The sequence below is a fragment of the Vigna radiata genome, chromosome 4 (genome assembly GCF_000741045.1).
Source record: "Vigna radiata var. radiata cultivar VC1973A chromosome 4, Vradiata_ver6, whole genome shotgun sequence".
In the NCBI taxonomy this organism is placed as follows: Eukaryota; Viridiplantae; Streptophyta; class Magnoliopsida; order Fabales; family Fabaceae; genus Vigna; species Vigna radiata.
Window position 1 is genome coordinate 9788167 of NC_028354.1, and position 55620 is coordinate 9843786.

General features: G+C 33.3%; 2 protein-coding genes across 6 annotated transcripts; one reads left to right on the forward strand and one right to left on the reverse strand.

The window, feature by feature from the left end:
* The first annotated feature begins 8448 nt into the window (after nucleotides 1-8448).
* LOC106758334 lies at nucleotides 8449-23292 on the forward strand. Of its 5 annotated transcripts, XR_002667534.1 has the most exons (10): nucleotides 8449-8565; nucleotides 9497-9826; nucleotides 10048-10081; nucleotides 10265-10492; nucleotides 11253-11342; nucleotides 15596-15661; nucleotides 15741-15832; nucleotides 15914-15961; nucleotides 20687-20787; nucleotides 22492-23292. XR_002667534.1 is itself a non-coding variant. In XM_022779774.1 (9 exons), exons 1-9 carry the CDS (start codon nucleotides 8558-8560, stop codon nucleotides 22601-22603), a joined length of 1008 nt encoding a protein of 335 aa, XP_022635495.1. In that variant the 5' UTR covers nucleotides 8449-8557; the 3' UTR covers nucleotides 22604-23151. The 5 variants fall into 5 exon arrangements, 4 of the variants coding, with proteins under 4 accessions (XP_022635495.1, XP_022635496.1, XP_022635497.1 ...); XM_022779774.1 differs by lacking the exon at nucleotides 20687-20787 and having other exon boundaries at nucleotides 22492-23151; XM_022779775.1 differs by lacking the exons at nucleotides 20687-20787; nucleotides 22492-23292 and adding an exon at nucleotides 16128-20464.
* Nucleotides 23293-32556: 9264 nt separating this feature from the next.
* On the reverse strand, nucleotides 32557-34550 carry LOC106758605 (glutaredoxin). Its single transcript, XM_014641534.2, has 4 exons — nucleotides 34399-34550; nucleotides 34216-34304; nucleotides 33016-33114; nucleotides 32557-32921 (listed from the first exon to the last, which is right to left on the reverse strand). The coding sequence occupies exons 1-4, from the start codon at nucleotides 34452-34454 to the stop codon at nucleotides 32842-32844; spliced, it is 324 nt and encodes a 107-aa protein (XP_014497020.1). The 5' UTR covers nucleotides 34455-34550; the 3' UTR covers nucleotides 32557-32841.
* Nucleotides 34551-55620: the final 21070 nt, after the last annotated feature.

Sequence of the window (55620 nt, forward strand, 5' to 3'; positions counted from 1 at the left end):
AATACTCAGAGGAATACTTGGCGAGGTAGCTGAGTACCAAAAGTAGTGTTAATACTCATTTGTAATCGTGTGAAGATTATAGTGGAACCCTCTACGAAGGAGACTGGATGTAGCTCAGTTGGAGTGAACCAATATAAAATCTCTTATGTTATTTTCTCTTCTCTTAACTAAATGATCTTCTTGAAAAACCTGCAGTTGAGCTCTATATTTCAAAATACAAGAACTTCCAAGCTAAACGATCATTTCTTTTAAAGAATTTCTTACAAAACACTGTAGTAGAAATATTCTGAATAGCACAACAATCTTATCAACACATTTACATATATTTCAAATGCTCGATAATGTGCTATATCAGAAGGGTTACGAAAAACATTTTCCATAAACAATATTTAAACCCCACCCCCTCCCCTCTTTAGTGTCTTCCAGGTACTTCACATAAAACTTACTAGGATACCATAAAGCATTTCTTGATTTTTGAATTTTAACTTATAAAACAAAGAAAAAGAATTTTGTTCCCTAAAATCTTATTTGGGTCCTTTCAAGTTATAGGAAAGTTACTTTATAACAAGTGATGGAAGTCTCCTTGGACCAGAACTTCAATCTAGAAGATGGAAATGAAATGTGCGGCATAATGTGATAAATTGATGTGGTTAAAGGTGTATTTCGATGAAGGTATGATGTATTAGTGATGCTTGAAGCTCATACAACCTTCCTATTGAGGAAGGAAACTAGGGGAGAAGAAGAAAAACTTTGAATTAGAGAAGACTCAAGAGCAGCATGGTTGGAAATTTCAACAACAATTCTTTACTTGCATCAAAAGTATTCTACAAAGGATAAAAGCATCTTATTTATAGGAAATGGGAGTCTCTAATCTAAACCAAATTTCCCTCCAATTTTTGAATTAAAAGCCAACTACAAAGGCTAGCTGGAAAATCACACATTACATGCCAAGTCACAGGGTACACGTGTGCTAGGTGCAATCTCCAAATGCACTGGAATTGAGCACCTTTAGTGTCCACTAGGCATTTGTGAATCCAAAAACTCATCCAAAGATCTAGGCTAGCTTGATTGTTGGCCCAATAAGCTTGGTTGGATGATCCATGGGCCTAGTGAACGTGTCCTAGAGCTTATTGTATCCTACAAAACAAAAATATACAAAGGTTTTAAGAGAAAAGAAGGAAGAACTAATAGTCAATCTTCCATATAAGCAAGGTCCTTTGCAATCATTTTTCCTCTTGTATTCTTCTTGCCATGGCTCTCGTTATAGGTCTTGTGCTTCCTCTAGATGGTCCTTCATCAAACCCTCCCTATTGAAAAGGATTTATCCTAATATCTCCTTCTTCCTATTGATCATCTCGTGTGAATGGAATTAAATCACATACGTTAAAAGTAGGACTTACACCATATTCAATAGGAAGGTCTAATCTATATGCATTATCATTAATTTTCTTGACCACCTTGAAAGGACCATCAGTTGAAAAATAAGACTGATTTATTATTCTCAGTCATAAAAAATACATTTTAATATCCTTTATTTGTAATAATCTGATTCTCCTAAAAAGGAAAATAGGAAAACTAGGAAAGTAAAATAAAATAAAATATTATATATCTATTTCCTCTAATTAGGAAGATTCTAAAGATATTATCTCAAATTACAACACTCCCCCTCAAGCTGGATCATACAAGATTGTATGAACCAAGCTTGGAATAAACAAACTCAATTGTAGAGAACGTCAATAAACCAAATTGGACAGCAATGGACAAAAGCGAACTAGCACAATGAAACTCCAACTTGGACAACAATGGACGAGCGCGAACTAGCACCATGAAACTTCAACTTGGACACCAATGGACGAGAAAGATTTCCATCAAAAATGGATGATGACTTGTAGCAGCAAACAACAACAAACTGCAATAACAGATGAAGGGCCTGCAGTGGCGAACAACAACAAACTACAGTGACTAGATTGCCATCAATAGTGGCGAACAACAACAAAACTTCAAGAACATGATTTCCATGAGTAACATATGGGAGGCCTTCCAAGGATAACAACCACAAACCTATAGGGACTTAACCACCCTAAACAACAACCAACCTTCAGGGCCTTAACTGCCCTGAACAACAATAAGCGTTTAGGAAACAACTGTCCTTTAGAGGCTAACAGCAACAAACCTGCAGGGACTACAGTACCCTGCAGTGGCTGGAACTTTCTCCTCCTCACGACTGAACAACGGAACGTGTAGGTGGAAGAACTGATAGACTCGATCCATACGAGGAACAACTCTGAATCCCATAACTTCGAAAGAGTCAATTCAACGGTCGGTCTCAAAGAACTACTCCACATTTCAGGTGAGTTGTTATAACAAAGCATTGATGGTGAAGAGATGCTTTCACATTAGTGATGGTAGAAACCAAAAACACTAAATACCAAAGACACTTTGGAGGTCCTAAGTTCTCTACTAGACTACTCCCAAATGGTGATACTTACACTGTATCATAAAAGTACGGGTTAAACTCTAGCCTAAGAAAAAGTTCTCTGTAGGGGAGAAAAATATTTTCCCTCACAATAAACAGTGGAAAGAAAATGCGGCAACTTATTGAGGCACTCTTAATCTTGATCAAAGAAAATGCGGCAACTTATTGAGGCGACAACGACAAACTACAGAGGTTACAATGACTAACTACGACGACTGACTACGTCGACGGCTGACTGCGTCGGCGCCAACTATGGTAGCAGCGGAACAAAGTATTGTTGCTCGAGAAACATAAACGAATGGAGAGGTAGAACCCTTCGTAATGGAGAGGAAAGAACTGACGCGATGGCGTCGAAAGAGGTCTCCTTGTCAAGAGCGGGTCATGAAGTATATCTTAGTGATTCAGTAGAATAGGGAGATGATGGCGTTATAGTGACATATCCGAAGGAGCATATTACAGAGATGAAGGTACGACGACACGATCGGCAGTGACGCGGTGTGATTCCGACATTGGGAGGGTGGCGCGAGACGAACACGCACCCGAGACCAGCTGAAGAAAGGTGGCGTGTGTGGAGGCTTCTAGGAGGTGGATTACCAGGGTTGAGTTGCGCTCCTTGAGGCACACCCAACCCTTATCTTCTCCGGAGAAAATGACAACGACAACGGCAACAACTATCAGACTGATTTGGCGCTCGTGGCGGTGCGTGAATGAGAAATAGCCATTGTAACCAGCGTCATCGCTCGAAGAGACGATCCAGATCCGCTGGTCACCGGTCGAAACTACGACAGTGGCTAACGGTGAACGATGGCTGACGGCAGAGAGCGGCGATGCACAACGAAATACAGTGAACGGGGATTCTGATTGGAAGTTAATGAAGATGTCAACTATGGGCATTACTTAAACTACCAGGTGCAGTTACTGGTCTCAAAAGGAATGGGTTCGAATCCCATTCTGAGACAAATTCCAGAAGTATAGCTTATAGCTAGGTCAGATTCAACTTTGGAAGTATAACTTATAGCTAGGTCAGATTCAACTCTAAAAGTATAGCTTATAGCAAGGCCAGATTCAACTTTGGAAGTATAACTTATAGCTAGGTCAGATTCAACTCTNATAGCTAGGTCAGATTCAACTCTAAAAGTATAGCTTATAGCAAGGCCAGATTCAACTTTGGAAGTATAACTTATAGCTAGGTCAGATTCAACTCTGGAAGTATAACTTATAGCTAGGCCAGATTCTGGAAGCACAATTTTGTGTAGCTGTTATCAGAAGCAGAAGTAGAAGCGTCCTTCCCCTCTGGATGAGCCACCCACGACTTCTTCTTTAGATTCCGAGGAACACGCAAAAACCATCTTCTCTACGGCATGGAAAAGAAGAGGAAAAAGCTTCGTCGGGAGAATAGGATGAAGAATACTCCGGAGAAGAGGAAGAAGATGACGATCTTCCACCACCCATAACCAAAACCAACCCTCTACTCGCTCTCATGAACCCTCATCCCAAATCTGCATGTTCTGATTTCGAAATAGAATCTGAATCAAAGACCGAGTCGGAAACTAAATCCACTCCTACGAAGACAGCGGAAGTAGATCAGACAAGCTCTGACACCAAGTTGAAAAATAAGACTGATTTATTATTCTCAATCATAAAAAATACATTCTGATACCCTCTATTTGTAATAATCTAATTCACCCAAAAAGGGAAATAGAAAAACTAGGAAAGTAAAATAAACTAAAAGATTATATATCTATTTCCTCTAATTAAGAAGATTATAAAGATATTATCTCAAATTACAGCACCATCTCCTCTTTTGTTGTTGGAGCTCATCTCTTAAGTGTATGCTCTCTTGACTAGTCCTCACTACCTTGCACACTAGATTGATGGACACCCATGTTGTGAAGTAGGAAAGTGTTTTCACAAGGTTTTCAAAGAACTTTCACAACTATTAATGAAAGGGTTTTTATAAATACTTTTTTTTTTGTTTTTTTGGAGATTTCTAGAAACTAAGGGAAAAGATGTTCCAAGTAGATCCCAAAAAGGAGAGGTGAGTCACAATGGACAAGCTTAGAAACCAAGTCCTTCCTAGCTAGAGTTTTCTTATGTTACCTTTACCAAAGTTTCTAGGTAAAGATCTTCCAAAAGCTTTTCAAATGCAAATGTAAAATTTCTCCTAAACCAAAAGAAGGTTTACCTAAGATGCAATTACACACCTATATATCACGAAGACTTATGAAAGGAAACAATGCAAGGAATAAGAAGAAAGCGAATTGAAATGCAAATGAAAGTTAAGATGCTAGACAAACCTATGTGAAAGTGCAAGTGACAGTTAGAGACCATTGACACACTTTTGTTAAAGGCAAAATCATTTATGTGCCTAAACACTCATGTTTTGAAGTTTAATCAAATAACATTAAAACAAGATAATAATTAGAAAATAACTTAGGGTGAAAACACAAGACTTAGAGCCTAAACCCCAAACATACACAACTTAAAACTACAACCCCCAAACATAGAACCAGAACCCCCAAACATAGAAAAGCTTAGGTAAACACTTAGGTCTTAGGATATAGAAAAACATGTAGGTTAAAACACCCAAATGCATGGCTAAACGTTGTTATGCCTAAAACGTCTAAGAGAGATTGAGTTAAACGCTCAATGCTTATAAAACCTAGAATAGGTATTCAGCTTCTCTCGAAAACAAAAGAGTTCAAGACAATGTCTCTGACAAAACACATTAAATGACATAATTATTAAAGTATGAAAGAAAGCTTAAGCAAGCTAAATACTATTTGTCTAAAGAGAGACAAAAACTAGCTTTTATTTGACTAAACGATACTATGAGCATAACAAGTACCTCATCTCTTAATGAAGTATATATCTACGTTTAGTTGTCATGAAATTTTCTTCAATTTTTTATTTTAAAAAACGAAAATTCCACATCATAAATTTGTTTACTAAGCTACGTCATTTGAAAAATCCATACTAACCTACCCTATCACTTTTTTTTTTAACTCTTATATGTATATTTATAGAACATAATTAACATTTATATGATTAACTAAATATAAATATAAATAAATCTAAATCTTGTTAAAATATTTAATAAAAATATAAATTTTAATAAAAGTATTTGTATAATACAAATTAAATTTTGTTTGAATTTGGAAAGAAAAAATTATTTAATTTAAAAAAAAATAAACTAAACGAGGCAAAATAAAAATAAAGGTACCAAATTAAGACTAATATAATGACACTATCACACTGTCATTTTCACATTTTGACACTGACAATTTTTTTTTAATTTAAAAAATAAAAAATAATTAAAGAGAAACTACAAACTAATACGTGACACCTTTTCACTTCTGTTAATATGATACTAATAAAAAAACCTGATTTTATCAACCTTTTTAAAATACAAATCCAATTGAGACAGAAATAAAATTAAAATACTCATTTGAAATAAATAATTAAGAACCTCAAACATATTTAATTTAAACATAATAGTACAATTATAATTAAAATGTCTAAAAATAAAGTATTTTATACAATATTAATTTAACTGTCGAGTTATATATATATATATATATATATATATATATATATATATATATATATATATATATTTAAAAGGGTTATATTTTAAAATAAAATACAGTACGTCAAAGCGTTTCGTGTTGTTAATATATCCGTGCCTGTCACCGTCATCTTCAAGTGTCATCCCCACCATCTCCAAATTTCTTCAGATTTTTTAAGGTTAAACCCAGAAGTTACTTTGAGTTTTTTTCGGTTAGATCCATCTTATTATTTTGCCAATTTAGTTTTTTTATCGGTTCATGCCGTTAAATTGGTTTCACAGAATTAAGTTTTTTTATGAGGTTGTGATGTTGGTTTGAGAATTTTTTAAACGTGTCATTTACATACTTATATACGTGGCATTTTATAAATTAAAAAATGGATTTTTTTTGGTGGTTTTTGAAAGGTGACATGACTGATTTTAAAAATTTAGGGATTTAGGGGTCGTGAGAAAGCGCGAGTCATCTGCAGTAGAGTCTGCGAGATCGATCAAAGAAACGCGCCCTGATCTCCTCACCTTAGCCACCATATCATTCCTCAGTTGATCCTAACAACATGCGCAATCACTTTAATAAACGTTTGATTAATATTAAACGTACGAGAGTGATGAAACCTAATATGCAAAAGAAGAAGCAGAGAAAGCGCACAATGGTTTGATCTTCACGCAAACTCCGAATACGTCTCTCTTTCGCCCTTTGGAAGATCACTGAAATGTTCTTCGGTTTTGTTGAAGAAAGAATTCTGATCAAGGAACAAATCGCCTTGCATTTTCCCACTTCCCTCTTTCGAATCTTGAAATATTTTCCAATCTTCAACAACAATCAACTTTAAATCCCTAAATTTTAAATCTAAATTCCTAAATTTTAAATATCAGTGATGTCAAGTTTTAAAATCCATAAAGAAACCTAACTTTTAAAAGGAAAATGATATTTTAACATCATTTTTTTACATTATTTTGACACTGCACACGTGTCAAAATGTGATTGGATGATTTTAAATTAAAAAAGTTAAGGCAGAGGTATATTTGGAAAAGAAAAATCAAAGTTTGTTTTTTTAATTTAAAATCGTCCAATCATATTTTGACACGTGTACAGTGTCAAAATGATGTCAGAAATTGGTGTCAAAATGATATTTTCCCTTTTAAAATGTTTCTTTTATCAATAGAATCTCAATTTAACAACTGAAAATGATATTTTGACATCAATTTTTGACACTATTTTGACACTACATATGTGTCAAAACGTGATTCGATGATTTCAAATTAAAAAAACTGAGACAAAAGTATATTTAGAAGAAAAAAACTAAAGTTTTTTTTTTATTTGAAATCGTCCAACCACATTTTGACACGTGTGCAGTGTCAAAATGGTATCATTTTGTCAAGAAATTAAAAGTTAATTTACAACTAAATTGACAAAACCAATAAAATAAGATTTAACTGAATAAAATCCTACGTAAAGAGGACAGAGGTTTAAATTTTTTTTTTAAATAGGTTTTGAAAGAAACTAACCAAATTACTATTTTTTTTGTTTGCTTTTTATTATAATCTTTTACAAACATTAATATACTTTATAAAAAACGTAACAAATTATTTTAATGTATAAATTTTCTAATTATATACATAAAAAAATATTATCCATTATACTGCATGGAAAGAGGTTGGCATGTAAAGAAAATTGAAAAGCGCCGCTTCATATTTGGGTAGGCACCTCAGAAGAACATAACTTTCCGTATCCGTAAGGCGTTTGCGATCTTTCATGCTGCAAAACTTCTCGTGCTTCCACATTCCACGTGCCACTGCATGCCCAACCCCAAACACCACGTGGACAAATCTACCAACTGAAAGTTTATTCAATTTCATAAATAAAATTATCCATATTAATTACAAATGGAATAATAATAGTAGTTAATTTTATCACATGGAAGCAATTGTATCAGATAATTAATCACGAGGTTATAAAACAATTTTTAAAACTGAATTTATTTTTTATATATCTTTATTTCGTTAAAATAACTACTTACCAACTTATTTTTATTCAGTGATAATTAAAAATAATATTCTCTAAATCTAAAACAAATTACACTCTTCCGTAAAATTAAATCAATAAATTATTGTTACTCGACTTTTTAAACTCAAACGGTGTAAATATATATTGGAAACAATACTAAAAATATATTCTCTATTACACTAGCATATTTTATCATCAAGTGAAATTAGTGAATTTATTAAAAATAATACATGTTATGCTTTATTTAAAATATTTTAAAATAAAAATATGGAAACATATTAAATTTAAAGCATAAATTATTAAATGTAAAAAAAAATTAAAAAATATATCCGTGAACATTAACAAAGCACCTAAAAATATAATTACAATATCCACACATTAATTGAATAAAATAAAGCCTGTTAATTTTTTTTTTCTTTCCATCACCAACAAAATCACCCAGGCTTTACGAAACCATAACTCACCGCTTCCCACCTTTCTTCGTTGGCACATCCCTCTTCTCCTTACAATGTCCTCGTACGTTTCTGAACTTCAATTTCTTTTCACTATTCTTTTCTCTCCTTCTTTTGGCCCTTTACTTTGCTTGCAAGCCTATTATAATGTTCTCTTTCTTGTTTTCCGGAAAACTGTTACATTTTAACTTCTATGCATTCAAATTTCTATTACTTTTTTTCCTTTTTTCATGTTTCAATCTGTCTGTTTTTGTTTTTCTACAGTGCTTTGTTAATGGTAATGTGTTATTGCTGTATTACGGGAAATTAGCTCCACATTTGGTGAAATGGTTGCACTATTTGCTCAGAGATACTGTAGCATTGCTGTTCACATATATCAGTAGGCAAAAAGATTTGAAAGACACTGATGGGTTCAAATTTAAGTACCTATACGACGTGTTATTGTTTCTATTGGTGTCACATAATCTTGGCCTAGTTATTGAAGTCAAATTTTGGATTATAGTTAGTTAATTGGGAATTTTCATTCTGACAGACTCTTATGACGATATTATCAACAAGTGATTCTTGATCAGAGGATTGGATTGTAATCGTTTTATAATATTCATTCGCTGCAAGAGTAGAAGCACGATAATCCCTGTAATCTCCTGATGCAGTAGTATATGGGATCCATATAATAACAATTGTTTTATATGTGTAGTTAAGCTGATAAAAACATATTTGTAGTTAAATTGAAATAATAGTGGTCGCATATAATCGTAACAATATATGATTGCATTTTGACCTCAAAAATCACAATATCTGTAACACAGTTTTATATCCCTGCTAGTGTCAGCCGTACGTACTTGCTCAAACTTATTATGTTTTGGTTTACACTGCTACCGATTTATCAATAGATTTCACTTTATCTGTAAAAACACTTAATATTAAAGTGCAGCAAATGGAATATTTTGGAAACAAAAGTATGTAACTTAATTATTAGCAACATTGTTTATCAGGATTCGGCAGCAGGATGCCACTGATACAACCACCCTCAGCTATTGGTTAAATTGGAGGTTCCTTTTGTGTGTATTTTCTGTGTTGCTGCCAACGATCCTTGCATTTCTTGTAATATGGAAGGATATACGTTCGAGGAAATTCGCATCTGTCGAAGGAGAACATCAGCGAGAGGGAGCTTTGTCTGGCGATGAAGCATGGAAACCATGCCTTAAAGAAATTCACCCTGTTTTTTTGCTAGTTTTCCGTATCATTGCATTCTCTTCTCTTTTGGCATCGCTAGTTGTCAAATTTTGTGTTAATGGTGGCTCCATATTTTTTTATTACACTCAGTAAGTATTCCCTTTCTATTGCGTAAGTCTTGTAGCACAAGTATAGTGACGCCTTAAAGCTATACTAGAAAGCAAATTCAGCATTAAGCTTTACAAACGAGTTTGAAGCCATTTATGGTTTTTAGTTGTCTTAGTTTTTATCAGTTTCATTTCATTGTTTTCCATTTCCTTCCCATTAGCTCCAAACACATCTGATGGTGGTTATTTTGAATTTCTTGCAGGTGGACCTTCGTTTTGGTTACAATTTATTTTGGGGTAAGGCTTGTAATTTTTCTTAGAGGCCTTCAATGAAATCATTCCTTTTCCATACGTATGAAGTCAGTTTACGATGCTTTATATTTTATAGATATAGTACTTAGGCAGAAGCTTTGTCAGAAAGTGTTATCTATGAAGTCTGTGGCATATTTGTAACTCACAAGATGAAATTTCTTTTTGTAGTGTGGATCTATGCTATCAGTTTATGGGTGTTATCAGCACAACAGACCAAGGACCACCTTTAATGTAGATATTGCTAGACTAGATGCAGAGCAAGGGCCATACATGCCTCTCTTGCACCAGGATACCACAAATCGGTCTAGAATCGATCACCTTGCTGATCCCCGTGATGAAATACACAAGAATCAAATTACAACCATATGGAGTTATATTTTTCAAATTTTATTCCAGGTATGAAGAAGAAATCGACAGGTTTATAGAGAACCGGATAGGCATGTTAGTTGTATAATGAAAATCAAACTCAACCCTTACTTCTTTGCTTTCGTTATGTTTTTGTTTATGTTATTGTGTTTGTGTCTCTCTTTAACATTTTTATGCCTTTTCAGTCTTACATCTTCTATTTTTTTCTTCACTTTAATTTTTATATTTTGTTCTCTCCTTCAAATACATGATTATACCATAGATTCTATATAATTTGTTAGGTTGGCAAATGATGAAGTCCAGCCTATGTTTGGAAATCCGTTGGCAAGTATGTTGAGAGAAGGAATGCTTTATTACTTTCAAGTTACATATATATGGGCAGTCTTGGCAACGTGTTTCCAAACTTGCTCTAAGTCTTGCAGCTTTGGACCTTATTGCATGAAATTCTGATAACTTTTGCATCACGTTGTTAATGATTTTCAGCTGGATATTATGGGTCTGTTTGGGTAACTTTTTGAACAATTACTTCCAAGAACTAAAATAAGAAGAAAAGATGAAATCATTTTACCCATAAACTGAAAATTTGATTTTGAAGAAAAAATTTAGCTTATGGAAAAAGTTGTCATTTTTTTGTTCGTATTTTCTTTCTCTATAAGTGCTTATGAAGAAGTTCATCTAAACAAACTCAATTTACTTGCACAATGTCAAGGATTTAACTTTATCCTGGTTGACCACGATGTTGCATTAGTATTCCCCTGATTTAATATGCCTTTTTAATGCCTTTAAATAGATGAATGCAGGGGCGGTGATGCTTACAGATTGTGTTTATTGGATCATTATATTTCCATTCCTTACTCTGAAGGATTACGATTTTACCTTTGTGAGTAGAAAACTTCTGGATATTCCTAGTTCTTTCTTCTTTCTTGTTCGTGTTAAAATTGACTGCTTCTTAACTTTCTTTACCTTTAGCTAACCTAATAGGTTGATGTGACATCCACCTATTATTATAAAGGTTTGAGTTTGTGGCACATTCGTTCTATGATTTTTCTATCCTTTTTTTAATTTATATGCTTTTTCCGTACGTCAAGAAATTGCTGCATCAATTTGTGTCACTTATTCGTATCCTATACTTTTGCATACTTTACATATACTTACAGATGAAGTATATGTTAGAAAAATTGTTTCTAATATTATTCACAGACCAGCAATTGCTATTACATAAACATGACATAATAATTGGAAATCCTAATTTATGATAGATATAATCAATCCCTAAAATTCGGTGATCTTGTACAATAAATATAAAATATATTGACATCCTATTAATCCTCATAATTATCACTATAAGGAAATACTAGCTGCAGCATAGATCAAGGGATTTTGACATTCCTCCACAAGTTGGTGAGTGGAGTAATCTATTCTCAACTTGCCAATAATAGATTGATATGTGTTAAATATAGTAAAAACTATGTATGAGATTAATCTCCCTTGTGTTAAATACACACATAGGGTTTTCTATTTATAATAGAAGAATTATGGGCTAAGTCCAAAATACAAATAAGAAATAATAACAAACTAACTAAAGATAAAAGATAAAGATAAAATAAAAATAATATATCTAACATGTAGCACCAGTGAGCCATTTTGTTAATGTGTCTTAAAACACCCTAACTTTTAGAATCTCATTTGAATTGAACTATGTGGTGGGTAAGTTTTCTAAGTAGGCATTTTTGTTGTTTGAACAATGGAAATATAGGTCTAGAAGAAATATAGTGGAATAAGAAAGGGTTGTGGTGTTCCAATAGTGCAAGTTTCACAGGTGAATACAACGGAAGAAAGAAAGGGGTGTAGTTTTGCATCAATGAGGGTTGCCCAAGAGATTACAAAACTCCTAAGAATTTTAGAGCTCTTATACCATGTTAGAAAAACTGTTTCCAAATATATTCATAAAGGAGCAATTGCTCTTAAATAGAATACATGCACATATAATAGCTGACAATCCTAATTTATGATATATATATAATCTATCCCTACAATTTATGATCAATCATCTTCTACAATAAATATACAGTATACGGTCAACCTATCAATTCTCTTAATTATGAAATGTAATTAAATCTCTTATAACTCTAACATAATTCAAGGGATTTTGAGAATATCAAATGTATGAAACACTAATACTTTTATTATGACAATAATTTTAATTGAGAATATCTAAGAAATGTGATTTTAATTTCGATTCATACAATTGCAATTATATATTTATTATGTCCTAATAATGTTTGTATATTTTTACTCTTGTTTTCAAAATAAACATATTGTCGTATCAGATACACATCGTATCCAATACATGTGCATCATAGTTACCAAATCTTGAAGGAGTTTATTAAGGAGTGAAGAGTGTACGAGAGGAGAAAGAAGAGTTAATTTCCTAACTGTTTTAACAGTTAGGATGGGCAGGTATAAACAGAACTTTGTTTTGTTGTCAGAGAGTTAGTTTGGAACATTAGTTGTATAGACATGAACTTAGGTCCTGTGGAGGGAGATTATGCTCCCAGAATACTGATTGTACCATACATTTGTTGATGTGAATACAAACATTCTTTCTTTTACAATTGTTTTGCTTGCTTTGAGTGTGTGAGTGAGTTGTCTAAGTTAGGTTTCAAACCCAGAAACCTAACAAATTGGTCCGACCTATCGGATCTGTTTTGAGGAGCCAAAGGCGGGATGGAGGGAAGAATTGATGTAAGATTGAACGTGGTGGAGGGTCAACTTGAAGCAATGGAAATCGCAGTAGATGGGATGAAGGCGGAGACAGTGGTGTTGCGACAAGACTCTGCAGCAATGCGCCAAGATTTGCAAGAAATTATGAGAATTTTGGGTGGGCGAGCCCGCAACCAGGAGGGCTAGTCGGACGGAAGCCAAGCCTCTGCCAACGAGGACAGGAGGAGGCGAGAGGAAGACTTTGGTAAGAGAGAGGGTGAACGCCAGAGGGACAACCCAAGTGGAGAAAAAGGGTGGAGAGGAGGAAAATATGCACCTAGCCTACATCAGCATGGAGGGTAGCACTGGATTCTGATTCAGATTTTGGAAGGAGAAAGCCACGAACCGTTTTTGGGAACGGCTAAAGGGGGCGATAGTGGTCCGATTCGGAGGAAGGAACATAGGCACCAACTTTGAAAGGTTGGCGACCAGTAAGGAGTTGGGAACCGTGGAGGAATACATCCAAGATTTTGAAATCTTGGTGGGTCAGATGAAAAGAGTGTCTGAGGAACAACTATTGGGGTATTTTCTTGCCGGGCTACAGGAGGGCATTTGCAATCAAGTGCGATCGCATAACCTGCAGGAGTTGATGACCGCCATGAGGATAGCGAGGGACGTGGAGGATTTCCAAGGTGTCGCGAAGACTGGAGGCGGGAGTATGATCAAGAATCAGTCCTCTTACAGGCGAACAACAGGGGCAGTGATGCGATTGGAGCCCAGTCGTTAGAACCAGAGTCGAGTAGGATTCGCTAAGAGTGTTGGGTCAGTGCGGAAGGAGGGAACCCTACGGCAAAGTCGGGTTTAGATAGCAGGGGAGAAACACGAGGAATCTGCCTTATTCAGAATTCCTGAAGCGAAGAGAGGAGGGGCAATGCTTCGAGTGTGGGGGGCCATTCAGCCCAGGCCACCACTGCCCAGAAAGAAGTCTGCGGATGGTTATTTTAGTAGAGGATGAGGAGGAGGAAATGGAAGGAGTTGAGACCGAATTAGACCAGAAGCCGATGGAGTTGTCTACCTTCTTGGCTAGAGGCCTCACTCAGCCAAGAACGATGAAATTGCATGGGCAGATAGGAGGTAGGATGGTGTTGATCTTGATCGATAGTGGCGCTAACCACAATTTCATAGGCAAGGGTTTGGTAAAAGAGCTGGGTTTGCCCATAGTAGACACTCCACCTTATCAGGTGAGCTTGGGTGATGGGCAGAGGAAGAAGACAAGAGGTCTCTTGAAAAGATCATGATACGCATAGGGAAATGGAGATCGTAGAGAGGTTCCACCTTTTTGAATTGGGGGAAGTTGATGTAATACTTGGAGTGGAGTGGCTTGCCAAACTGGGGAAGTGACCTTGAATTGGGGGGAACTGACCATAGTGTTCAGTCAAAAGGGGAAGAAGGTGACCATAAAAGGGGACCCCACATTAAGTAGAAGATTGGCAGAACCAGGGGCCTTGTTAAAAACGAAGGAAGTCGAGGCGTGGGTGTTAGTTTGGGATCTGGGAAGGATACGAAGGAGTGGGGAAGTTCAATAAACTAGTGGAACAATAGACTAATGAACAACAAATTTTGTTAGGATAGGCTCTAACTCATGGATCTGATACCATGTTAAGAAGTGAATTTTAAGCCTAACTTAACCCCACAAAATCGACTTGTAAGGTGAAGTTTGCATCTACTTACATACTTTAAATTAGCCTTATCTCTAGTCAATGTAAGACTTCCAGCACACCCTCCTCACGTCTAGGTATATACATTTTGAGCATGGGATTATAGACATTAATGAGTGGTCTGATAGTAGTCCAATAGCAAGTGGAACAATATGCCCAACAAATACAAATCTCGTTAGGATAGGCTCTAACTCATGACTCTGATATCATGTTAAGAAATGAACTTTGTTAAGTCTAATCTAATTCAACCTTACAAAACCGGCTTGTAAGGTGAGATTTGTAACCACTTATGAAATCGCCTTATCTCTAGTCGATGCAAGACTTCCGATAGGTTTACTTAGTTGAACTTGACTAGTTGGTTAAGAATTGAACATAGTATGTGCTATTAAACCAACCAGTATAGAAATATTAGAATGAATAATCTTCCCCGCTTAATCTATCATATTCTATGTTATGTATGTTAAGCTAACTTAAAGAAAGCAGAGTCTTTAAAGCTCAGTATGTGAAAATTCTCTTATGAGAAACTACAAAAAATGTTAAAACACAATCAACACTCCCTTATGTTTTTCACGATAATAACCACATAGAAAGTAGACTTTTACAAAATTAATAAAGCAAGATATTATGCCATATCATTGATTACGATAAGAATTCTTTTTTCCTCTTCTTGTCTCCTAATGATATAATCTGATCAGTTCTGCATCTTATGTAGATGACAGTGAACATGCATACACTAAATGCTTTTTTTCTCCTTGGAGACGCAGCTCTTAATTGTCTGGTGAATATTTTAATAATTTTTGAGATTCTTATTTGGGGTAACTGCAGGAGGTTTTGAATTAATTTAATGAATGTTTCAGCCAGTACACTGGTCCGGAATGTCTTTCTTCGTGTTATGGACAAGTTTATATGTCATTTTCCAGTGGACTTTTCATGCCTTTTCCTGGATTTGGTAAGCTACACAATGCTTTGGATGTCAAACTTTCCACTCGCACTGGTTTTACTAACAATATGATAATTATGATTACTACAGGTGGCCATACCCGTTCCTTACTTTGTCATCACCCTATTCTCCGTTGTGGTATGCCATTTTTCTCTACAATAGTCATTTGGATAATTTCAAATCAATTGACAAGGTAGAAAACTTATTTGAAATTTTTCGGGCAAAACTTGTGGATTTGTGGGAACAGCGTATTGCCTTTTAATGTAAGATTTTATTATTGAGTTTTTTTTTTTTTTTTTTTCAGTAAAATGTACTTTAGAATTGTAAAAGGACAGTTTGGATACAATGAAGTTTGTAGTCATCGCCTTTGCGGGCAATTGATGTGAACCCTAATAGAATAAGGTATATGTTACGAGGCAAAAAGGGCAATGCGCAGAATCAAAATCAGGAGAGAGAAATGCTTGACTAACTGCCTACCTGAGAAAAGTGGGGTGAGGTATGCACAAGTTGTTTGGAGACAGAGATGGTTGAGGTGAGAGAAGGTTGTCTGGGTCCATTCTTGAGTCTTAGAACAAGAAGGACGATCGTTGATTATGAGGAAGAAGTTTGAGTTGTTAATAGTTCCATTGAAGAAGGAAAAGCTAATAGTGCTGGAGAGCATATTCATTAATCGCTTGAAGGAAGAAATTCAAGTAGAGCTGAAGTTGTATAATCCGAGATCACCATGGAATCTCATTGTCAAGGCCTTGTTGGAAGAAAGAAATTGAACTATTTAGAAAAAGGGAACAACATCGATGAGAAAAATCGATCGGGAAGATCATAAAATGGGGTTGACACCAAAAGTAATTTGTGGCACATGGGGGATCATGAATTTTTTGCCGGTTTTGGCTGTCTAGGATTTCTCCAGGCCATTTACGTCTGAAAATGACGCAATCAAGGAGGAAGACCAGTTTCTTATTTCAGCCAACAGTATCTCCAAGGGTCCAACAAAATCTGTTCATGAAAAAGAGAGTTGATGACAATTGTAATGGTAGTGTAGAAATGGAGACATTGTCTTCTTGATCAGCATTTTACCATGAAAGCAGATTAAAGGAACTTGAAACTTCTGACAGATCAAAACGGTTATGAAGGAGGATCAATTTAAATGGACTTCCACATTGCTCGGTTTTGACTTTGAAGTGGAGTACGATCTGGGAAGTTCAAATAGTGAAACTAAGGCTCTATGCAGGTAGATCATGCATGCAGGTTTAAATGTGGCTGAATGGGAGTTGGGTGGAAATTGAAGGAGATAAAGTAACGAAACAGATTATATTACAAGTCATGCTGTGGCCACAACCCGTTACATATTTTTCCTTGAAAGAGGATGGTTATCCACAAGGATAGATTGGTGTTGCCCAAGTAGTTTTCCAAGCTTCCTACCATTTCATCAGAGTTTCATTCATCCCCCCAGGGAGGTCATTTGTGTTTTTCCACAAGGACATTTCATTTGTTTTTAACTGGGAAGGTATGGAAGCTGACCTCAAGCACTTTATAGGTAAGTATGATACTTGCCGACAAAACAAATATGAGACATTGTCCCATGCAAGATTTTTACATCCTTAGCCTATTCCTTTACACTTATTGTTAGGGCTTAGAGAGTGTATGAAAGGACACGGGTAAGGCAGAATAATAACTAATTGTTCAAAAGTTAGTTGGGAGCGGGAGCGGGAACAAGACCTATATAAGGACCCTTTGTTTTAGAAGGTAGGGGAGAGACTTGGATGTAATTGTTGACCAGTTTAGTTACCTGGTGAGGGAGGTTAAGCTCTCAGAATAGTTTGTATTCTTGATTCTTGATTGTGAATACCATTCGAATATTCATTCTACTCTGATGTGTAGTTGCTTGAGTGTGTGAGAGTGTGAGATCTTGGGAATTCTTACCCGAATACCTAACAAAGTGGTTCGACCTGTCGGATCCAATTGAAAGGAGAAGAGAGCAATGGAGAGCAGACTCGATGGAAGACCGAGTGTGGTGGAGAACAAGCTGCATGGAGATAGCGGTCGACGAAATAAAGGCTGCAAACGTAGCACTGTGCCAAGATACGATGGCGATACGACAAGACTTGCAGGAATTCATGCGGATTTTGGGAGGAAGGGTGCATGACCAGGAGGGGATATTTGATGGTAGTCAAGCGTCTGTAAACGCCAATCGGAGGACGAGGCGGGAAGACGAGATTGGAGGAAGAGACGAAGAGCGCGGCGAAAGTCACGACGGGTGGCGAAAGAGGGTAGAACTACCCACTTTTGAAGGGTTTGATTCGTTGGGGTGGGTCTCTAAGGTAGAGAAGTTATTCGAATTGCAAGGTGTGGTAGAGGAGGAAAGGGTGCGCCTAGCGAAATTCGGTATGGAGGGCAGCGCTGACTACTGGTTCAAAGCTTGGAAGGAGAAAGCCAAGAATCGTTCTTGGGAAGGCCCGAAGGGGGCAGTAGTGGTGCGATTTGGAGAATGTAACATGGGCACCACTTTTGAAAGGGTGGCGACCAATAAAGAATACGTCCCAGCATCGAACGTGGGAGAACTGCCAGAACCAAGCNGGAAAGGACTGCGCGAACCGAACGTAACAGGTTTGCCGGAACCGAACGGGCTAGGACAACATGATGGGAACCCGAGAGAACTTCAGAAACCAAATGGTCGGGGACTGCTAGAGTTGAACGGAGAGGACGTCAGGAAGCGAACGTGAGCCGGACCCGAACGGAAGAGGACAGAAGGAACCGAACGGTCAAGGAGAGATGGATCAGTGGGAGAGAAGCGTATTTGGGGGCCGAACGCGTGGTACGATTGTCGAGCGGTTCGAGACAGAATTAGACTGGAAGCAGACGAAGTTGTCCAGTCTCGCGGCTGGAGGTTCTATTCTGTCAAAAGCGATGAAGTCGATAGGGGACCAAACGGTTTTCACCATTGTAGGACGAAACAGAATGGTCTTAATCATCATAGGACGAAACCAATTGGTATCGACTATTATAGATCAAAACCGAATGGTATTGGGGGTGATAGGAAGGAAAGCAGAAGAATGGAAGACAGTGGAGGAGGAGTTGCCACCACCTAAACCTCCAGACCTGATTTGGAGGGTGCCACCTAAGAAGAGGAGCATTACATCCAATAACAATTTCCTTACTTCAACCTTAGAAACAAGGTTGATTCTCAAGGGGGGAGTAATGTTAAGGCTTAAAGAGTTTATGAAAGGACACAGGTAAGGAAGAATAATAACTAATTGTTCAACAGTTAGTTGGGAGCGGGAACAGGGCCTATATAAGGACCCTTTGTTTCAGAAGGCAGGGGAGAGACTTTGATGTAATTGTTGACCGGTTTAGTTACTTGGTGAGGGAGGTTAAGCTCCTGGAATAGCCTGTATTCTTGATTCTTGATTGTGAATATCATTCGAATATTCACATTACTCTGCTGTGTGGTTGCTTGAGTGTGTGAGAGTGTGAGATCGTTAGGAATTCTTACCCGAATCCCTAACAAAGTGGTCCGACCTGCCGGATCCAATAGAAAGGAGAAGAGAGCAATGGAGGGCAGACTCGATGGAAGACTGAGTGTGGTGGAGAACAAGCTGGAAGCCATGGATATAGCGGTCGACGAAATAAAGCCTGAAAACGTAGCATTGCGCCAAAATACGATGGCGATACGGCAAGACTTGCAGGAAGTCATGCGGATTTTGGGAGGAAGGGCGCGTGACCAGGAGGGGATATTTGACGGTAGTCAAGCGTCTGTAAACGCCAATCGGAGGGCGAGGTGGGAAGATGAGATCGGAGGAAGAGGCGAAGAGCGCGGCGAAAGTCACGACGGGTGGCGAAAGAGGGTAGAACTACCCACTTTTGAAGGGTTTGATCCGTTGGGGTGGGTCTCTAAGGCAGAGAAGTTATTCCAATTGCAAGGTGTGGCAGAGGAGGAAAGGGTGTGCCTATCGGAATTCGGTATGGAGGGCAGCGTTGACTACTAGTTCAAAGCTTGGAAGGAGAAAGCCAAGAATCGTTCTTGGGAAGGCCTGAAGGGGGCAGTGGTGGTGCGATTTGGAGAATGTAACATGGGCACCACTTTTGAAAGGGTGGCGACCAATAAAGAATACGTCCCAGCATCGAACGTGGGAGAACTGCCAGAACCAAGCNGGAAAGGACTGCGCGAACCGAACGTAACAGGTTTGCCAGAACCGAACGGGCTAGGACAACATGATGGGAACCCGAGAGAACTTCAGAAACCAAACGGTCGGGGACTGCTAGAGTTGAACGGAGAGGACGTCAGGAAGTGAACGTGAGTCGGACCCGAATGGAAGAGGACAAAAGGAACTGAACGGTCAAGGAGAGATGGATCAGTGGGAGAGAAGCGTATTTGGGGCGGAACGCGTGGTACGGTTGCCGAGCGGTTCGAGACAGAATTAGACTGGAAGCAGACGAAGTTGTCCACTCTCTCCATAAGGATGACTCCTTATGGAGAGAATTTAGTTTCTCCATAAGGATGACTCCTTTGAAGTCATTATAAGGAGAAGGAATCTCCCATCATTAAGGGCCTACTTTTCCACCACAGTTGAAGCAGTAAATTCCATGATTGCAAGCAGAGATATTTTCCTTAATCAGCTGAAAAAAAAAAAAAAGAAACTGAATGTGGTGCAACAAAGGATGTATAAGCAAGTCGATAAGCATAGGAGGGATGTCTAGCTAGAGCAAAGATATTAGATTTGTCTCAAGGCTGCCCCTTACACGAAATTTGTATAATAACTATGTTAAAACTGATAAAAAGTGAAAAAGGCTGTCTCTTATATATGGAAGACTTTGGCTGAGAGGAGGAATGAGAAATTGATTTCAAAATTTTACGGTCCATTTCAGGTGTCAAAGAGTAGGTCCAGTTGCATATTAACTCCCTTTACCTTTTGAATGAAAGATCCATCCAATGTTCCATGTTTGCAAGTCAAAGAAAGCAATTCTAGGTGAGTATCAACTGCAACAAATTCTAGTGTTTTACTGAAGATTGGGAAATTCAACCTCAATTGCAAGATATCCTGGAGTTGCATTACAATAGGCAGGTGCATGAAGAAGTTCTAGTGAAGTGGGTTCAGCCTCCTGATTGTGACAATGCATGGGAAACAATTGAAGACCTTCAACTTCGTTTTCTAGATTTGTACCTTCAGAACAAGGTTAAAGTTTTACGGGTGAGTATTGATAGTAGAAAAGTAGTTAAGAATGAAAGTGTATGTAAGGACTAATGGAGGGGAAACACAACTGTTACTTAATAGCTTATAAATAGGAGGATAAAGGGTGGTAGTTGCAGTTAAGATTTGATTCATAAGTTGTAAGGAGGAGTGGTCTCTCCAATACCTCATTGTGCCTAGGTCACATTGACCATTAGACATTTGATAAAAGTACAGGTGCATTGTCTTGCTCTTGCTTCCAAAATCTTCCAATCAATCAGTTGAATCCCATCAGCTAGCCAAGGGAATATTGAGGTAAACTTCAAAAGCTTTACTATCAAGTGGGAACAAGCTGAACAGAATAAAAGACATGGTTCATTGTCGGGAAATCGAACACAAAACTAATGTCAGATGTTTTACAGGAACAAAACCAAAACAATTGTGGTTTAAGTGGTTGAGTTGGGTAGCATACTGGTATAACACCAATTATCATTCAGCCACTAAAATGATTTCTTTGGAGGCATTGTATGTGAGTCACCCACAACACTAGTTAAAAGAGATGTCAGTCAACAATGTATGAAGATTAGTAATTAGAATGACAGTTGAGATGGCATATTGGAAGAGTTGAAACACCAACTTCTAAAGGCTCAAAATGGGATGAAACAATTGGTTGATAAGCATATGCGGGAAATTGAAAGAGGTTATAGGGATGTGTTATTCTTGAAGATACAGCAATATAAGTTGAGTCCATGCTACTATGCACTACGAAATATCAGATGAAACTGGTTTTGTTGCTTATTGGTTGAAATTGCTTGAAGGAACAAAAGTGCATCCAGTATTCCATGTCTAGCTGCTCAACAAACTAGTGACTGCAGAATTATGAGTCAGCCGCTCCGTAAATGTGTTGCAAGGATTCGAGTGCAGGTCCAACTAGAGGTGGATTTGGCTATCAGAAAAATGTAAACCGGAGAAGTAGAAGTGATGATTAAGTGGAAGGATTTACCGGACTTCGAAAATTCGTGGGAGGACCTAGCTACCATTTAGGAGTAATTTCTTAGTTTCCACCTCGAGGACAGGGTGTGTGTTAGGAGGCGCAAGAAGGGCGATGCCCAACAATCAGAATTAGGAGAGAGAAATGCCAAATTAGTTTCCTACAGGCAGTAGGATTAGGGTGTGCACATGTTCTTTGGAGAGAGAGGGGAATGTAAGTAGAAGGTTGAGATGAGAGAAGGTAGGAATTAGTTCAGGCTTGGAATAGAATTGGGCATTCTCCGATTTGTTCTTATTGTAAGTTCTCATTCCGAGATTTAAATCACTTCGGTTCAGACACGAGATTCCATTACTATAATACAATTGGAACTGCTTATAATATTATAATTTCGTGGTTCTTATTAGCAACACATAGCATCAGTACCATGACATTCATACAGGATTATTTCTGGGTCATTTTATTTCCTCCTTCTCCTTGAATGTCTAATCCAATGTGTTTTTCATGATCTGTAGGTACTTGTTGATTGCATTGCTACATATTCCATGTTATGCCATGTTTAAGCTGATTGTAGAAATCAAACATTATTTCTTGTCGAAATGGTTCCCTTCCTCCACTCAGTTCTAAAGATTGAGTGGGGTATCAGACTTGGGCCCCTGAAGAGCCAGAAATGGCTTAGCCTGCACCGACTACATTTAGCTCTCCTAGCTTCACTGTGGATGGTTGAGGTTTGTTACTTGCTTATGGCTCAAACAAATTAGTGATAGTTAGCCAACATAGTAAAGTGAAACTTCCAAAACCGAGTTTCTGCTACCATACAACTGCTTTCCAGAGCAAAGTAGAAGCAGGATTTATGTAGGAACAAATAGAGTAAGGAGCCATTAATTTTATGGTACAATTGTTCTATTCCTCAATAGTTGGAGCTAGGAATCATGTTTACTATGTGACTATCAATGTACCACTCATAGACTCATGGTCTTACGTGTAGATTTGTATTCAATATCACAATAGTCCGGGAAATGGTATATTCCCATTTTTGCTAAAGTAACTTTAGAACATCGTTTGTATTGTTTATTGGCTTAATTACTCCTTTAATATTTGTAGTTATATTTATTTTAGGTTCTGATTTCTATACAATAAAAAAAAAATCATTTGACTCCCTACAAACTCCATATTTATCTCATTTAATCCTCATCACACTTTCTTCAATTCTTTTTAGTTTCTACTGTCTCTTAAGTATAGGGATATAGGATATTAATCGAGCAGTTTTACTCTTTTTTCCAAACTTGGGAGATTTGATATAGTTGAACTGAAAATACGTTAGCTAGTATTAAAATAAAATTGTTATGTGTAGCATATTAAGATTGTTTATTGATAGATATTTAAATGCATAACATGATAAAAAGTGTGTTCACTTAAAACTTTCTAAACTCATCACATGAAAATATATATATATATATATATATATATATATATATATATATATATATATATATATGCTCACGCACACACAGCTGTACGTACAAATCTTTTATGTTGGTTCATTCACTCACAATGGCTATGGTTTGTACTTTTTATCATGCAAATATTCTTTATTAAAAGAGAGGAGAAAATTCCAATTTTTTTATATTGTTTCATTCATAGTAATATTAGTATGTTTCTACAACTAAAGATTTTTCTACAAATATTCTTTATATCAGAAACAAACAATGGGTTAGAATTCTATTTCAAAGAGTTTGACAATTTCTACAAAGAAGAAGACATTGTGAGACATTACAGTATATGTTGTCTCACTTCACGCTTGATGAAAGGTATTAGGTTGAAGTTGTTAGTACATGCTTTTTGGTCAATGAATTGGAAACTTCTATTAAGATATTATTGGATAACTTAGTAGATTACTCAATATTAAAGGAGTTTGGTTGTCCAATATACTCTTATTCAGATGATAAGCTAGAACCAAGAGTCAGGACTGAGTTCTTGTATGTTATGAAGTAGGAACGTAAGGGTTCCAAATTTAATCATAAGCTTTTTGTATAAAATTTCTTTACTAAAATATAAAGGAAGTTCAAGTAAGTTTGGAGGGTTGACATTGAAGCTGGAGATAGATGACGCTGAAGCAACCATCTAAAGCATCGTCTCGTTTGAGTGATAGGAATCTTTAAGGCTTATTACAAATTTCTTGTGAAGTCTCAGCCTTGGAGCAAACTGTCTTGTACTCAATCTTCTTCGATCCTAGCATATCATCAATGTAGTTTCTATCATACAGAACTTTCTCAATTGTCCCAATTCCCTTGTACTTGTTGTTAGCCCATCCGTCGTTAGTTGTGGTTTTTCTGTATTGAGCACTGGATGGCATCAATGGTTGAATCTTGGTTCACATTGATTTCTTAACCCAACATCCAACATCAGATATCTCTTTCTTGATTATCATAACATCCCTCTACAACATTTTAAGTAATTCTAGATAGATAATCTTGGGGGCCAAGAAAAAACTTTTATTGCCAAACACTTCTATAGTATTTCAAATGTGTTGAGGTCTCTTTTATCCAACTCTTCAACACAAATATACAGTTTTATGTTGATATGAATTCTTTCTTACTCAGTTTAGTTGAGAATTTATGAGTACATTTTCAATCATATTTACAACTTTTAATCTTAACTTTCTTGTAATTGAGTTTAAATGTCATTTTAATTAAAATTTGTCCAATTGGAGTTAACTATGTTTCAACTAAAATTATTGATTAAAATAAGTTTTGAAGTCTTGATTGACCCTAAATGATCTAGAATGATAACCTTAGTTAGACGATTTAGGTTGTTGAACTTCACAAGATGATACGATGGATCATCTATGAGCTTACTTTTGATGATACATGACTTGTATGTTTTAATGTATAAGATTTTTTTGAACTTTTAGTATGACTTTTGTACAATTGATGTATAAATAAGTTCATACATTGTTTATAGTTGATACAATGATTGATGGTCTAATGGATTTATGGACTATGCTAGCAGTTGATTTGGTAATTATTGGTAATTATTTCAGTGCATGCGAATAAGGAAATAAAGTGTTTTATATATTAAAAAGTTAAGTTGATTCATGACATGTTCAGTAGATTAGATTGTCTTATGTGTGAACCACTAGGTCGTGTAATGTTTCCTTATTTGATGAGTGTGCCACTAGACCATATGATGTGTGTACTATTGGACTATCCCATTGTTAGCATAAAGCTAAAGAGAAGAAGTTTTGATGATGTCTCAAAGTCAAGTCTTAAATACTCTTGTAATAAGATTTTCATGAAAACTTGTTTTGTGTTTAAGCTTTTTCAATTTAGAAGATTTAGGTAGAGGATTCAGTTTATCTTTGATTCTATGTATTTTTTGCCTTAGATTGCACTAAAACTCGTATTGAACCAGAAAACCTCATTTTATACTCAAGATAGTCGATTATCAACTTATAATCATCGATTATCAACTTATAATAATAGATTATCAGTAATCAATTATGACTTTCCATAATCAATTATTCTGAGCAATTGTGAAAGTTTTTAAGTAAGTTTTTTACCGTTATGCATTTATTAAATGTATAATCAATTACAATAAGTGGATAATTGATTATCACATGTGAAATAGTTGACAATAGATTTTGGAGTTATCTTGAGTGAGATCTCTATAAATTGAATTGAGACTCTCGTTCTAACATACGAAATACTTTGTATTCAAAATTCTTATATGTTGTGTGTTGTGATAAGTGTGTTCTAGGGTTTGTGTAACCTTGTACTTGTGGCTTTAACTTGGTGTGGATAGTGAAGCGTTAATTCTCATTTGAGATTAACAACTGGATGTAGGATTTGTATGATCTGAATCAGTATAAAAATCACATGTGCAATTTTCTCTCTTCCTTCCTCTCTAATCTGTTTAAATTATTGTTAAGAAATTTATATTTTACGATAAAATTATTAAAGGTATTATTTGCGACAAGAAACCAATTCACCCCCTCTTGGTTTGTTGTACACACTAACCATTCCGCTGCATCATTCTGACACCCATGTGTGGACCACTAAATGTCTTATATGTACACTATAGATCATTTGATTATGTAAAGTTCCATTGGACCACTATTGAACCTTTCGTGATAAGAATTGTTACTTTCGAATAAATTAGTTGCTCAAGATTGCACTTTTGAAATAGATTCATTATCGAGAGAAAACTGGAAATAAAGAATGTCACAAACAAACAACACATTCATCACTCTAACTCTCATCATACCATGTTCTATACCATTTATCACCGCTTTTATATTTTTTTATTTTTTTATTGTTTTCGCATGGAGAATTAAGCCTTTGTAAGATGATTTTCTTGTGATTTCATAATGAGTTCTAAGATTTTATGCAATTCAATTATTTGTTGATAATTCGATTATTTTCTTTCAATGAAATTCATATTAGTATGTTTAATTTTAACAGTCTTTTGGCTTATTCAAATGGTAAAAAAATAAAAAACATTTCACACACACACAAGTGTTCTAAAGAAATCTAACATATTGTATACAATGCTTTATCGATGATTTCTCTTAGAAATGAAATGTTTAATTTGTTTTAAAGAATGATTCATTAGTCGCCAATGAATACATATCTCAAGCATATCAAACACAAACACAATAAGGATAAAGCAATTGTTATGTCATTTGTTGTGTAAGAAATCATAAAACCATTTTCTTGTTCATCATAAAAAGCATAGGTATATAGGGTAGATATGACTCCCCCTATCAGCATGTGAATCATGCGAATGATGTGCATATATATGCTTATAAAAAATCATGCAAATCATGTATATTCTTTTTATGAATATCATATATTTTCTTATGTTGGTTATTCTTGTTTGCTGTAATACTTAAATGATTTGTTGTAATAATCATTTGATATGTTGTCATATATAGTTATTTTTTATATATTCTAATATATTGAATTTTTTTGTATGCTTTGATACTTATATATTTATTTCATTGCTTTGGTATTTCACTCACTCTAATACATGATTTATGGGAAGTCATCTATCATTCATACATTCTCTTATTGAATACATATCATATGCTCTAATATATCATTTGCATAAACGATTGGTATATAGAATTCGCTCCGATAAAAATTGAATATTTATCATGTACTCTGATATAAACGATTAGATAAATGCTTTGATATTAGCTTTAATCATTCCAATGGTCCTTGTTTTTGGGTCGAAGTCGCAAATCAGTCCCTCAATTTTTTTTATCTCAACTTGGTCTTTATTTTTGAAAATTTGATACAATAAGGTTCTTTTCGTTAATACAATACTAACACAGTTAAAAAGGTGTCACATGTTGGTTCATGTTTTTTTTTAAATAATAATACTTTTATTTTATTAATAAAAAAATTTACTTGTCAAACTGACATTGTGCCACATGACAATGATTGTGTGACGTGATAGTGCCACTTATCACTATCATGTAACGTGTTATTGCACTAGTCTTAATTGGATCTTGATATTTTTATTGTCTCAATTGAATTTTTTTTTTAATTTTTCAATTTTGTCTCTCTTCAAATTAAAACAAACTTAATTTGGATATGAATTTTATACAAATATTTTTATTAAATATTTTTAGTAAAATTAAGTTTATTTATATTTTATATTGAATATAAATATTAATTATGTTATTTAAATATACCTATAAGAGTTTAAAAATATGTATGGTGAAAGTAAATTGAAATAAAATGTGAAAGAGTGTGAGAGAGCATGAAAGAAGAGGAAGCAACAAAAACAACCTTTAATTAGGGTTTCCATAAAATTTTCTCTAACTTTTTATGACACGTGACATGATAATGACACATACCACTATCGTGTCACATGTCACAATATCATCATTGCCACATGCCACAATATCAGTTTGATACATGACAAATTTTTATTTATTTATAAAAATATATAAATAAAATAAAATAAAAACATTTTAAAAAATAAGAAAAACGATAAACTGACACATGACACTCTCTTTAACGTGTTAACATTGTGCTAAAGAAAATGACCTAATTGCAAGAGATTTTCAAAAATAGAAATCCAATTGAAATAAAAAAAGAAATTAAGGGATCAATTTGTGACTTCCATCCAAAAATAGGAACCACTAGAATGATTAAACCTTGATATTATAAATATATACAAGACTAAATAAACGAATGACGAGATAAAGTTGCTCTAATCAATTATTTCTTTGATGCTTATTTTGTGTTAGCATAAGCATTTGTTAAACATAAAAAAGAAAGAGATTGTTAAGACAAGATCATCTAGGAACCCTTTATTTTGAAGTTTAACAAAAGCGTGTAACGAAATAGTGTCTATATAATCGATCGTCTAGGATAACGAGCTAAATGTTATATATGATTAAACAATATCTTGAACGTAATGTTTATCCTAAACGCTAAAGAGAATAATATAGCATAAAATTACTCTAAACACAATGATTTGATAAATAGACTAACATAAACGTTATAGTATAGAGACTATGCTAAGCAATATAATGAACGTCTAACATTTTAAATCCAAATGTACTAATAGTACTTTTTTGTTTTTTGTGGTGTTTCTCTTTATCTGTCTAGATACAAAAAGGAAAAATGCTTTATTCAAATGTTTTGCGTTAATTAAGAAGAATGTTTAGAGATATAAGGACATTTTGAGAATGTTTAGAGATATATAGTCAATGTCTCTAACTAACAAATCTTTTTTTATGTTACCTATATATAGAAGATTGCATGGAGAATAAACAAGAATCATTTTCTACATATACTCTTACGTTGTCATTCTCTTGCATCGTCTAGCTCCTTGAAAAAGAAAACTTTTGTAACAAGTTTCCCAAATATATTTTATATTGATTTAAATCATTTTCAAGAAAGCTTTTCAATTTATAGTTGCTTTTAGAAAGCATTTTGTTGTTTTTGGATAATAAAAAATGATTTTAAACACTTAGTTATTTAATTAAACATAGATTAATGATTCACACTCACTTTGGAAAAAGATTGAGGATTAACATTCCTCTATTGGATTAGCAATAGCGGGATCTTCCATTGAAATAGAATATCCGTCCTAATTGACCTTCCTATTCATCCGAACTAGCTAACTCATGTTATTAATATATCATTACTGTCATATATACAACAACTACAAACTATTGTAAACGGTCTTATACAATGTATCACGAGCATACTATAAAATCCTATGAGTACATTAGAGAAAAAAAACTCATAATAAAAATCAATAATTATTCTTAGTTCTTTAAAAATAAAGTTAATTAGACTATTTTATACTAAAAATAATTATACTCGTTGTAAACCTAAACTGATAAAAATTATTATATTTTTCTAAAGATAATAAAATCCTTTAAAAATATAAAAAAGAACTAAATATAACTTAATTGAAATAAACAAATATAAAAACAAATATTTTCTCTTATCTATGTTTTTTAAATTCTAAAAATCGTCAAATTAACACCGTAGTATGTTTTACGAAGTACGAAATATATTATGGTAATTACATTTCAAATCAAATGTAGTTTCAAATGTTTTTTTATAGAAAACATTTTAATTCCCAAAATTGTCCATACATTTAATTTATGATAATATCTTGATACCATTTTCTATTATTGTTAAGAAATTTAATTACTTTTAATTTCTAATTTAAATTTTGACTATAATATTTTCATGAATACACATACCTTATATCATACAAGTTCATTATTGAATATATTAAAACAAACTTTAATAGTAATATTACATTATATAAACCTAAAAAAAATTTATACCATGGGATGAAAATCGAACACTTAAACAATTTTTCTAAATAAATATGATTATTTCAATATAATACTTATATATATATATATATATATATATATATATATATATGTGTGTGTGTGTGTGTGTGTGTGTTTAATAAGAAGGAACTGAATATGAAATAGATGAATATTTTAAAGGATTGTGAGTTTGATTTGTTATATCGTATGGGTAAGATGAATGTAGTGACACACACTCTGAGTAGAAAGGCAGGGCATGTGTCATCTATAATGGTCAAAGACTTGTCTAGAATTATAGTTTGCTAAGACTTATGTTAGAAGTGGAAGAATTAAATTTAAGCAAGTTTAAAGTAGTCAAGTTGGATTTAAGGCAACTAACTAATTAGATTTAGATATGTGTGTTCAAATGTTTCTCATTGTCTAGAATGTCTTAGGAATAAGTTAAACTTGTATAAAGGATAGTAAAGGTCATATTAGATGTGTATTTGGTTTTGTTGTGACACTAAGCACTCCCTGGAAACCTCATGAATGTCCTTTTTGCACGAACTTTGGGTTGAATGGCCCCTAAATGCTCTTTGGGTGCCTATTTTACGAAAAGAACTCGCTTGAGTGCCTGAGCGGTCCTTTTTAGGGGTTGACTGCCCCTTAACTAGATTTTAGGTACTTGGTTTTGATCTTGTATTTTCTAATGCATTATTTTGAATCTTTTGTTGTATGCAAAATAGTTTAAAGTAAGTTTTGTTATGATACGTTGTTTTGTATTTTCTTATGCATTGTTTTGAATCTTTTGTTGTTGTTGATATTGTTTACAGGGTTGGTTCATTGTATTTCGTCATTCTTTGGTTACACTTATGAGATGATCAAGATCAAAATTATATCATAAGCACATATAAATAATACACAAATAAAATAGTAAGAAGATACAAAACATGCCATACAAGATTAGTTTTTATTAGAGCCGTCAAAATGGGTCACAACCAGCGAGCCAACCCGGCCCGTCACGGGTTCGAGCCGGGTTGGGTTTGAAAAATGCAACCCACTTATATGGGGTTAGATTTCAACCCGGCTCATTTAGATCCGGCTCATGCGGAACCCGTGGTGAGCCGGGTTGGCCCACCAACCCACCTACCTAATTTTATTATTTTAATTTGTTATTTTATTTATGAAATCCTAAAAAGTAAAACACTTTCTTCACTCACTGTGTATACCAAAAAAGTAACCTCTACTCTCACAAATCACTCTCACGACATTTGCTCTCATTTGACGGTGCTCTCACTGTCACTTCAGTGAAATTCTTCAAGGAGCAGGTAAAACACTCTTCCTTTTTTCTTCTCTTTTCTCCACATTTTTGTTTTCTCACTTCTCTTTCTCTTTTTTTTTTCAAAAACTCTAGATGACAAAAATAGGAGTTTGCGAATTTGTTTTCTGTTCTGGGGGATTTGAAGACATGGAATGATTTTTTCATGTTCTGACATGCTTGTATCAGATTTTGTTCATTTTATTTAAACAATTTGAGTATACATTATTTGAACAAGCTCTTTTTGATATATTTGAATTTGAGAAATTATGTTACATATTAAACTATTAATTTTTCGTTGATGTTGTTGAGTACTAGTTCTCTTTTTCTTGACTAATATTTTTTTATTGATTGTCAGAATTGTTTTGATATTAGGAAAATCTATCAGTAAATTTGGAGACAACAAGAACAAGGGTCAAGGGTTACAACAAGAACAAAAAATTATGAATATAAGAAACTTATTTATATCTTTTTTGTGTTTGTTTTTTAATGACATTTAGATTATATTGTACTTTTTATTATTGTTTCAATTGTCTTTAACATAATTTTTTTGAAGTGAAAATTGATTAAATTTAAATTACAGAAAGTTTTTATTTTTTTATTTTAAATAAAATATTATTAAATGAGTTAGTGAGTCAATTCGTTTACCCACCAACCTATGGTGATCGGACCGGGTTCAAGTTTTTCTGACTCACTAATAAATGAGCCGGGTTGGGTTGACTCACTAAGTGACCAACCCGTGATGGATCGAACCAGGTCGAATCGAGTTACACCTTTTGACCGTTCTAGTTTTTATTGTGGTAAAATTGTTGGACTATCTTAAGCTAGTTATTACTCATCTTAAAATAAGATAAATTCTTTAGATTAGGATCTCTTGTTACTTTCACAACATATTTCACCTATCTTTATTTGAGAATAAATGATTATTGAAGTATTAAAATGAATCCTAAAATTGAGTTTCTTATATTCGTATTTACATTAATTGAAACCGTTACCAAAAGTTCTTTCGTGTAATTCATTTCCACAACTTTCCATTCAAAACATATATATACACTTACAATTTTATGTATCATAAAAAAGTCGACTTTAAACCATTTTATATGTGTCATTTTACTTAGTTATCTTTTATATAAATTTTGATTTTATAGTTATGTTAAATTATTATAAATAATTTTATATTTCTCGTCTTATCGATTGTTCTAGTTTTAGTTTTATTGTCGATTGTTCTAGTAGTTTTAATAATTATGTGATAACTGTTTTATATTATAAGAATATATTTTGAAATCTTACAATTTTGGTATGTATATATATATATATATATATATATATATATATATATATATAGTATAATATATGTATATAAAGGCACACAAGGATGACAAGGATGATAAGGACAGGACAGAAATGAAAAACTTATCATACCATTCTTTTGCAGTGAATTTGTGCCTATCGTTGTAAATTATGAACTGATTTAATTTACCTTTCCATATAACCGCATGCATAATAGTCACAAACACTCGACAGATTTATTACGACAGACCAAGCCTTGCACCTTGCATAAGTAGATTTATTTATATGGTGCAACTTAAGTTCCTTTTTTCACATAGCAACGAAGATTCGGAAAGGGTAGTTTAAGGAGAATCACACAGGAATGAACACAATAACTTCAAAGACTACAATAATATCCAACCCATACATGTGGGTGGATTTTTATTATGCTAATTAACTACCTAGACAAGGAATCGAGCTCCTTTAAGAAGTTGATTTGGTAATAGCTCCAGCTGAAGTCAGCAGAGGCACCAGCTTCCCCTGATTGTGCAGTGCAGTTGTGTCTGCCCAGAAGCACAAAATGTTTATTTTACAGTATGAAATGAAACCTAAAGATTAAGAAACTTGAGAAGATCTATAAAAGTATCTAAATCTTACCGTCACAGCCACCAATGTGTTTTCCACCAATGAAAACATTAGGCACGGTTCGCTGACCAGTCCACTCAAGTAATGCTGCTTGGATATCCGCTCCATCAGCTGCAACATGTCCAACCACTTTGATTAACACACAAAATCACATACATGAATCCTCTTCTCTCAGCAAGTAACGAGAAAGACACAAGATGCACCCAGAACCCATTTCTATCTTATAGGTGGCAGTGAAGCTGTTGGAGAGACCAGGGTATAAAACCACAAATAAAAGGAAATTCAAATATAGAACTCCATACATTTTTGTGAAAAGCCATTAGCTTCCACACGACTACAGCAAAAACAATGACATTTATTATAAGAAAAATAACTCGGAACCGTAAAACAACCAAAACCTTGTTATTGAGAGGATCAAACAATGCTAAAATTAACCCTTAACAATAACAAAATACCTACCTAAACCGCTTAATATTATTAATCATTTCAAATAGTGACGCTTTAAAAGTACAGTTTCAACCCCAGTTCATAACAACCTAGGAATAGCGTAAGTATAAGCTGGGTACTTAAATCAAATTCTCTATTCCACTCTTTTTCATATACACTAAATTTGAAGCCAAAAACAATTATATTAGAAGGAAAATGTTATAGAGCCCCTGTGGTTAAGAAAACATGACATCTTGTAAAACGAACAAAAGGCCTGTTGGGATACAGCGTAGAAGGGCTCTGGAGATTTTTATTTTTTTTCTACTGAAAATAGACTTTCAGAAGTAAGCTTTCGTATTCCTTCAGAGCTTTTTCCAGTAGAAAAATTCTCAAAAGCACTTCTAGCTTGCATCGAGAAAGGCTCAATCATTATTCTGTAACTGTGAAAGGAATTGACAGATGTCAAACGTTTTTCCGCATTCCTCGACAACTATTTTACAACAGAAAATAAAAAAATACGTGAAAGCCAATTTGGATCTCGCAAAATTTCTCCCAAGCAATGACGATAACGAAAACATAAGAAAAAGAAAAAAAAAATACAGATAGCGACAAACTTCGTGTTCAAAATCGAAAACCGGCTGAGTCTCGTGTCCTTATTGAACAGAGATTCTTTAAAAAAGAATAACATCGGTAGTGTGCTAAGCGTACGAATATTAACATTTTTTTTACGACAAAAAGAAAGTAAAGCGATTTAGCGAAAAGGAAAAGCAACGAAAAGGCACTCACGTTCAACGTCCAACTCGAGGAGCTTGTAAGTGACACCAAGGTTAGCGAAGAGTTGCTTCACTCTGACGCAGAAAGAGCAATAGGTTTTGCTGCAAACGCAATAAGAAAATACAGTTAAAGAAAATATCGATCCAGCATCGTTGAAATTCACATAACAGAAATGGAAGGGAAAACAAGAGAAACCTGAAAACGACGACGGGATTAGACGACACGATCTCCTTAGCTTTGGCAAGAGCCATCTTGATGTCTCACTTTTTCTGGTCTTTGATCTGTATGTCACATTTATAATTTTGGTGCCCTGTTTGGATAGATATAAGGTAAGAAGAAAGAGAAACAGAGAAGAAATGTTACGTCAGCGCATACGTATACCAACCGACTCGCTCTCCGGGATGATTGAAGCCCGCGACATTCAATGGGCCATGAAGCTATTTCTTTACGCATCCTCTGGTATACTAAGTTCACTCCCCCTGTTAACGAAATTATTTTGGTTTTTTTTTAATCATAGAATTAGTAGTTGGTTTATGCACCGTATATTTTAATAATGAGACTTGTCATGGAAAAAAAAATACAACGAAATTATTTTCCTTATATTTTTATAGATTTTTTAAGAGATACATTATGTTTTAGATTTAGATTTCCAATTAGACAATTAAGATGTAGAAACTCGTAGCAAATTCTGACCATATGTAGAAGAGCTTGGAAGCATGGAGTCTTACACCACTTGAAAGAGGTTAAATTGAAGTCCCACATGCCGTCATGTAGATGTATTGATTTTGTTTTGGTTTTGTATTATAATTTTTACATTTTTTTTGGTATCGTGAAGTAGGAAAGGATCGAGTTCTATAAATAAAGCTTTCTTGACATATGTAACTATAACTTTGATTGAATAAGAATAAATTTGTTTATATTTTTTTCTTCTTGTTCTCTTAGATCGTATATGATAATAATTTTATTCTAGTTCTTTGTGAGGCTTTTTTCTTTAGAAACTTTGAAGAGTTAAAAGTTTTCTTTCTTGGAGGAAACATTCCTAAATTCTTGTAATTGCTCTCTCTCTCTCTTTTGATGGAGGATATTCAATGATATAGACTTACTACTTTGTTTTTGTTCACTCTTTTGTCTTCTCTTTTCTATTCTTTAGATGTTACAAGCACAGAGATGGACTTTAGAGTGGATTTTCAACAAAGCTTTATTTTCCTCTTTATTATTTTCTTCTCTTTTCTTCTTTTCTCTTCTCTTTCTGAAAGCTTTAGACGTTGCATGCTTGAGATGAAGCAACAAGATAGATTTTGTAGTGATGACTCTTTTCTTCATTCTTGCTTATTATTCTTCTCATTCTCTCTCTTGTTTGAGTATGCTTTCATTCTCTCTTTCAAGATTTTATCCTATTTTTGGTGTTGAAGAGTGTAAAATGATATAGGCTTTAAGATGAGACAGAGTTAATGAATGATGATCTTTCTTGAGCATACTCTCTCTCTTTCTCTCTCTCTCTTTTCTCCTCTTTCTCTATTTTCACCTCTTCTATATTTCTACTTCAAACAACCTTTTACATCTTTTTCAATTGTAGCAACTTTCTTCTCTTTATTTGTTCTTCTTTATATAAACTCTCCTAAGAGATGATCGTTAAATGCTGAGTTGATTTCAAAAGAGTGGATAGGCTTTAGGTTGGAGGTCATTCATTAGTCTTTTTCGTAGAGGTACAATGTTTTATCATAGTTTTCATTAAAGAGTGACTTGTAAGACTTTGTTAGAGTAAAAGTCTTCAAGAGATTCATTCCAGAATGTTCTTTGCTTCTCTCGACGTCTTTATCCAATGTGTGCAGATGTTATGATTAATCCTTTGTGTACTCCTGTTCTACACAGATAATAAGAATAAGATATACAAGAAAAATAGCACTTTACAATACATGCATGAAATGTTTTGATCGTTTATAGACGTTAATTTGTACTATTTGTTTAAAACATATTGTCATACATCTTGTCAGTAATTAATGCATCGTTCAAGTATATTAATATACTTTTAAGGAACGTTGGACAATGTATGACACTTTGAAAATAGACAATATCAAATGTTATACTTTTAAGAAAAGTTGCTTTAAATGTATATTTTAGTGTGTTTTTCATTAGACGGTGTTCTTTATAAAATATTTTCACTTATAACATTACTTTTTTATGTAAGCCATTAAGCTTCAGTGTTTCTATGATTCTCAAGAATAGTTATTTCAATTAGAAAGATTGAGAACATATCTTGTTGTTTTTCACATATTCCTAGAATGGTTTCTTCATGAAATATTTTCGTTTTTCCAAGAGTTCAACTAAATACCCCTTGGGTATGGTAAGTTTACGCGTTTAGCAAAACTCTCTTAGATTCTTTGACTTATCAATCATTTAGCACTATATCTGGGTATTTGATTTAGGTGTTTTTATGTTTTGTACAATCCTAAAGGTTTTTCTAAGGTTTTTCTATGTTATGGATTCTTGAGCCTAAGTCTTATGTTTTATCCTATGATCTTTTAAATTTTTATTTCGCTTAATGTTATTTATTTAAACTTTTAAACATGATAATGTTATTGTGTGTTTTTTTTTACATATAATATCTATAATTTTTAATATTATATTATGTTTTAACTTACCGACATGTTTGACTCAAATAACTTGAATAAAATATTTAATTTATTAGATAAATAATATAAAAATATTATTAAATACTTAAAATATAAAAAAAATTATTTGTTAAAGATTTAGAATNTATTTAGTTCTTTCGTCATTATAAAGTTAGTATATAATAATAATAATAATATATCATTATTTACTATTAATATTATTATATTTATTATTTGTATTTACATCTAACTATTAATATTACTATTAATATTATTTGTAATATATCACAAATTCAAATTTGAGCCATAATGCTCCATTAATGTAGAGAGAAAGGGAAAGATTGGAGGATAATAGGGAGGTGTAGAGTATTTTTGAAATAAAAGAAAACAGTGAAGAGGTGTAGAATACTTTTGAAATAAATGAAAGTAATGGGGAGGTGGAGGAGCACTTGGGGAGGTGGGGAGGTGACGGGAACAACACCTAAAACTCATTGATGGCCTAAAAGAATAAGAGCTTGGGTCCACCTTTCACAAATGAATCCAACTCTTCTTGAATATGTTTGTCATGACTAGGGTATTTATCATCACATAAAAAGTTACGTGTCAAGTCATTATCGTGTCACGTGGCAGCATAAGTGCCACTTGTCAATGTTACTACAAAATGAGAATCCTTGTTTACAATTTAGTTCTTGTATTTAAAATTTTGATTCAATTGAGTTTCATTTTTGTTTTAAAATGGAGCAATTTGATCCCTTCCAATTTGAGACCAAATTAGAAGTTAAACTTAACTACAACTTATATATGTATTAAAATAACTTTTTTAGAATTTATATATCTAAACACTCCACCTAAATATTCAAATAAATTTTATTTTTTATATTTTTACATAAAAAAATCTATATTTAAACTTATATAGTTTTTTTAAAATACTAAAAAAGTAAATATAAAGTGACACTTGTAATTTTAAAAAAATTATACTTGTCATATTAAAAATTAAAATATTACAAATGTCACTTTATATTTATATGTGTAACAAATTAATTTTGGATTTTATTATGTAAAAAAAAATTGAATACTTAAGTGGAGTAATTAGAAGTATAAATTATAAAAGAATATTTTAACATGTATATATAAGTTGTAATTAAAGTTAATTATTAATTGGTCTTAAATTGAAGAGGGACCAAATTGTTTCATTTAAAAAAAAACTAAATTGAATCAAAATATTAAATATAAGGATTAAATTAAAAATAAACACTACCATGTAGTAATAACACTACATTACAAGTGATATGTGGCATTGTTACTATCACATGATATGACAATGACTTAACACGTGACCGTTTATGTTTTTTTAAATTAAAAAATAAAGAAAATGAAAATATCACAAATTCACATAACATGAATAAATATAATGTTAATGTTAATACAATGAAAATAACCAAAGTAAATTAATTTTAAGTAAAAAATTTATATAAAGACAAAATTCAACTAGTCTAATAAATACGTGAATCAAATATATAATCAAATCAAATTATTTTTGGTTTCAAGGTAAACCCTTAATTTTCATTGTATATTGTTGGTCCAATGAAAAGAAACAACCAAGTTAGATTTATCTTCCTTAAGTAATTTTCTTAGTTCCTAGTTAATTATATAGTGTCACTTTCGTTTGTTCGATATAAATTTATTCTTTTTGTTTCTTGTTATTCTTCTTAAATTATATTTCATTAATTGTATTTTCATACCTCTTAAAGGTTCATTGTTATTTCAGTCCCAATGAAAAACATTATTGTCCTAACTCTTCTATTTCATTTTAGTATTATCAAAAGGTCCATTGAGGCAGGGCAAGACATATCTCACCAATTAAATTCTAACTTATTAAATTTTCTAAATTTCACAACTATTGCCCTCTCACTCTCCAATTTCCATCTCAATAATGGAGGAACCAAGTATTGTTTTTTTTTTTATACATATAATTATTTAATAACTTTTCTATAATATTTCTATAAATAAGTTCAAACTATTATTTTATATTATGTTTTTAAAATGAAAATATAATACACCATAAAAATATTATTATATTAATTATTAGTTTTTATTGAAGTGTTATATTTACAAATATAAATGCATATGGAGTAAATTTTCTATATTTAAGCTCATTGTTTGAACAATACTAGCCCATTTTCATTCCAGAACAAGGATCGTAGTACCCCTTGTGTGAAAAGGTTTCTATCCTTTTTTTCCGGAGCACTTTCTGGTTTCTGTTGTTTTGTTGGTGCTTTTACCATTTTGAAATGCTCAAACAGTGACCAAAATTATTCTTTTGACTTGGAGTATGAATTAAGTCATAGAGTTGTCATCCATAATATTCTGTTGGACTTTTGCAATTGAGATTACATAAAATATCATGTAAATCTAATTTATATAAGAAATTCATATTACTCTTAATCTAAAATTATATAGGTTTATGAATTTTTTATTTTATACGACATTTAAGTTTATCATTTTTATTCAATTTAAAAGTTAAATTATCGTAACACTGCTAAAAGTATAGAGAAATTAAGGGGGTGTAATGTGTAATGTTCATCCATGTAGCGAAAATCACCTTCACAATATAAGGAAAAGGGTAGAGGTTGTCTGCCTAATTTATCTCGCTTGTTCCCTTGAAAGGAGAACTTGAGTCCTACACTAAACTCTTGAAATTATAATGGACTTGAAAGTATGAGTGTAATGATCCAATTTTTAACAAATAAGTGTTATCAAATAGATTACTACGTAATTATATCAAGATATAGAAATTTTATCATGTAGACTTGAAATATTTATTAAAATAGTATTTTAAAAGAAATAAAGCACATAACATAAGTATTCATATTTATAATATAAATTATGAAATCAACTATCATTGCAACTTCGTGTTTTCACACGTTCCTACATTATTTTCTCCTCTCGTAAAATACATGGTCACAACAGATAGATACCAAAGTTACAATAAAACATATATACAAGGTAAACGAGAGAAAATTTAAATCATACTATTATTTTTAAATTCAATTTTCTTGAAAAAAAATCATACAAATTTCATAAGCTACTCATCACTTTCAATCATTAATAGCATAAAAAATATCACATGTACAAAAACATCTTGGTTCTTTCATACACAAATTATATATTTTGACACAGTCTTAAAAGGATTAATGTATTAAATAGAAATATGAAATCTTGCATTCATCATTCATTCACTCTTACTTCTCAAGAGTTATAGCTATATCATGATCAAATCGCTTTCTCGTCCACAAAGTATGACAAGATAAATTTTATATATGTGAGTTTTGACCTTTTACTGAAGATCCAGATATGAACCTCCTTCAATTTTTATAACTATGCATCTTTATCTTATGTGAGTCCAATACTATAATAGAGTCAGAGTAATCTCGTTATTGATTCTGATGTTAATATATTTCGTACATCAGTACACATAGTAGTGTTCCTATTGTAAAATATTATAAAATATTGTGTAACATTCATAAATTGCAATGTTAAAATTTTTATTGAAAAAGAACGTTGTGCAACGTCCATCGTTTGCAACGTTCATAAATTGCAACATTCATTTGGCAACAATACTTTTGCTACCTATAAAATGGACCTCTTCTCATTTCCAAAATCACCGAAAAAAACTACATTACAAAGCTTCTTCTCTATTATCTTCTTCTCTCATAAATCCTGAGTCAAAACTCTGTTAAGAGCTTGTTGCTAGTTTTATGGTCTTCGAATATTTTTGAGAAGTTCCTATTTATCTTTGGGAACTTGCGCAATACACTGCATATAAGTCCTTAAAGATAGTGAAACTACATGCCCTAGGAAATACTATTCGTGTTTCTGTCAGCTTTTATACAACAGGTCCTACCCTAAAAATCACTACCTTCTCATTCTACATAATTTATGTTGAGATTGTTGTTAGGGGGAGTATTGATTTAGCAGAACCCACAATATCAGAGTTTCTAGTTTTTGATGATGACAACACATAATTAATAACACATGTGTATTATGTGTTACATGTTCTATGTTTTCATGTTATATGGCTATATGGGAACATGTTTATGTTGTTACTGTGTTATTTGCATTTCACTGTGCTATATATGTGATTTTATAGTTGAATGCATGACATATGTTTTTGGAAAAGAAAAACCACAAGCACAAATGTTGAACTTTAAATTGTGTGGCAAAACGACAGTTTTAAGTCGATTTCATTATGGGGTAAGTTGATTAAAACTCGTGTCTTTGCACATACCTTTTCAAAATGTGTTGTGAGATGTTTCAAAGAGAAAGGTTTTAAAAACTATGTTTTATACTGTTACATATATATGTGTATTGCATTCGACTAAGTCTGTTATGTTTTGAAATTCTATTAATGCTTGTCATAACTGTTTAACGGTCATATTTTTAATTTGGTTGACCAAGCATTAAATGTAAATTGACTGCATTAATTGCATATTCAATTAATTGCATTGACTGCTGCTAACTACCATAATTGTTTTGTTATATTCGACTGCATTAGTAGCAAAGTCGATTAAAATGCGTCAAACTTGTGATTTTCTATAAATTGACGCAAATTAGATTTCTGTAAGAAGTTTTTTTATTCTAACGATTTGGTGATATATTTCAGATTAGTGTTGTCTTACAGAAAGAGAAAAAGCTCCAATAATCAAAGAAGAGACTGTGGTGATCATCTACTTGTGATTTCTTGAAGAGCAAGATTGATGTGCATTGAAAGACTTATCTATCTACACATTGAGGTGTCTACTACAAGATCAGGATCTATAATCTGTTGAAGATTGGGTTGTTTCCTTGTTATTATTACAGGAAGAAGAGTGTGCTGCGTTCTTGACTTTGAGGAGTTTCTCAAAGGGGTTGAGACAGCAGAAGAGGGGATTCTTGTTGCCAGTCTTGTTATTGTATGCCTATATTTTGATTAAAGGGTTAGAGTGGTGTTTTATATTTTTGACGTGAGGTCTCTATAAAAGCCTTGTTGTAAAAACCTTGATTATTATAGTGCATTTGCTTCATGTGATTGGAAGGAAACTAGATGTTGGCATGTTGGCCGAACCAGTATAAAAAGCAGTGTTTGATTTCTCTAATCCCTACACTTTTATTTTTAGTCGACTCTGTTATGCACTAAATCAACTTTATTTTCGTTGCATTAGAAAATCGTTTTCACTGTGTTTCAAGAAAGTCTTAAAGGCATCACCTTTTGCGAAAAAGATTTTAAAAGAACATTGTTTTTTAGTTTCACCAATTCACCTCCCTCCTGGTGTGAGAAACTAAGCCTTTCTATTTTAACAGATTATATCAAACCACATTAGTATATTCAGAGATTTCCAAAACTATATTCATCATTCACACCATTCAAACACCATCTTTTCCACATTTTAGTCACTAATTATGATTTGATCAACACATTCATTATTGCAAAATTTTAAAACACGAAAATAACAATTGTATAAGGTGGTGTGTGACAGTGCTCATGGGAGTCCAGCAACTAATCCTTTGGAGCTCATTGTCAAGTGAGTATCCAATTATCATGGATAGTGTTCAGTGGCCCAGATCACCAGAACTATTAAGTGAGCGCCTAACAATCCTTGGCTAGCACCCTAAACCATTAGAGTTCACTAAATTCAATTTTCAGTTTTGCACTTAAAGCTTCCTAAAAAACGGATAAAAAAAATAAACTTGCTTTGTTTTTAACTCTAATTGATTGAATGTGTAGAGTTCTTTTGCTAAGATCACTCCTATAATTTTTTTTATTTTCAAAATAATGGAGAATAAAATCCTAGTTTTAAAAAGAAGATAAGGGCAAGCTTTAGATAAAAGTTCTATAAAAGTAATGATTTTTATAAAATAAAACTTGATTAATAGAAATTATATTTATAATCTTGATATTTTATTAATTAATGAAATAATGGGAACTTATGTCACCACTATTTTCTAGATTCTTAAGATAGATGAATATAACTTATGTATAAAAAAAAAACATTAAATTTCTTATAGTCACTCTAATCAAACAATTTTTATTTAACAAATTAGGTTACAAATATAGAAGTTGATGCAAAGTTGAGAGGAGTATAAATAATTCCTGTCTTTTAGTCCTCTTAATTTCAGTGTTTTTATTTTTGTAATCTTTGTTCTTATAATTTTACCGTAGAATAATTTTAATGTTAATTGCCATCTAAACTAGTTTCTTAATTAACAAGATAGTATCTAAATTATACAAAATTTTAACAAAACAATATAATTTAGGTTTAATCATTTCGGATGTTCCTATTTTTATAGATTCGTGTCAATTAGGTCCTCGTATTTTGAAAGTGCTCAATTGGGTCCTTATTTATGTAAAATTGAGTCAATAATGCCCTTGCCATTAACTGTTGTGGACGGCGTTAAATTTCTTGCCTGTTGCTGAACTAGCATTTAATAACCACGTGGTACAATACAGCTCATTACGTGGATTCATTTTAAGGGTGAATTTATTTTAACTTTTAAATAAAATCCTTGTTACCTCTCTCACTCTCTCTGGTGCCATGAGCCCTTAAAGTTTTTTTCTCTCTCCTTCTGAAATCATAGCCGTTGTCGGTCCCCTCCCCCTCGTTGTCGCTGCCATTCCCCTCCTCCGCACCTCCACCTCGACGACAACTATAACACTCCTATTTCATTGTGTTACTGGATTTTTTTTTTATTTTTAGGGTTTCATTCTTTCTTAATCTATTCAGGGAGCAAATGTTCTTTTCCTCACTCAGAGAGAGAAGCCGGGAAAACCAAACCAAGAAGAGGTTGGGTGCCAAATGACGGTTGTAGTAACAGTGGACGATGACAGCCTTGGTGAACGACCCGACCTCGGTGGCAAGGCGACTCGTCGTGGGTCATGGTGCTACAACGTATCATCTTGTGAGAATAACTAGAAGCAGGCGGAGTCTCCGACCGGTAGAGGGGTGAGCAACGACGAGATCTAAAACCTGGTGTAGGCTGCTCATGCTATGAGATGGTGAGACTGTGATTGGGCAAGGGTTTTCATGGTGGTTGTAGAGGTTTGGATGGCTATAGTTTAGAATTTGTAGACTAAGACAAAATTAGGGGAAAGATATTGAAACAAAGATGGAAAAAGTAGGATTTTGAGGGTATGGTGATTGATGAGTGAAATTGGATGAAGATGATGGGGTAACTTATTTTGGATTTCTTGTAATTAGATTAAGCAATGGAATTAGGCATGACAAGAATTGAATCTGACTTTAACAAGAATATGATATTCATTGGTTTCTAATCTTCTCCAATTGTTATTTCTGAGTGTAGGTTGAAGAATGGACGACAACTCGAGATCAATGGCGTTTTGGGGAAAGAACAAAAACGAGAGCGTAATAGAGAGCCAAAGTCGAGCAACACCCTTCATCTTCGCGGTTACTACAAAACTAGTTTAGGAATTATGAAGGTAATTTGGGTGATGTGAGTAGGTTGAGGTTACAAATGAAAAACAAGGGGATGTTTTAATTGTTATAACTTGGTTCGGCAACCGGAAGAGTGAAGGAAGAGGAAGAGGGAAAACACAAGGCGTGAGAAGGAAGCACTGCGAACTTTGGGGATTGCAACAAAGAGAGAGTGAGAGAGGTAACATGAATTTTTTTTAAAACTTAAAATAAATCCACCCTTAAAATAAATCCACGTAATGAGTTGTTACTGTGTCATGTGGTTATTAAATGATACATCAGCATGCGAGTAGGCAAGAAATTTAACGTTGTCCACAACAATTAAGGGAAAGGCATTATTGACTCAATTTTACATAAATAGGGACCCAAATGAACACTTTCAAAATATGAGAACCTAATTGACACGAATCTGCATAAATAGAGACCTCCAAAATGATTAAACCTATAATTTAATATAAGAATGACAACGAAACAAATTTACTTATAAAAATTAAAAGTGAACTTCATATATTTTAGAAAAAAAGAAATATTTTATCCATAAGTTGTAAAAAAAATGGTATACTTTTATCTATTCTAATGTTTATACTATAATTTAATATATTTCATTTTATTTAAGTACATATTAATAAATTTATTTTTATTTAAAAGAACAAATAGTTATTTTATCAATATAAAAGGTCTGATTGGTAAACAATTATGCAGAATAAACTAAACTTTTATCAACTGATATTAAATATTGTAAAAAATTATATAATATAAATGAGACAAATCGAAAACGTTGTATTTTTTAACCTACTATGTTGAAAAACTATTTTGTTATGCTCATTTGTCAAATGTCTGCGTTGGCAGCATTGCACGCATGGACAGATGTTAGGTTAGCAAAGGCTACAGACAGCAACTGTAGCACACCGACGCATTGATAATCACTATCAAATTGGAAGTTGGGGATCACTTACGTGGCACATTGTTTCAAACACTCTAGGAGCTTCTACAACTAAAGAATATAAAACAATAACTTCAAATATTAGGTTTTGTTTGTTTATGAACAAATATAATATCCGTCCTCGTCTTTAATACAACACGTTTCGAATATAAATAATTTAGTTGAACTTTACAAAGAGGGTTAAATATGTTTTTAGTTTTTATATTTTGGGACGATTTTGGTTTTAGTCTATTTTCAATTTAAGGTACAATTTAGTCCTTTAACTTTAGAAAACTCTGGTTTTAGTCCTTTTTACCAAATTTTTTTAATTTTATTTGTTGTTTCAAGCACGTTTCATTATAGCATTTGGATTGTTTACACTGTTTGACACATTTTGCTTTAATGTTAACTGAGAAACGCGTTTGAAAAACCAAATAAAGTTAAAAAAAAATTGATAAAAAAGACTAAAACCAGAGTTTTCTAAAGTTGAAGGACTAAATTGTACCTTAGTTTGAAAATGGACTAAAACCAAAATCGCCCCAAAGTATAGGGACTAAAAACATATTTAACCCTTAAAAATATTATGAATGTTCTAAATTAATAATATTTTTTTTGTGATTTATGTTTATTTATGGGTTGTGTTTCTTAATCAAATAAAAGTAAAGGTTTTTACATTGTTGCAAGTTAACAAAATGTTAATCTGTAATGTAAAAGTAAAGATTTGACATTGTTTCAAGTTAGCACAATGTTAATATGCAAGAGAAGTAGTGAGTGAATTGCAAATATCTTGAGAGCAAAAAGTTCTTTTTCTTTCTTTCATGCAACCCTCGTTACATAGATGTCTTTAAAAAAAAATTTCTTACTCAGAACTTTTGACTTTCTTTTAGAGATGTAACCTTTAATGTAGTGTCAAAAGTTATGTTGCATTTTGGTAGTGTAATTGTTGAACATACGAAAAGAACATATAGAAAGTATGTATGAGACATTCCTTGAATATCCTCCTATCCCATAACGTTGTTATGATTGAGCATACTTTTTGATAAAGTTGATAATTTGGACAAAAAAAGAGAGCACAACACAACAAATAAAAAAGTACTAGAATATATATAAGCATTATAGCGTTAGATGATGCTAAGCGTTTAGACATGATGCAAGTATTATCATTTAGCGTGTCTTTTTTTAGTAACTTTAAATCTATTAGGATATAAAGTGTTTAGTGTTGGTTATATGTATCCTGAATGGTCTAACTTTTTAATAGACGCTTTCGCGACTAGACATTCTCTTATGAACTTTATAGTTTTTAGCGCTTATTGAACATACATTAGATGCTCTTGTATACTTTAGGTACTTAAAGAGTAACATTTAGCACTTTTAATAATTATTCTAGACGATTAAACACTATTTCATTTGATATATTATGTTAAATTTCAAAACAAGGATTGCTTAGATGATCTTGTCTTGACAATCTCTCAATTTTTTATGTTTAACAAATACACATGCTAACACGAAATAACTACCAAAGATGTAAAAAACAATCAATATACAAGACGTGATAGATTTGTTTTAGATCATATGCGTAACAAAATTCAATTCTATCATGCTAGTTGTTTGGTTGTCTTTTTTTGAAAGATTTTTCACGAAAGTATATCAGAGAAAAAAATTGTTCTAATTTTTATCTCATAGAATAAGAGCATATGGTAAAGAATTCATAAAGATATATTATCATAGAAATAAAGAGCAAAAGAGGTCATTAAAACTACATATTTACATGATATCGGAGTATGAAAAACAAATTGTGATATCATAGTGCATAGTATATCAAAGTTTTTGTAGTTTATAAGTATTAGAGTTAATATCGCAAATATAATGTATCAAAGTTAATATCGCAAATAATATAGGCAATGTATCAGAGAATTTATAACAACATAGCATATCATATTAGAGCATACTAACATTGAACAAATTATAAGACAATTAATGTATTAGAATATCATAAATTGTTGAATCATAGCAAAACACAGCAAAAAACAAATAAATGTAATTTTTTTCTCCCTTTGACTTATTAAGCTCCCCTTAACTTATGTAACCCAACAAATCTTCATCTTCTTTTCGCCCCCTTATTTGATAAATATTAAAAGGGTTGAAAAAGAGACATCGTTGACTGGTGGGTTACAACTGCAAGTATATGCAAACCTTATCTAATTGCACTGAAACTTTGTGACCAACTAGGAATGACAATGGGTTGGGTCGAGCACGGATAGTGTCTACCCATTACCCGACACGCCGGATAAAATCCTACCCGTTACCCGACTCGCTACCTGCCGGGTACCCGTTTAAAAAATACCTGTGGGTATTTTAAAACCCGCGGCCCATGGATACCCACAAAAAAAACAAATATATTTTATACATTTTAAAATAAAATTTAAATAAAATTACAAAAAATATATATAATATAATATAAATTAAATTAAATATAAATTAAAATTTTATTTTATTTTTAATTAAATTTAATTAAAAATATATATATAAATTATTATTTTTTGCAGGTAACGGGTACTCGCGGGTCGGGTAGTATACTACCCGTACCCGACCCATTTAGAAGCGGGTATTAAAATACTCGCTACCCGTTATCCACGGGTAGTAAATATCCGTGGGTAGTAACTACCTGCCACAGATTTTACCCGCAGATACCCGTGCCCGCGGATTTTTTTGTCATCCCTATGAGCAACACCTTAAAATCATGAAATGATAGCACAAAAATTTCCATAGCAAAATTCAAAGATAACTATTTTTACCATTTTAAGAAAGTTAGGAAAAATGGGAAAATAAAACTTAAAAAATAAAAAATAAATAGAGAATGGCCTTTTTTTGAAGATATGCTTGTCTCTAACTGGCACAACGAGTTGGGATCAATAGATCGTTTTTTTTCTATATGAAATGGACATATAATACGTCCAATTCTGATAAAAAGCATCAAAAGTTATTGCAGTTTGAAGTTTTCACAATTCTTGTTTACAAAAAAAATTGTAATTCAAAACAGGGACTACCTTAACTGTTTTTGTGATTTTTCTATCAAAATATGGACAAAAGAAGTGCACAAAAAAAATCAAAGAAAAATAACACCTCTAGCTATAAAAAAAAAACGCTCAATTGAATAGGAAAACCAGTTACTATTCATGACACTATTCATGGTGGTTTTGAAGGTGGTTTTCAACGTTTTTTAGTGGTTTTGCACCTAGAACATGCCAAATAGCTCCAATTCACCTATTGTTGACACCAAACTACCACAAAACAAAACGTACACACTCAAACACACTAAACAACACACAACACACACTAACATTAACACACAGACCCAAGATCGAACCGTTGGTCCCCGGCAACGGCACCAAATTTGATTCTAGGCCGTACCCGAATCAAATTAATGAGCAATTAGAAATGTAGTATATACTAGGAAGTGACTCCTAGATCGTCTCTCAAGGACAAACATTTGGTTCAGTCATTAGATCAAACACATGGTGGGGGTGGTTTTTGTTGGAACAATCGGTACCAATTTTGCGTAGCAGAAATAAAACTCATAGTACGATATGGATTGTTTAAAAGCGAAGAGCTTGTTCGGTCAATTTAAAAATTGGATCCTTTAGTTTTCTTATAAAAGTTTAACAAAGAGTTGATGTGCAGAAAATGTAAAGAGTGTAAGGAATAGAAAAATCACACAAAGAATTTTTATACTGGTTTGTATCAGTAGATTCTACGTCTAGTTGTTAATCACTATAAAGAGTGATTAACGTTTTCACTAAATTTAGTTTCACAAATTACAATATAGTGAACTAAACAGAAAAGTTAAACCTTTCTTCGACGAACGAACCGGAAGGGACAATAAGCACTTTCCTTCGACAAACAAACCGGAAGAGTGCAGCAAATTCTTCCTTCAACCAACGAACCGAAAGACAACTACATAGCCAACTTGAAGAGAACCACTCCGACCTTTGACACACAAAGTGCGAGCTTCTTCTATTCACAAGACTTGACAATGAGCACACTATCACTTTGAGAACTTCCTTAGACAAACTGTATTCTAAAAAATGTCATAGATGTTTTCTGAAGTGTTAGGCAAAGGTATATACAACTTGTTGGTCCGAAACTGAAAAGACTCTTTACAACTGCTAGTGATAATCGATTATTGTAAGTGATAATCGATTATCTGTGAGATTTGAGACAGTTATGATATTTAACTCTTCAAACGCTCGACACCAGTTCTTTGCCTCCTTATATTGTTCGACTCGAGCCCTTTTCATATCAATCGTTCGGTTTGGTTCCTCACACCTTTCTAGTGTTCGGTGCTAGCTGCTCGGTCTCGGTCATACCTCACTTAATCTTGGTCATGCCTTTCACTGCTTAGTCCGAACAACTTTGTCTTGATCAAGCCTTGCACCGTTCGGTCATGCCTTGTTGGGCTTCGGTCAAGTCTTGTACCACTCGGTCATGACTTACACCGTTCAGTACGAACAACTTGGTCTTGATCAAGCCTTGCACCGTTCGGTCATGCTTTGTATCGCTCAATCATGCCTTGCACCGTTCGGTCATGCTTTGTACCGCTCAGTCATGCCTTACACCGTTCGATCATGTTTTGCTTGATCATTGTCTTTTCCTGTTCAGCCTGTTTTTGGAGGTCGTTCGGTCATCAATTTGTTCAGCCAGTGTTCATACTGTGTTCAGCCTTGAACTGCTATACATCGTCCAACCTTCAACTAATACATATCGTTCGGTCTTTGACTGATAGTGATCGTTCGTCCTTTCGACCATGAACAATGTTCGGCTTTCAAGTGTTGTATGTCGTTCGATTTTGTGTTCTGCCTTTAACTTATAGTGATCATTCAGTCATGAACTACATTCAGTCTGATCCGTCTTTTGGCCGTTCGGTCTTCAGTCTTTATTCACCGTTCGGCTTGCATCTAGGCTCTTGATCTCTTTCATTGTGGACCATCATACAGGAATGCTTTTAAACTTGAAGCAACAAGGGTCTTCATATTCTTCACCTGTATCATCATCAAAATCCTTATCTTTAAGTCACCACTGCTCCTCATTGGTAATAGTTTATAAACAGTTTTGTGAACTAAATTCAACCAAATTAAAGCACGAATTCAAACAGATTAGAACAGGTTGTCATCTAGGTCAATTACAATGCTTCCAATCACATATTAACAACAATTAAACACCACTCTAACCCCTAATCCAACACAAATTAACCAACTAATCGAAGGTTAATCCGGTCTTAAAAACGTGAGTTAAGCAAACACATTGCATAAGTTTAATCAATTATACACACATAGTCTAATTAACTAAGTGAAAATCAAACACCAATTAGGCAACTAAGCGTATGCCTAATTGCAAGCACAAAACCGAATTAACACCATGTAGGGCAAGAACAACACCATCAATTACAATCCTGAAATCTCAAGGATGCAAAGCAATATTCATAATCACTAACCCACACAGATTTAAGCTACCATCAAGATGAAATGAAAACAAAAAAACGAAATTAAAGTGCAAATGAAACTGGACATGTAAACGAAATGCAATGGGAAAACAAAATGCGATTTGTGAGTGAAATTGTAAGACAGAAACGTAAATTGAAACAAGAGTAGAGAACGTGAATTGAAACAAGACAAAAAATGTACCAAGACCTAGAAAAGCGAAAATGAGGAGAGGAAGAAAGGAATCCTTAAATCTGATTTTGGATATTAATAACCCCAAAAGATGAAAAGGCCCTCCATATGGGCTTCTCCTAAATGTGCCCAAAAATGGACCCAATTAAATTACAAACGGAAATTAAAAACAAATGTCGATGTGGAAAATAATAAATGGTGTGGCGACCCTCTTGAAATCCAAATATATGATTCCAAAATTGTCCTCCAAATAATAATTGGAATAATTAAGCTCAAATATTTCAAATTAATTAAAATTAGAATTACTAGTCAAATTAAGCTCAAATAGTGAAAATGAGACAATAATGGAGAATTAAACACAATTCACTAATACATTTCGGTGTAGAAAGCTAAGTGAATAGTACAAAATAATGATTAATCACTCAAGAGGTTTATCCTCAAGGTCCACAATTTCGTCAAAGACAACATGTATAGATTCTTCAATTTCAAAAGTTCTCCGATTAAATACTCTATAAGCTTTGCTCGTTAGAGAATAACCAAGAAAAATAGTTTCATCGGATTTTGAATCAAATTTACCCAAATTTTGTTTTCCATTATTTAAAACAAAACATTTGCATCCAAAAAATTTTAAATGAGAAATATTAGGCTTTCTTCCTTTAAATAATTCATAAGGAGTACATTTTAAAATAGGATGAATAAGCATTCTATTTAAAACATAACATGTAGTACTCACAACGTCAGCCCAAAAATGTTTTGGAACTTTTGATTCATTCAATAAAGTTCTTGCAAGTTCTTCTAGAGATCTATTTTTATTTTCTACAACCCCATTTTGTTATGGAGTACCAGGTGTAGAAAAATTATGAGAGATTCCAAATTCTTCACAAAAATTTTCAAACAATTCATTTTGAAATTCCCTCCCATGATTATTAGAAGAGTGGGGGGTTTTAAGCCTAACTCAACCCCACAAAATTGGCTTGTAAGGTGAGGTTTGCACCTCACTTATATGTTATAATTTGGTCTTATCTTTAATCGATGTGGGACTTCCAACACACCCCCTTCACACCAAGGTATAGACATCTTGTGCGTGATAGTAGAAATTGGGTGGTCCAATAGCCGTCCGACAACGGGTGGAACAGAATTGCCCAAGAAACAAGAAATATCGCTAGGATAGGCTTTAACCATGACTTTGATACCATAATAAAAGGTTTAAAGAATAATTCTGATATATTATTTCAAGGAGTAGAGTACCATCCTTTTATGTATATATATGGTACTCTACTCCTTGAAATAATATATCAGAATTATTCTTTAAACCTTTTATTAATGATCACTCACTAGTGCAAAAACAGCGTATAACGTCAGGCGTTTAACGTCGAACCACTCAATAGCCAACATTAAAAGTGACCGGTGGCATTTTTGTAAATAAATGCAATTATTAAGCGTCGTTTAGAATTTTAATTCGACGCAAAATAATATAAAACGTTGAATGCCCCAACATTAGACGTTAAAAGGTTAGTGAGTTAAAAAAAAATTGAGCAGGAGATTGAAAATTCATTCACTTTATCTTAGCGCGCAGGACCCTTTTCTCTACTAAACTTTTTTCGAACGAAGTTTGATGACCATCACATGTAATCTTTCTTTCATTTGATACAAATGCATGTTAATTACCTATTTTAGGTATGATTTTCATTTGTTTTCACCGATTATTTTCGTGTTCTTGTCTTTCATAGGCGCATTCTGCTTTCTCTCTCACTAATGGCAACACTTTATTCTGATGAACCCAGGTTAGTTTTCATTTTCGTTTTCGTTTTCATTTTGAAGAACTTATTTGTTGATAACTTGTTTGTTATTTTTTTGTTGAACTTGTTTGATGTTGTTGTTTTTTGCTTGAACTTGTTTGTTGTTATTGTTTGATGTTTGATTGAACTTCTTTGTTGTTTGTTATTGTTCTTTGATTGATCCTATATTACTGTTCATAGTTCATGCTTTATAAAATACCAAAAACTGAAAATTGTTGTTTTTTCTACTAATCAAGTCTCGTAGAGCTGTAAAAAAGGATCACAATTATTTAAAAAAAATTAAAAAAAATTGATTAGTGTCGTATATTGACAAAATTCGACGTTATTTAACCACCTATATTAACAAAATTTGACGTTATTTAATGTCTTATATTGACAAAATTCGACGTTAAATAACGTCATATATTGACAAAATTTGACGTTAAATTAACGTCAAATTTTTTAAATTCGACGTTAAATTAACGTCGAATTTTTTAAATTCGACGTCAAATTAACGTCGAATTTTTTAAATTCGACGTCAATTTAAAGTCTCCTGATATGACATCTTTCTCGAATTCGACGTGAAAGGCCAAAAATATTCGATGTTATATGCTGTTTTTGTACTAGCGACTACAAATGAATTTAATTTTCAAATCTTTTTCATTTTGAACCTTTTTGCAAACTTTTGAAAACATTGAAAGTTTCACTTTTTAGAGTAATAAAGAATGTTCATTTATATCTTGAGTAGTCATCAACAATAACTAAAACATGATAATTTCCTCCAAAACTTTTTATCCTTGAAGGACCAAATAAATCCATGTGCAAGAGTTCTAAGGGTTTTTCACTTGAAACAATGCTTTTCGAATTGAAAGATGATTTAATTTGTTTACCCTTTTGACATGCAACACATAGTTTGTCTTTTATAAAATTTAGTTTTGGCAGACCAATTACTATGTCTTTAGATATGAGTCTATTCAATTGCTACATATGAATATGAACAACTTTCTTATGCCACAACCATGGATTTTCTTCTTTTACTACTAAACATGAAATATTTTTATTTGAAACATTTTCCAAATCAATTAAATAAATATTTGCATGCCTAATACCTTTCAAAGCAATTTCAGAAGAATCACTTTCGTGGATAGTGCAATAATGGGGTTTGAATGTTACCTTGAAATCTTTGTCACATAATTGACTAATACTAAGAAGATTACGCTTCAAACCTTCAACAAATAGTACATCTTTAATCATTAAGGTATTTGCACTTCCTATGTCTCCTATTCTAAGGATCTTTCGCTTGTTGTTGTCACAATGTGTGACATAGCCTTGTTCTTTCTTATGTCGTAAACTTCTTAATATCACCTGTCATGTGCCTTGAATAACCACTATCAAGGTACCCCATAGTTTTATTGGATTTAATATAAAAATAAGTCTTCATGAGGATCTTCTTACAATAAGAGCACTTGAGACTTGATTTTGAGACATCATCAAAATTTCTGCTCTTCAGCTTTATGCTAACATAAAGCATCTACAAATTCAACTTTAACTTCAGCCTTTCAGACATGATCTCTAATGAAATGATGTCTTATTTCTATGTGCTTTGTCTTATTTCAGACATGATCTCTAATGAAATGATGCCTTATCTACAAATGTAACCTTTAATCCCTTATCACACAATTAGTTAATCCTAAGCAGGTTATGTTTGAGTCCATCAACAAGTAAAACATTTTCAATGATATATGAGGAGGGTGTTTGTACTTTACCGATACCAACTATTTTACCCTTAATGTTATCCCCATATGTGACATATCCACTTGTTTTATGAGGCAAGTTGCTGAACCTTGTAGGATCTCCAGTCATGTGTCTGGGCATCCGCTGTCAAGATACCACATGGCCTCTTTTTCACATTTTTCTTCACTATTATGAGCTTGTGTAATCACTTAACTAATTAAGACTAAGAAAATATTTCATTGGATTAAAATGCAAATGACAACAAAAATAAATATGAATGCAAATTGATCAATTGAGGCTTAACACAAGAGTAAATGGATGATATTGATAATATGAGATGAGTATGTTGTTGGGGTTTAGATTTCACCTTCCTTACTTTCATGCATATAAGAATTCATCTTCTACATTAAATTGTTAACGTCACTTTCTAAATTACTTAAAACTCGATCCCTCGACGTTAAAAGTATATCCTTAATTATTAGACCACAATCTCTTGCATCCCTAATAATTAATTTTGGATTACGAAAAGAAGCTTAAGACAACCAAACATCCTATCCCTATCCCTAGGAAATATTTCTTTTGGGTGAAATCCTCCAGATCATGGCTTCTAGGTATTTCCTAATAACAAAGAAAGCCAAACATCATGCTATGAGTGACCAAAACATAACAAGCATTGAGCAAAGGAGAAAATCACTAACAATTAATGAAAGAAGCATAAAATAATTTAGATCATATTCAAATACATGAAAGTTTAGAGGTTACATCTTCCCCAACAACAAATGAGTTTAGTTCTCCATTGTCATGGAGAACCCATGCGTACAATGGAATGAAATTGAGGTAAAAACCCTAGAAAACGAAGAGGAAAGCTCCCACATCCAATTTTGCCTCTAGAGAGTCGAAAAGAGTGTCTCTACACTTCAGCCTTCAAAAGATACAAACCCTAGAGTGAGTAAGTCCTTAAATAGATAAAAAAAATTGGCCCATAAGCCCAACACGCCAGCGCTCAACGCCCCAACTAAGGGCAATCGGGCTAGCTTGCGAGAGGAGTGGTGCTAAGGGCCCTGAATAGGGGTAAGCAAGCGCTATGCGACACAACTGGTTGGCGCTCAGCGCCCCTCAGGGGGCAAACAGGCGCTGGTCCGAGAAATCTAATAGATTATACACTATGTTAAATTGATTATTTCATCCAGAAATGAAAAATTCAATTAAAGCATGATTCATTTACCAATAATG

What these genes read in the sequence shown, in the direction of transcription:
- LOC106758605 (XM_014641534.2), bottom strand. Translation starts at nt 34,454, where the DNA reads ATGGCTCTTGCCAAAGCTAAGGAGATCGTGTCGTCTAATCCCGTCGTC. An exon ending in CCTCGAGTTGGACGTTGAAC is followed by an intron (nt 33,115 to 34,215) that starts GTGAGTGCCTTT and finishes GACATGTTGCAG; the next exon opens with CTGATGGAGCGGATATCCAA. An exon ending in ACACATTGGTGGCTGTGACG is followed by an intron (nt 32,922 to 33,015) that starts GTAAGATTTAGA and finishes GCTTCTGGGCAG; the next exon opens with ACACAACTGCACTGCACAAT.
- LOC106758334 (XM_022779774.1), top strand. An exon ending in ATATTTTTTTATTACACTCA is followed by an intron (nt 9,827 to 10,047) that starts GTAAGTATTCCC and finishes AATTTCTTGCAG; the next exon opens with GTGGACCTTCGTTTTGGTTA. An exon ending in TCACCCTATTCTCCGTTGTG is followed by an intron (nt 15,962 to 22,491) that starts GTATGCCATTTT and finishes CATGATCTGTAG; the next exon opens with GTACTTGTTGATTGCATTGC.